At 38.3% G+C, this 72089-nt stretch overlaps 1 protein-coding gene across 4 annotated transcripts; it reads left to right on the plus strand.

Annotated features, from left to right (window-relative positions):
• Positions 1-6499: 6499 nt before the first annotated feature.
• LOC136764321 (macrophage scavenger receptor types I and II) lies at positions 6500-34725 on the plus strand. 4 transcript variants are annotated; one of them, XM_066718277.1, is made up of 12 exons: positions 6501-6597; positions 11089-11189; positions 12009-12128; positions 16322-16740; positions 18002-18188; positions 20419-20490; positions 20672-20749; positions 24206-24250; positions 25562-25606; positions 32935-32961; positions 33493-33672; positions 34293-34725. In XM_066718277.1, the coding sequence occupies exons 2-12, from the start codon at positions 11111-11113 to the stop codon at positions 34424-34426; spliced, it is 1386 nt and encodes a 461-aa protein (XP_066574374.1). In that variant the 5' UTR covers positions 6501-6597; positions 11089-11110; the 3' UTR covers positions 34427-34725. The 4 variants fall into 4 exon arrangements, with proteins under 4 accessions (XP_066574376.1, XP_066574374.1, XP_066574377.1 ...); XM_066718280.1 differs by having other exon boundaries at positions 16619-16740; XM_066718278.1 differs by lacking the exon at positions 32935-32961.
• Positions 34726-72089: the final 37364 nt, after the last annotated feature.

Consider the following 72089-nt stretch of genomic DNA (forward strand, 5'->3'; position numbering starts at 1 on the left):
TGACATTTTACTATTAACATTGAATTATATTATTTGTATTTTATTATAATATTTGATGTTTGGTGTCCACAAAAATGATTAAAATTAGTATACAAATACATGCTTGATTTTGACTTTTATATTTGTATTTATTTTAATTTACAGCTAGAATGAGACTTATGAACATACATTAATAAAGTATAACTGTCTGTGTTCTGGTTCTTATAGGAAATATTTAAAAACATACCTATATACATAATATTCTTGTCATGTGTTTTTATTGCTGATCATATCAGATTTCAACAGAGACTCCCAAAGACTGCATAAAGACATTATGCTGCAACACTTTGGCAGGTGCATTCACATATAAATGTTGCATCATGAGCTTGCTCCTCAACACGTTCATTATCATGACATCAGTCACTCGGCATGCCTTTCTACTGTAAATGCAATCCCAAGCATCCGATATGCACCAAGCCAGCATGAAGCTTCCCCAGCTCGACTCAGTTGTGCTGCCAGAAATGAGGCATGAATGTCACAAATCTTTTCATTTGGTTTAATGTAATTTGGTATAATTTGCTGCATTAAAAAACATTATGAGTAGCAGGCGGTTATAATTCAGGTGCTTTGCTGCAGTGAAAAATTTATTGAATGCCTAGCATACAAGATGTTGTTGAAGAAGTCTTATGGTACAATAAGTTTGAATAATTAAATATATGATAACGATTCACTGGAAAAATAAGCACCACCTTAATAGATAACCATGGTTAACCATTGTTTCAAGGCAGATCTTTAATTGTTTTATTCAAATTTTCTACAACCACACATCAAAATATAGCCTTCATACATATATAAATTTGGAAATATACATGACCTGACAAAGAGCAATTTTGATCAAATATAGTGCCAGGCACATGGCTAATTTGGCAGTATCTTTGGGTTAAGGCAGGCATGCTCAATGCCAGCGGTCACACTAAGATAGGAAATTCATTTCTTAAAAAATGTCCAATATGGAAAACCTATGATTGGTCCTGAAGACTCTGTATAGGAAGTTGAAGAAAGTGTTTTGTGATAATTATTTAATGTTTTGTATTGGTACTAGCATTGGTACCAGATTCGATTTAGCAGGACAAGTAAAGGGTCAACAAGGTCGATTTGTTAGAAACTCCCGTCAGTAATGAAAGATTATGCAGTGCCGAAATAGCCTACAGATGTCTGCTGTGAATTTGTTTATGGCTTAATCGTTTCTCCAGATAAGGCAGGAATGTTTCTGTTAATGAGCGATTGACACTAGGTAAATGACCACTGTGGGATCGCATCTTCCTAGTGCACATCAAAGACGGACATCTGCTTTTTGTACCCATCACCTCTTCACGGGAGGACAGATCGTAAAACGGACCCAGACCTGTATCTTCTGATTGGATGAGCGGCCATAAGATGTTATGTCATTTTTCCTATAAAAGTTGTACTCATGTCTGTAAACATTAAGCCTCACTGAAGGAATTATTTCTGACAGTGGAGCTTCCGAGCCGGCCCGATTAAAGTTCTGTTTGCTTTGTCTCCGCGACTTCTCCACTTATTTCTGAGACGGTTCTACAGGTCCACTGTATTATAAGAGTAGAGTCCTTTGATTTGATGTGTGAGTATCAACTGAGTATCATAGTGATAGGCCCACACTCAGTGCTGAGCTTCCGTTTCACACGTTTCGTAACTGGGACTGGTAGATCTCATCAGACTGGCAATTGAAAAAGTAGATCTCATGTCAAAAAAGGTTGGGCACCCCTGGGATAAGGCAATCACTGACAGGTGAAATCTGCTATTTTTCTAATTACATTTAAAGACACGTATATCATCTCACTGTCCCAAACATCCCAGTATACCATCTCACTGACCCAAATTATTATTTTTTGCTGTTTTTGGACCATAAAGCACAATTTTAGTTCAATCTGACAATAACACGGTGGCCATTAACATGCAATTTGGCAACTTCTTACTTTCTTTTAGTTTTTTACTGTCAGGTTACTTCTTTGTAACTCTGCATTTACAAAATATTCATGCAGCCAAAGTCGAATGGTACGTTTTGAGACATTGAATCTTGATGTTGGTTGTTGGATAACAGAACACCTACATCAATGTCTCTGCATTGCCACAAAGTCTTACCATCCCAATAGGCTGGAATCTACGTGGTGTTGCCACTTCTCACATTAATCTGTGAATTTCTTCTTTTTTGGAAAGAGCTAAAGAAATCATGTTTACATTGTGTTAATGTCGATCTAATTTGCATAAATACACATTGTGGTTATGGACGCTATCGTTGGATCTTAAAGGGGAACAATCACAGTCCCTAAAATAATTAGTTTATATGTATCTGTGATTGTTCTGTCCCATTCAATCATTTTTATAACTTTAAAAACTTAAAAATGTAAGCTTCATTACAATCATGGCTGCTGAAAGTAACCCAAAGCAGAGTTCTTCAGTGTTTCAGGATGTAATAAAATGTATTTATTTATTCAGATATAAAACTCTTCAATTTATTAAACTTTTCACAAACTGAACTACTTTAAAGCGGCACTGACTTAACAGTTGAGGGTAGAAAACGATATTAAGCTTGAGAAAACAGAAATAAACATGTAAGCAGAATAAATACTTTATTATAACTCTCAATAATGGATCCACAGAAAATCAACAGCTACCCAAGGCTATTTAATAAATCTCTGCTCCTAGAATACAAACAGGAAAAGGAATTAAAGTTCTTAAAAGATACTAATTTCAGTATAAACTCCAGGTCATGAGGTAAAATCTTTTTCCTCATAACTGTGGCAGTTGTCTCAATGATTTATTGTTATTACAATTTAAATAGAATATATACTTTAATTGTTTCTCTTTTATTATGATTAATAGTTGGAATGTCTAAATTAATAAGATATGTAAATGGTAAATGGTGATTCTAAATGTATTAAATACAAAATTCTTCACTGGGATTCATATCTAGATCATGGCAACAGCAGTGCAGAGTACAAGCCATCATACTATCAGCTGGATGCTGCTTCTACTCTCTCTCTCTCTCTATCTCTCTCTATCTCTCTTTCTATATATATATATATATATATATATATATATATATATATATATATTGAATTTCATAGCATTACAATCACCATTTCAATGAAAGACCACCCTCCATGCAGCCATGTAGGTGTAGATTGAGGTTGTTAAGTCAAGTGTATTGCCAAAATTAAAAGCTGATGTAGACGGTCTTGGGTCATGGTAAAAAATCTATTTTGAATGCGCTTTTTGGCACTGAAACACCTCTTTAGCAATCTGTAATTGCTAAAAGCACCAGTAGATGAAACATTTCTGGATGTTGGGAGGCCCCCCTTGTGCTCATTACACACCTTCAGAAATTCAGGGAAGTTAGTTACACTGTCTGAATTCAGAGTTGCTCAATGTGTTATACAGACACTATATTGCAGAAATTTGCAGTTAAACGCCATTAAACTATTGAATTATCTCTCATCCTTTATATTTACATTTCTAATTTTGTTTAGCAGTAAATTATGACGTGGCTTTCAGTATGCTTGTGCAGTCTGATTGCTGCATCCAGGGAATGGAAAAATCTTCTTCTTATATTTCTTAACAGATGCACTTTTCCAGGGAAACTTACGCATTTCTACAGCTAGGTTTTTACTGGAGCAATCTAGGTAAAGTACCTTGCTCAAGGGTACAACAGCAGTGCCCCCCATTTCAGATTGAACCCATGCCCCCCAAGCTCCAGAGTCTAGAGCCCTGACCACTACTCCACATTGAACATGTCAAACCTGTTGGATTCTGAGCTTTATTCCTTTATTAGTTGTCCCTTTATTTGATTACATTAATTGACTTGCACAGTGGTGTGAATACCAACACACTGGTAATTCACGTCTACTAGTTTCACTAGTCCACTTCCGCAAACACATTAAAGCCCTTCTGTTCCCATAGCTTCCTTCTGAATGTTTCTGTAAAATGTGCTTACATAAATGAAGATATAAAGGTTCTTAACAAAATATTTTTTTAATGTAATAATTATAATCAATCATCAGTGACATAATCAAGGTGCAAGACTGATTTGCTATATAGTCACACACCACATAGACCCTTGCAAAATAAATAAGCTTTGCTATTAAGATGACAAAGACACAAGAACCTTCACGCATAGTTGGCACTGTGGACATGTGTATATAACCTACTCACACTTACCATTATGCATACATGCAGCCTATACATACATCATAGACATGCTCTAGTTTAGGGTTGATTTCATTCAGATTGGTTTATAACATTTTTAGTCTATAATTGTACCTATATTTGATTAAGCATATTTGTGATGTTTTTTTTGTTATTTACTATATAAATAATAATCAGTTAAAAAACATGCAAACAAATTTCAAGCATAGTATAATGAGATGCTGAGGAAAACTGTTTCTAAAGCCCAACTTGAGCCGACTCTTTAGGCATAGTGTGGCATCTATAATTCCAGAGGAATAGTTTTGTAATCCCACTTTTACACACACTAGCAGCTACAATTACAAAAAACAAAACAAAAAAACCCATAAGAAATGTAAATATACAACCACTTTACTTTTAAGCAAGTTTTAATATTATTTTGTACATTGTCCTTATTTCTGAGAGCATTTGAAAGACGTGTGATTAAGTGAAAAGTGCAAAAAATGTAAAGAATGTAATGATTCATATAATTCGTCACTGCTCGTGACATACTGTGGAAAGAGGAAATAATACTGGTGTGTGTCCTATTGCTTCACAGCAATTGATTAACAGAAGTTAGGAAAGTGTATTCTTTGAAAACTTTTATATTCTGATAAACTCTCTGCACTCTAACACAGGTTGTGTCTATGGAAAATCCAAACACTGCTTTTAAAAGAGAGATTAAGGGCCAGATTAAATCAAAACTTTGACCCACCTGCTAATAGAAAACTACAGAACTGTACTCAGTCTTTTTAGATGCCACTTTCTTCTAATCAGAAATATAACCACTCTTTTGTACAGATTTGTAGTTTTCTATTAGCGGGTGGGTCAAAGTTTTGATTTAATCCAGCCCTAAATGTATCTGTCGAAGTCCAACTCTAAATTTATTGAGCTATCATATTCCTCAGTTTCTTAGCAGACACCCTTATCCAGGGTGACTAACAATTATTACAATATATCACATTATTTTTACATTTTACCAATTTATACAGCTGGGCATTTTACTGGAGCAATCTAGGTACAGTACAATGCTCAAGGGTACAACAGCAGTGCCCCCCATTTCAGATTGAACCCATGCCCCCCAAACTCCAGAGTCTAGAGCCCTGACCACTACCCTGAAGGAAAATGTAAACCATACATTTTGTTTTCTATATTGTGAGATACGAATTTACTGTAATTTAATATACTTTACTGTATTAATACCATCAATTGAACTGAAAAACTGATTTAATGTTTATTATCTGTTCCCAAAAAGTACATAAGGTCAGGAAAGTATAATATTATTTTTAAAGCATCACTCACACTTTCTGCTCACAAGCTTCCTGTCTGTAAGATAAAATTGGTTGGTGTTTACTTTATTAAAAGCAAAAAAAAGAAAACATGTTATATAAGGGACTATATTTTCTCTATTTGTTAATATCACATCTTTATATAGTATGGAACCCTGATGCAAACATCTCTTCATATCCCTTATATAGCTTCTTTAATCCATCTTTGATGTATTCTTGTAATGTGTCCAACCCATTGCAATATTATTGAAAGAGTAAAATGTCATATACCTTTGTTTGTTATTGTTTGGTTAAATTACGATACTATTTCCTATGATTGATACATATAATACGTTGCCTATTTAGCCTACACAGACATAGTTATGATTAAAATAAAGGAACACCAAACTTAAACCATAACCTTGATTTCTGGAGAAAAGAATGTCTGGTCATGTTGTGCAATGATTACATGAAGGAAACAAAGCAGCTTCACAAGGTTTTTTTTTTCTTTCCTTTTTTTTGTTTTCTCTGTCTTGTGGCAAATATATATTTGTTCCAGAATTCTCCTTGTTTTGTGTGGTGACACACATTAAGGTACAGCAGCAATTAAGAATAGTTGTAAACATTTTTTGTTCATCCTAGTAAATATTTACGGTTTTCATCATTCATTCAATTTTTTAGACAACAGTACTTTATGATTATTTTGAACAAGTAACCATATAATTAATAATAATAATGTGTCCCATGAATTAAACTCAAGTATGAAAACAAATGCAGCACTATTGAAACATGACTATTTAAAATTCCTGACAAAGTAAGCAAGTACAAGTATTAATTATACACTGCTCAAAACAATTAAGGGTACACTCCAAGTTCAGAAATCAATGTTAAGTGTCCTTATTTTTTTTTAGCAGTATATTTAATTCCAACACTTCAGTATGTAATGTGTAACGTGAATGTTTTTTAGCCCGGAAATAGTAGTACGTAATCTATTAACTCCTAACTCAGCAATTTCCAGAAAGTGTTTTTTTTTTTTTTATATTCCCTTTTGTTCAGACTCAGAGGAGACTTGGATCCTTGAGAACAGCAGGTGAATCTGGAGACTGAGGTAAACCTAAAGCTTTCATTTACTTAATATTTGATTTTACTTTATTAGAATGAATATGTAAAGTAGGTCAGGAGTGCCTAGACCAAATAAACTTACATTGCTGTCTGTGATTTTACTTTAAAACAACTTTTATCTTTTGTGCCATTTGAAAGTATAAACTGGTGACATAGCCAGTCATTAATATAAAATAAAATACCAACCATATATATATATATATATATATATATACACACACAATTATACATACACACATATACATACACATATACTTGTTTTTTATTGATTTATAATTCCTGAAATGTTTAATAGATAATCCCCATTTGAAGTTGAATATTTATGGCTGGTATTTTATGAAAAGAGTTTTAGTTTTCTTTCAGTCAGGATTGTATCAGTTAGATTCGATTATTGAATAAACTAATTACTATAACTGGTTAAAATCCCCAAAACAATGATCTACAGACATTTTGTCCAACACATAACAAATGCAAATCAAACGGATTACCATTAGTTATTAAAAAAAGGAAACCTTTAAAAGCAGTGACCAGTGAATGTATTAGGATACATTTGTAGGCTTAAGGTGTTTACAAAAAAAAAGTAATCAGCTACTTCATTTCAATATCATACGTCTGAAATAATGCAATAAAGCATTAACTGGTTTGAAAAAATATTGAATATTGCCATTTTATTGCCAAATTAAAAAACATTTAATAGTACACCTATGTATATTTACTGACTGTAAATGTATTTTCTAAAAATAATATTTTCTACAATATATTTTAGGTAAATTAAATACTTACCAGGTTGTTTTTTGCATAGATGTGATATGTATGAAGTAGCCTCTAGACTTATTCATACCCTTGATGAAGTGTAACTGAAAACTGAAAAAACAACGAAGAATTACACCCAGTATGTTTGGATAAAAATAAATAAAATGTAATACATTTTATTTATAAAAATAACCCAAAATATTAACTATACCTTATAAACTATACTTATTTAGCAATTATATATTTTATAAAAGTTTTACATATAACTATATATGTTTATTGAGCACTGATTCAGCCTAGAGAAAAGTGTAAACATCAGTTGATTGAACTGAGTTAAGATGGGGTTGTGTGAGTGCATGGATCCACTTTGGGTTATAATTCAGTTCAATCAGCATGCATGTATTGTGACACTGTAGTGGGAATGCAACAGTGCTCATTGAATAGGTGGGGTCTAGGGAAACAAACACAGAAAGGCAGCAACACTGTGCAAAACGGGTTTAATATGTATGAAAACCAAAGACAGCTGCAGTGCAGGCCTGGCAGAGCATCAACAGGGATGAAACCCAGCATCTGGTGATGTCTATGGGTTCCAGACTTCAGGCAGTCATTGACTGCAAAGGGTTTGCGACAAAGTATTGAAACTTACAGTTTAATTCATGATTTTGTTAGTTTGTCCAAATACATTTGAGCCCCTAAAATTCCTACACTGTTCACCCAATTTGGATGTAACTACCCTCAAATGAAAGATGAAAGTCTACACTATCTTGATTGTTTCCATTGTGGTGGTGTACAGACCCAAATGATATCAATTGGGTCACTGTCCAAATATTTATGGGCCTAATTGTATATACACTCACCTAAAGGATTATTAGGAACACCATACTAATACTGTGTTTGACCCCCTTTCGCCTTCAGAACTGCCTTAATTCTACGTGGCATTGATTCAACAAGGTGCTGAAAGCATTCTTTAGAAATGTTGGCCCATATTGATAGGATAGCATCTTGCAGTTGATGGAGATTTGTGGGATGCACATCCAGGGCACGAAGCTCCCGTTCCACCACATCCCAAAGATGCTCTATTGCATTGAGATCTGGTGACTGTGGGGGCCAGTTTAGTACAGTGAACTCATTGTCATGTTCAAGAAACCAATTTGAAATGATTCGACCTTTGTGACATGGTGCATTATCCTGCTGGAAGTAGCCATCAGAGGATGGGTACATGGTGGTCATAAAGGGATGGACATGGTCAGAAACAATGCTCAGGTAGGCCGTGGCATTTAAACGATGCCCAATTGGCACTAAGGGGCCTAAAGTGTGCCAAGAAAACATCCCCCACACCATTACACCACCACCACCAGCCTGCACAGTGGTAACAAGGCATGATGGATCCATGTTCTCATTCTGTTTACGCCAAATTCTGACTCTACCATCTGAATGTCTCAACAGAAATCGAGACTCATCAGACCAGGCAACATTTTTCCAGTCTTCAACTGTCCAATTTTGGTGAGCTTGTGCAAATTGTAGCCTCTTTTTCCTATTTGTAGTGGAGATGAGTGGTACCCGGTGGGGTCTTCTGCTGTTGTAGCCCATCCGCCTCAAGGTTGTACGTGTTGTGGCTTCACAAATGCTTTGCTGCATACCTCGGTTGTAACGAGTGGTTATTTCAGTCAAAGTTGCTCTTCTATCAGCTTGAATCAGTCGGCCCATTCTCCTCTGACCTCTAGCATCAACAAGGCATTTTCGCCCACAGGACTGCCGCATACTGGATGTTTTTCCCTTTTCACACCATTCTTTGTAAACCCTAGAAATGGTTGTGCGTGAAAATCCCAGTAACTGAGCAGATTGTGAAATACTCAGACCGGCCCGTCTGGCACCAACAACCATGCCACGCTCAAAATTGCTTAAATCACCTTTCTTTCCCATTCAGACATTCAGTTTGGAGTTCAGGAGATTGTCTTGACCAGGACCACACCCCTAAATGCATTGAAGCAACTGCCATGTGATTGGTTGGTTAGATAATTGCATTAATGAGAAATTGAACAGGTGTTCCTAATAATCCTTTAGGTGAGTGTATAATCACCATCATGTCAATCCACTGCTGGATGAAGGCCTCTCTTTTCCATGTAAGGCCCACAACTTTATCAATTAATCTTTTTTCATCTTTTGATATCCATTCAATAGTTTCCTTTGTCCAATTTCGATCTGTTCTTCTTGCAGTGTGTCCAGCCCATTGCCATTTTCACTTCTCTGATCCATTAATTTATTATCCATGCTTCTTTGTATTCATCTGCAGTTTCTGTATATTTTTTGTGATAAGTGACCAGGTTTCATATCCATAAGTGAGAACTAGTAGTATTGATCAAATACTGTTCTCTTGAGGCAAATGCGTAGATTTCCTTTCAACAGTATGCTGTTTCTTCCAAATGCACTCCATCCCATTTTCACTCTTCTTTTGATTTATTTAATAATATCTCTGTCTGCACTGATTTGTTGTCGAACTTTTGACTCCATTGAGTATTTCTTGATCTACTTAAATGTTCTTTGATTTAACAATGCTGTTAAACATGCCTTTTGTTTCACTCAGGTTCATTTTAAGTCTGGTTTTCTTCTTGCGTCTGAGAGTTTTTGAAATTGAAGGTCATCAGATGTTATTGCAACTATGTTTATATCATTGGCAAATCGTAATTTTCTTTTGGTGTAGTCGGATTGTTGATGTGGCATTGTTGTAGATGTATTTAATAAGAGTTATATGTTTCCTTAATCTTTAGATGTTTTAGAGCCCTGATGACTTACTGTACATATTGAATCAAATGCTTTCTCATAGTCAACAAAGCCCAGACACTGAGGAATCTAATATTCTCTGCATCTTTTCAATATCTTTTCATGAACATTTACATGTGAAACTTGTTTGCTGTAAGAACCAACTTTAGCAAAGTCACATTAGATTTGTCATCTGTGTGTCCACATATAGCTTGGCCTTGCTAAGCCAGACACATCTGATATATGAATGACTTTCTTTAACACAAGGATGCAACCTGCTTTTATTTTTTATTTTTTTTACACTTATCATTGCAAACACATTTTGTGTGCCTGTTATTCTGCTTGACATTTCTTGATGAAAGTCTGTATTTCATGCTTATGAAACCATTCTATTGCATGATGCCATCCATGAAATCCAATCTCAGTCAATGCAGATTCAATTCTTGTAGAGAACTGTATTAAACTCTGTATTAAACTTTAGTCTGTGATCGTCATCCTTCAGTCACATGAAATCTGAAATCCGCCTATATATAATTTATTTGGATTTTCTGATGTGCTACTACTGGGTTTCTCATCCTGATTCATCTCATTAGCAGATTGCTTTATGCTGTTAGTAGTAGTTTTATTAAGATTAACTGTAAGATCCTGATCTTTCATCAAGTTTTGTTTCTTTATAAACAAATATATCAATTTCAGTTAAGCTACAAAGATTGTTAGTTCTTGATTAGTAGATTTAGGCAGGAAAGTGCTTCAAGTTATTGGTGTGGACTGCAGAAACCTCTAGTATTCCAGAAAAAGGATGCAGAGGACAGGCAGTTGTGATGTCACACATCTGTAGAGTATCCATACGATAAAACATTGATAAGATCTATAATACATTGTCCTTACTTCAACCAAATATTTAAATTATACAGACCTAATAGTACAGTAAGATAATCCTTTTTTGTTTTTATTTTACTTTCAGGAAAGGTATTTTTGAATGCAACATGGCACAGTGGAAGAAAACTACTGAGGATACAGAGCAAATAGCCTTTGTAGACAACTTATCAGATTCTTTTAAATCAGGTAGGACTTTCACATGAATTGTGGAAAAAAACCCCAATATGCTTTACAATCATAACGACTTTCCTAGCACCTTAAAGGAAGTCAAGAATTATTTGTGAATTGTATAACAAAACCTACAACATTTGTCTCTCACTTTCACTGTCATAATCAAATCATTAACACTTTAAAATGGTGTGATTCCTCATAAATTAATATATTAATACCACAGGATTAAAATATGAATACCTCATGCACATCATCTGAGTTCTGATGTTGAGCACTGAACCCTAACCCTAACCCTTACCCTAACACACAAATGTGTTAATCCTGTGGTATTAATGTATTTCTTCATGAGGAATCACACCACTTTATTTTAAAGCATGATCATGCAATGTATCTCTGCCAAAGAGCATTACTTATACTGCTTAAGTAAACTACCTGGAACACTCATAAAGCTGTTTTCTCCGCCCTGCAGAAATACTGTGCATTAAATACAGCTGGTATACTGCGATATTAAGCCGTGAGAACTTCTGGTAGACTCATTAGCCCAAGAGGACATCAAGTTTATGTACACCAGATATCCCATGAATAACATTATCAGTGTGCAGCTTCTAAACTCTTTGGACTTATTCCTGTTATTTGAAAATGGTCTATCTTTGCATTGCTTTTAAATAACACTGAATACACTGAATAGTACATTACATATATGCACACATGGACAAAACATAAAGCCTTGAATGAAACTGTTTTGATCATGGGGATGAAAAAATACTCATTAAAAACATGTAATATTCGAGGTTGACATGATTTCATTGCTACTAACTTTTGTGTATATTACAGAAAATCCAATCTACAAAAAAAAAGATGAAACTCAAAAGAGGCTGAATTCTTTAAGGACAGCAATCATTATCCTTTACGTGATTGTTACATGCATGCTAATTGTCCTTCTCGTCAAGATAGGTAAATATTAACTTAGTACAAGTTGCAAGTGAAAAAAAACATTTAAATAATTTTCAATGCCGAGTCCAATCTCTTGGCAAGCCCAGCGGTTCCAGCTTTGTTTGAAGTGTTGGTAAAACTTTACAATAGGTCTCCCTAATTACATTGTATTAGTATAGTAGGTACACAGTAACTACATCTTAGTTACTCAAAAGAAGAGTGTAATTATGCATTTGTTAACATGTACTTCATGTGTAAAAAGTGGGCCATACCCGGGAGGGGTGTAGGTTTCGTTTCAGAACTGGAGGGGATGCTGTCAATATTGATATTAGATAGATAGGGATAATGTGTCCCCTACACCTATGGAGCTCAGAATACAATGTTGGGGGGGGACAATTTAAGGTTCTCTCAACATTGGCAGGGATGTGTCCCATCCCCCCTAAACCTACTCCTATGATGCCCAGTATAGCTCCAAAGACATCCTTACCAGACAGATGTGTAATTACCGTTAATCATTTTAACATCAAGAAGTACATGTTATCAAATGCAAAATTACACTGTTCTTAAGAGTAACTAAGATGTAGTTACTAAGTAACTACTATGTTAATACACTGTAATTAGGGAGACCTATTGTAAAGTGTTACTGAGTAGTCAATGAAAAATAATCTCCATTTGATATGTATCAGGAGTATTAACTAAATGATTGCTACTAATGCTACAAGAAAGGTATTGGTAAAAGATTACCAAAGGCTGTTTATCAGGAAATTATATCACTAATGATGTATGTTATGTCTAATACTACTGAAAGTGATGTAAGCTGCATTCCAAGGTTCAATGGTTTAAAGGAAATAAACTCATGCCTTCACCACCTGAGCTACAAAGCTCAATCACAGCACAGATAATAATAATAATAATAATAATAATAATAATAATAATAATACATTTAACAAAAACACCATTAGAGGGGAACAAAAGTAATTTATATTTTCTGTTTTGGGTGTTGTTCTCCTTCTTCTCCATCTGTCTGCCTCCCAGTCTGACTCCCTACTGGGCAAACACAAGCAGTATACAGTGAGGGAAAAAAGTATTTGATCCCCTGCTGATTTTGTACGTTTGCCCACTGACAAAGAAATGATCAGTCTATCATTTTAATGGTAGGTGTATTTTAACAGTGAGAGACAGAATAACAACAAAAAAATCCAGAAAAACACATTTCAAAAAAGTTATGAATTGATTTGCATGTTAATGAGGGAAATAAGTATTTGATCCCTATCAATCAGCAAGATTTCTGGCTCCCAGGTGTCTTTTATACAGGCAACGAGCTGAGATTAGGAGCACTCCCTTTAAGAGCTGTCCAAGGATGTCAGGGACAAGATTGTAGACCTACACAAGGCTGGAATGGGCTACAAGACCATCGCCAAGCAGCTTGGTGAGAAGGTGACAACAGTTGGTGCGATTATTCGCAAATGGAAGAAACACAAAATAACTGTCAGTCTCCCTCTACACGGGAGGATCTTGTTAATGATCTCAAGGCAGCTGGGACCATAGTCACCAAGAAAATAATTGGTAACACACTATGCCGTGAAGGACTGAAATCCTGCAGTGCCCGCAAGGTCCCCCTGCTCAAGAAAGCACATGTACAGGCCCGTCTGAAGTTTGCCAATGAACATCTGAATGATTCAGAGCAGAACTGGGTGAAAGTGTTGTGGTCAGATGAGACCAAAATCGAGCTCTTTGGCATCAACTCAACTCGCCGTGTTTGGAGGAGGAGGAATGACCCCAAGAACACCATCCCCACCGTCAAACATGGAGGTGGAAACATTATGCTTTGGGAGTGTTTTTCTGCTAAGGGGACAGGACAACTGCACCGCATCAAAGGGACGATGGACGGGGCCATGTACCATCAAATCTTGGGTGAGAACCTCCTTCCCTCAGCCAGGGCATTGAAAATGGGTCAAGGATGGGTATTCCAGCATGACAATGACCCAAAACACACAGCCAAGGCAACAAAGGAGTGGCTCAAGAAGAATCATATTAAGGTCCTGGAGTGGCCTAGCCAGTCTCCAGATCTGAATCCCATAGAAAATCTGTGGAGGGAGCTGAAGGTTCGAGTTGCCAAACGTCAGCCTCGAAACCTTAATGACTTGGAGAGGATCTGCAAAGAGGAGTGGGACAAAATCCCTCCTGAGATGTGTGCAAACCTGGTGGCCAACTACAAGAAACGTCTGACCTCTGTGATTGCCAACAAGGGTTTTGCCACCAAGTACTAAGTCGAAGGGGTCAAATACTTATTTCCCTCATTAACATGCAAATCAATTTATAACTTTTTTAAAATGCATTTTTCTGGATTTTTTTTGTTGTTATTCTGTCTCTCACTGTTAAAATACACCTACCATTAAAATTATAGACTGATCATTTCTTTGTCAGTGGGCAAACGTACAAAATCAGCAGGGGATCAAATACTTTTTTCCCTCACTGTAAGTACAACCACCACATCTGGATTTAGTTCCCTGTTTGCACAGCCACATTCTCCTCTTTCATTTAATCCGTGCAGCACATGTGATTAGATTATTATTGTAGCCTTGCCTCTATTATTTACTTTGAGCTTACAGATAGCTCTCCAATTGTACCTGTATGATTTTAGACATTTGCCAAATAAGTGCTTCTGATATTTTGAACTGTAGTTAAGATTATTCACTGCAGCACAAATGAAAGAAGCTTTTTTCAGAGTTGTGTATTGTATGTTTATCAGCCTATTACAAAAGAGGCACTTGCTTTCTCTATGATTGTCTGGAACTTTGTTACCTTCTGCCAAGTGAATATAACAGTAATTCCCCACAATTGAGTATAATGATACAGTAAATATTGTAATTGCTCAATGAGGATGTTTTACAAGAGAGAAGTGTCTGCAACAGTGATACAGAACACAGGTATAATGCTTGGTTATTATTACATTCTGTCAGGTAGCCCACTAGACATCTAATTCCCGACAATTGAGTATTATGCAACATAAGAACATTTGACAAGATAGAAGCATCTAGAATTGCTGCAGAATTTATCTGAAAATAAATCTGGAGATGAAACCTTTCAATAAACCCAACGGTGGCATCTGTCCTATCCAACTATCTTTGCACTGCTCTAACAGCACAGCGATCTGTGTGAACTGCAAAATGACGATTTTAATATTTATTATTAAGTTGATTTCGTACATATATAAATAGTTGCCTTGCATTATCATTTTGTCCAAATAGCTTGTGTACTACACATTTTAAATAGCCTATAACAAAGGTCTTAATGACTGTAATATTTGTATTATTGCATGTACTATTGTATGCATAGGCATAGGTTTAGGGGGGGCAGGGGGGGCGTGTGTCCCCCCAATGTTGAGAGAATGTTACATTTTCACACCCAATAATGTATGCCCAGCTCTATAGGCATAGGTGAGGCCCCCCCAATTTTGAAATGAAACCTACACCCCTGATTGTATGGTTTGAAATTTAAATGGTATTGAAATATGCTGATTAATTAAAAATAATAATTAAATAAAAATGATGTAGTGTAAAACCATTGTAATTCGTTTCTATTTAAAATACATGTTTAAAAATAGTTTTAATTACATGACTGTTATAAATATAGTTTTAAAGTCCCCTTTTCTTTTCTTATCAAGAGAAGGAAGAAGCTAATTGTAGCTTCTTTTATCAGTGTGTATTTTGTAACTTTATGATTTTTTTTGTGACCTTTGTGGTGGGGTCTGGCCTTTTGAAGACCAGCATGGAAGTGTGATCTGTTGAACTTTGGTTAGCACAGGCTTCTATTGTAAAACATAGAGCTTTATTGACAAAATAAGGTTGTATATAATTACATTTTTGTGACTTGTTTGTAGTACTAGGCATTATTAGGCATCCAAGCACAAAGTTATGAAAGCCTATTGTTCTTCTTAGGACTTTTTTTCTTTTCTTTAATGTGGTAGTGTTGTGGAGGCCTTTGACACCTGGTGACATGCTGCAGCCGCTTTATTGTGTTTTGCAGCAAAGCACTGTATTTTATAAAAAGTGACCGCACACTAGAAAATGTGAAACTAAACCTGAAAACGCAGTAAATCATGCACAAAATATTTTTTCCTCAAGTTCGGGTAGGGGGCAAAATGGATTAAGCTAAATACAGTTTAAACAATTACAGTTGCTTTTATTTAATGACATCCTTTTGTGATGCAGTAATGCCTGGGAAGGAAAGCAAAGCTCCAGTCACAGGAATAATATCCAAACAAACTGAAGACATGGAAGATGCATTCAGAAATCTCAAAGGAAAAGTCGGTGTTAACTCTGACTCCCTGACAAAGGTTACTCGAAATGTGGATATTTTAACTGAGAAGTTAAGTCTTCTGAAGGACACACTGAGCAGCTTATCTTCTTTGGAAAGTAACATCCCAAATCTGAATGCAGACATTGAACAACTTAAGAATACCGTTGACGACAAAGTGAATTACACAATTTCCATTGTACAAACTACAGAGAATACTCTACAGGACATGAGGAACTCGATTGATGACATGAAGAATGATGTCAATGAAATCCGTAGTACCATAATGTTTGTTAACAGCACCTGCATGGGAGACATTAGTATTCACACTCAGGTACCAACTCATTATATATTATTTCTTCAACATCTTAGTCCTGTTATTACTGGTACTGAAATGAAACATAGTAGTAGTAATTGTAGAACACATAGTGTGAGTGCTTTGTTGTCCACATTCAAGGTCAGAAACAATCGGTTACTCAGTTGTGTCAGGTTCCCATGGTCATGGAAAAATCTGGAAAGTCAGGGAAAAATACATCCACCTGGAAAGTCATCTAAAAGTCAGGGAAAATGGTCAAAAATGTTTTGAACCTGCAAAAGTCAGGGAATAAAATAATTAATATTTAAAAGATTTAATTAATAATAATAACAAAAATCAAAACATGAATTCTAGGAAATGAAAGCATTAAATATGCCTGTCATCAATTAGTTTAATTTCTTGGAGATTATTTTTTTTTCTATAAAATAATATTGCAGGAGTGCATACCATATTTGTTTCTAACTATAAAATCAATTTCATGACTCTGAGATGATGAGGGTCGAAATCCAATTTTGGGTTCATTTGACATAGAATGACCCAAGTGGTGGAGGGTGGTGGTAGGGTGGAGAGATTTAGTATTGTCATCAATTCAGTGACATGCACCTTACATAGAACTATTTACGTAGACCTTTAATAATGGCAGCAGTTAATCTGCGGACAAATATGATGATTATGCACACTGACTGTTATTATGCACATTAGTAATGTTATTTTTGAGCATTGACTGAATATGTCAAACAGCAAAATAACTAAGTGAAAACTTTCCTTTTATGCTTGGAAAATAATGGAACTTATCCTGGAAAGTCATGGAAAATGAAACCCTGAATTGAGTGGGAACCCTGTTTTGAATCCTAGAATAAATTGGATTACTGTAGAAACTGCTTTATAGTAAAGTGATCTGAAGAAAAATCTGTTTAAGAAAGAGCAATGTGTACGAAAAAGGCTTTGGGGAACTTTTGTTATTTCTTTGTGTAACTTTTGGTTCTGAGCTTTTTCCAATTAATAATTTTAATGATCTAAAGCAAGAAGTGTTCTATTATTTGAGTAGCAAATGACTAACTATTTGTAAGCAGTAATGTTTTTGTATTGAAGAAAGAAGATTCTAATGAGGACAGGTTGATAGTTTTCTGTTAGCACATCTACAATGTGTAATTACCCACATATTATGTTAACCCTTCAAGTTTAAAGTCCAGCACTATAATTGTTTTTTTAACACTTTGTTGTTGAAAATGTGACAATAAGGCTGTTAAAGAAGTTAAAATATCATATCACCCAACAGAATATCGATGAAGTAACTTCAGTTCTACGTAATGTGTCAGCAACAACTGAATCGTTGGAAGAAAAACACATTCGCATGGCCGCCGAAATTAAACTGGAAATGGTCATATTGAAAAATATCACTGAGGACCTGAGGCTGAAGGATTGGGAGCATTCATTGGCGTTAAACAACATCACAGTAATCCAAGGTGGGCATGCAAAACACCAGTATTGCAATGCGGTGCAATGTAAATATATATGATCAATTAAGTTGCTATGGGAACTGAATGGCCCACTTTAGACAGTACGGTTGTAAAACAGTTGTAGGTATTGGTTTTGCCAACAACCATTGATTGATATGTTAACACTAAGAAAGTGTACGTGACAAGGGCTGGGATTAAATCAAAACTTTGACCCACCTGCTAATAGAAAACTATAGAACCGTAATCAGTTGCAGCATCATTTTTAGTAAGATGGCACTTTCTTCTAATCAGAAATGTAACCGCTATGATGTATAGCTTTGTAGTTTGCTATTAGCGGGTGGGTCAAAGTTTTGATTTAATCCAGCCCATGATATCTCTAATCTGATAATTAAACAACATAAAGGAACAACAATATTATTACTTACATTTTACTATTTACCTTCAATTTAACAGTAACATTGGCAAAGTTTACTGCTTATGGGACAATTTTCAGTGAGTGTATATACAGTAGGGGAAAAAAGTATTTGATCCCCTGCTGATTTTGTATGTTTGCCCACTGACAAAGAAATGATCAGTCTATAATTTTAATGGTAGGTGTATTTTAACAGTGAGAGACCGAATAACAACAAAAAAATCCAGAAAAATGCATTTAAAAAAAGTTATAAATTGATTTGCATGTTAATGAGGGAAATAAGTATTTGACCCCTTTGACTTAGTACTTGGTGGCAAAACCCTTGTTGGCAATCACAGAGGTCAGACGTTTCTTGTAGTTGGCCACCAGGTTTGCACACATCTCAGGAGGGATTTTGTCCCACTCCTCTTTGCAGATCCTCTCCAAGTCATTAAGGTTTCGAGGCCGACGTTTGGCAACTCGAACCTTCAGCTCCCTCCACAGATTTTCTATGGGATTAAGGTCTGGAGACTGGCTAGGCCACTCCAGGACCTTAATATGCTTCTTCTTGAGCCACTCCTTTGTTGCCTTGGCTGTGTGTTTTGGGTCATTGTCATGCTGGAATACCCATCCACGACCCATTTTCAATGCCCTGGCTGAGGGAAGGAGGTTCTCACCCAAGATTTGATGGTACATGGCCCCGTCCATCGTCCCTTTGATGCGGTGCAGTTGTCCTGTCCCCTTAGCAGAAAAACACCCCCAAAGCATAATGTTTCCACCTCCATGTTTGACGATGGGGATGGTGTTGAGTTGATGCCAAAGAGCTCAATTTTGGTCTCATCTGACCACAACACTTTCACCCAGTTCTCCTCTGAATCATTCAGATGTTCACTGGCAAACTTCAGACGGGCCTGTACATGTGCTTTCTTGAGCAGGGGGACCTTGCGGGCACTGCAGGATTTCAGTCCTTCACGGCATAGTGTGTTACCAATTATTTTCTTGGTGACTATGGTCCCAGCTGCCTTGAGATCAATAACAAGATCCTCCCGTGTAGTTCTGGGCTGATTCCTCACCGTTCTCATGATCATTGAAACTCCACGAGGTGAGATCTTGCATGGAAACCCAGACCGAGGGAGACTGACAGTTATTTTGTGTTTCTTCCATTTGCGAATAATCGCACCAACTGTTGTCACCTTCTCTCCAAGCTGCTTGGCGATGGTCTTGTAGCCCATTCCAGCCTTGTGTAGGTCTACAATCTTGTCCCTGACATCCTTGGACAGCTCTTTGGTCTTGGCCATGGTGGAGAGTTTGGAATCTGATTGATTGATTGCTTCTGTGGACAGGTGTCTTTTATACAGGTAACGAGCTGAGATTAGGAGCACTCCCTTTAAGAGAGTGCTCCTAATCTCAGCTCGTTACCTGTATAAAAGACACCTGGGAGCCAGAAATCTTGCTGATTGATAGGGGATCAAATACTTATTTCCCTCATTAACATGCAAATCAATTTATAACTTTTTTGAAATGTGTTTTTCTGGATTATTTTGTTGTTATTCTGTCTCTCACTGTTAAAATACACCTACCATTAAAATGATAGACTGATCATTTCTTTGTCAGTGGGCAAACGTACAAAATCAGCAGGGGATCAAATACTTTTTTCCCTCACTGTATTTAAATATAATGACACAAATGTCTGGTACTGTTTTTTGTTGATAAATTGATAACGGCAAATGTTTTCCTACAATATAGTATATAATATACACTTTAAAATAATTAAATGTCTAATCTTTTTTATATTAAGGTGGAAAATATTATAATTTGTTTGAGTATCCATTTTTTCTTTTATAGGTCCCCCGGGGGCTAAAGGAGTGAAAGGTGATCAGGGAGATAGGGGTTCTCCTGGTCCTGCAGGAAGGATGGGTGAGAGAACAAATATATGTAATAAAAATGATGAACAGCATATTTTAAAATAACGAATAATGAATGTGGAGATTAAATTGAATTAAATCATCAGAATTTCTACTGAAAATGTCAGTAATAATCTAATGAATGGAACAAAATACAAATTCAAGTGTAATTTATTGTATATTATTTATTGCAGGTAACCCAGGCAGAGTCGGGCCTAAAGGAAACAAAGGGGAAGTAGGAAGGGGTATACCTGGATTTCCTGGAATGCGAGGTATGACTTGAAATTCCTAAATCCTGGTGCCTCTATATTGTAGTGTTTCAGATTTCTTCAGGAAATGACCAGAATACACCAGTGCTTAATCTTCTTGAATTCCTCGTTTATTTAGAGACACAGCCTTTTTCAGCAGATTATATCATCAGTTTATACACAATACACACACACACCCAACAACAACACAGCTAACAATCTCCTCCAGAACTCTCCTTTTGCAGGCTGGGGCATACGATTTAAGCCCTGAGAAAGGCTATCCCACCCCTGCACAGTGCCACACCTACCAATCATGAACATGCCATGACAATTAGATTGACCTGCATATTTTTAGCACCTTATAAGTTCATGAACCCTGGAACATTCTCAAACTAACACAAATCATCTATTTACAAAATTATTATACAGATTCCTTACAGAATACACTCCCTGGTATGTTACAACACATTTTTTGTTACTCTAATTTGGTTTAATTTCCAAATACTTTATTCACTCAAGGTTCTTATGTGGTAAACTATGCTCTTTTAAAGGCTGTATTCAACATCTACAATAAGACACATGAACGTGTAAGTTGCATATTCATGCACACATCTTAAAAATGTAAATTTCCTCAATTTCTGTTCCTACCTTGATAGCAGGGGTTCAATCATAGGGAGTCCTTGAAAACATCTAAATTACAATAGTATCAAGTATAATTTCTATCACAACATTAACACAAATATATATATATATATATATATATTATTTCAGGACTGAAATAGCTGCCACTTGTATGTGTACTATAATATAGTATAGGTCTCTGTAAAGTGGAGACCACAACTGTTCAGATACCTAAGGTCGTGAGGCATTTCTATTCAGGGATAGACCCTTACCTGTAGCAACATGGGGTTCAGGTGCCACAGCTCGCCATTGACATGTAACAGCAAGTCGGCCCTGAGGGGGAGCTAACCAACATCTGTAAGGCCAGCTTGGGGTAAGGACTACAGTTAACTGTTGTTCTCACTGTCCTGATGACTTCGAAGATTGATTGCAGGGGGTTCATGGGAGGAAACACACGCACCCAAGGGGGTGAAGAGCAGTACAGCTGTAGTGGATTTATTCTCCATTATACATAGAGACTCAGGACTCTTATTCAATGCATCCAAGGGAAGAACACACTATCACCCAGGTAGCGATGAAGCAACTCTTAAAGCATTGTCAGAAATACATACAGAAATACATACATATACACTCACCTAAAGGATTATTAGGAACACCTGTTCAATTTCTCATTAATGCAATTATCTAACCAACCAATCACATGGCAGTTGCTTCAATGCATTTAGGGGTGTGGTCCTGGTCAAGACAGTCTCCTGAACTCCAAACTGAATGTCTGAATGGGAAAGAAAGGTGATTTAAGCAATTTTGAGCGTGGCATGGTTGTTGGTGCCAGACGGGCCGGTCTGAGTATTTCACAATCTGCTCAGTTACTGGGATTTTCACGCACAAACATTTCTAGGGTTTACAAAGAATGGTGTGAAAAGGGAAAAACATCCAGTATGCGGCAGTCCTGTGGGCGAAAATGCCTTGTTGATGCTAGAGGTCAGAGGAGAATGGGCTGACTGATTCAAGCTGATAGAAGAGCAACTTTGACTGAAATAACCACTCGTTACAACCGAGGTATGCAGCAAAGCATTTGTGAAGCCACAACACGTACAACCTTGAGGCGGATGGGCTACAACAGCAGAAGACCCCACCGGGTACCACTCATCTCCACTACAAATAGGAAAAATAGGCTACAATTTGCACAAGCTCACCAAAATTGGACAGTTGAAGACTGGAAAAATGTTGCCTGGTCTGATGAGTCTCGATTTCTGTTGAGACATTCAGATGGTAGAGTCAGAATTTGGCGTAAACAGAATGAGAACATGGATCCATCATGCCTTGTTACCACTGTGCAGGCTGGTGGTGATGGTGTAATGGTGTGAGGGATGTTTTCTTGGCACACTTTAGGCCCCTTAGTGCCAATTGGGCATCGTTTAAATGCCACGGCCTACCTGAGCATTGTTTCTGACCATGACCATCCCTTTATGACCACCATGTACCCATCCTCTGATGGCTACTTCCAGCAGGATAATGCACCATGTCACAAAGGTCGAATAATTTCAAATTGTACTGTTCACTGTACTAAACTGGCCCCCACAGTCACCAGATCTCAAGCCAATAGATCATCTTTGGGATGTGGTGGAACGGGAGCTTCGTGCCCTGGATGTGCATCCCACAAATCTCCATCAACTGCAAGATGCTATCCTATCAATATGGGCCAACATTTTTAAAGAATGCTTTCAGCACCTTGTTGAATCAATGCCACGTAGAATTAAGGCAGTTCTGAAGGCGAAAGGGGGTCAAACACAGTATTAGTATGGTGTTCCTAATAATCCTTTAGGTGAGTGTATATACATGTTGTTTTGATGGGCGTATTGGTCGGGAGGGCACACAGTGTACTTGGTGGGACCAATCATGATATTGGTGTAACGTGAGACAGAGAAATGGACTAGAGATGATTGACCACTCACTCAGACAGTCATCTTAATCCCATCATAGTGGGAGGACGCATACCTTTTGTCTCAGGGTTGCTTTGTTGTAAATGGAGGCAAACAAACACCAATTATGCCGACTCCTGAGTTTCTGGCAAAACCTGTTCCTGGACAAGAGCTGTAACCAGCTTTTGTCTTTATGCAAAGCTTGACCTCAGCCCATCTGCAAGTGAGGGCCATGTTTAATGCATAGTCCAGTTTGATATTAGGAAAGTTCCTTTTTCCCTCTTCACAGCCAAGCGCCATGGGCCTCACCTGGGCCTCAGTAGTATATGCCTTGGGTGGAAACATATGTATAGTACATGTATCAACCCCATGGCTCCAGAAGGAGTGGAGCTCTTCCCTACAATCCATGAAGTTTGTGAGTGCCGATGTGTGGACTTTGTGTGCTCAAATAAGGAATGTTTAGGTTCTAGTTCAGCAAGGCAGCAAGTAGCTCTCTTATCAAAGGCCCAGGTGAAAGCAAGGGCCCCTGTTGTGGCAGGTGGATGTAATGTTAAGGAACAAGGCACAGTACAAGCAGGCTCTGCCATCAGAAGCATGCTCCTCAGACACCTCTTGGTACAGAGGTCATTGATGCAGTCCTCATGTGCCAGGGCCAAAAAAGAGACCAAGGAGGGAGGGGCAGAACGAAGTCACAGCAGGGGCGGACATGGAGAGTCTGACTGGGACTCTGGAAGTGGCCTCAGTATCGAAGAAGATATGTACATGGTCACTTCCCACTTCCTTTGTTTTGTTTATCAGCTCTCTCCATAACTAGGGCAGACAAATAAACCTAAAAGCCCTACAGAATCAATAATACCCAATATTCAAGATTGCAGTAGCTTCGCCAAGCTCTACCCAAAAAAGAAGTACCTGATGCATTGTTTTGTTTTTATTTAAGGAATTCCTGGGCAAAAGGGAGAAAAAGGAGAAAGTGGCATCCAAGGTAAACTAAAGTAATAAGGCAGCACTGTGGTACTTCACTTAGATTGCTCCAGTAAAATGCACAGCTGTATAAATGGGTACAAATGTAAATTGCCCTGGAGAAGAAGAGTGTCAGCTAAATTACAAAATTAATATTAAATAATAAAAAAAAAAGATATATACACTACTGGTCAAAAGTTTTAGAACACCCCCATTTTTCCAGTTTTTATTGAAATGTAAGCAGTTCAAGTCCAGTGAATAACCTCAAATGGTACAAAAGTAAGCGGTAAACTGCCAGAGGTTAAAAAAAAAAATTTAGGTTACCAAAAACTGAAAAATAATATGCATTTCAGAGTTCTATACTGTGTTACTACACCCTCTTAAGCATTATTTGGCAGTGTTACGCGCAGCTCCTGTGCATAGAAGTTACACTGTATTCCTACAATGCGCACATCATTTGAAAGGTTATTCTCGTGGCTACCAGCGCGTTTCATTCTCAAACACATCCGATTTACAGTTTACGTGTTGCCCGCCGTCATTCAGAGCCCGAGGGGGGAATATAATCCAATATATATTATTTCTATCAAACAAAGAGAAGTTCAGATTCAATTATGTAGAATCATTGTGTATTAGTACACTGTAAACAGAGTTTTCCATCTTGACATTTTGAGCTCTATGGGTGTATGTTGCATCTTCCAAAATTTGGATGGTCTTGTTTTGATCAGTAGACTGTCTAGTTCCAGAATATGTCATAATTGTCAATATTTTCTGATACCAAACACTTGGCAGACAACACAACACTGAAGAGTACACATGGGATTAAAGAGAAGCACACGGATTTGGTGCCCTTTTAAGGGTACCAGAGGGGTTTGTCAGCTTAAGGGGGTACATTTTGATTCCATGATTATTTTTTATTTCCAATTGTTTATTTGTTCTATGCTTTAATTTCAGAGTACATTGAGACATTAAACTGCGTACATTTCAATAAAAACTGGAAATATTGAGGTGTTCAAAAACTTCTGACCAGTAGTGTATACAATATATATTTCATGTTACAGTAATTGTTCCAAACTCACGTGTGGATTCTGCAAGTAAATGGAGGATACTGTCAATGGTGTCTAGGGTATTAGTGGTGTCGAGTTAATGGGACCAGATCATTAAATATGAATGTTTTGTCATGCATAATTGCCTGAACCATCAAGATAACTCATGCTTCACACCTGTACCTACCTGTAGTGGTTGCAATTAAGGCACTCTAACAATGCCCAAAAAGTTCATATTTATGTATTTCTCATCTCGTTCATTTACTGATTTCTTTTTTTCTTTTCTTAAGACTTACACAGTCTTACTGTAAATTCAACACTGAATAATTCAACCGGTAAGTTTTTATTTTATGGTATTAAAAACAATAGTTAATTTATTTCATCAAATTCTTTATCTTTCGAGTTTGAAGCACTGCCCAAGGGGGAGGGGTTTTCAGCGTGCATTCACTGGAACGTATCGAAGACATATGTCTATCAAAGCTGCCATTGTCACGTTAGCATTGTCTGTAGTTTGCCTAAATTGAAGTCAATTCAGTTCAGCTGCTGAGTTGGTGAAAGTAAACAGGTTGTAGAAGGGAGTTTCTGTCTAGGACTAGCAGGAATTCTGTTGCAGGAGGAGCCAGGTGGGGCCAGTTAGGTGTGAATTGGGGGTAGGTAGCTACTTAAAGCAGCTGTTGAGAAAGAGCTGTGCTGTTTCTCGCTGACAAAAGTTAGGCAGTTGACTAGCAGCAGGAACCAAGAGAAGTATAAAACTACATTGTAACATTTAGAAGCATGTGGCCACTAGAGTGTCAGGTTTGCAGAATTATTGCCTTCCTGGATGAACTCATCCAAGAAGGCTTCATTTGTGAACGTTGTCGGCAGGTTGAAATCCTAGAGATCAAGGTTCGTGATCTTGAGGCTCAGCTTGTCGATCTGCGCTGTATTAGGGATATAGAAGAATTGGTCAATCAGCCCATGAGAGAGATGGTGTGCACGCCAAAACCTAGGAGAGTTGAGACCTTAGAGCAGGACAGCGTAGAGAACTGCTGGGTTACAGTAGGTCGTAACCGCAGAAAAGGGCGTGCACAACCCCTAGAGACACCCCAAGAGCTTGAATTGCCCAACAGGTTCCAACTGCTGGACACCGAGTTGGACAGTGACAGCTCAGAGGGTGATGGGGGGGCAGTTGAGCACCAGAGCACCATGGTACCCACTCCCCCCAGAAGAAGGAAGTAGTTATAGTAGGAGACTCAATTCTTAGAGGTGTAGATCACACAGTGTGTTCTAGTGAAAAGGAGACCCGCATGGTATCTTGCCTACCTGGTGCTCAGGTTGCAGATCTCCCTAAACTAGTAGACGGGCCACTGGCCAAAGCCGGGGGGAATCCATTGGTCATGGTCCACATTGGAACCAATGACATAGGAAAAGGTAGGACAGAGGTTCTGCAAGACAAATTTAAAGAGTTAGGAACAAAACTAAAGAGTAGAACCTCCACGGTAGTTTTCTCTGAAATACTTCCGGTACCACGTGCCAGGCCAGGGAGACAGGCAGAGATTAGAAAGTTTAACACGTGGTTGAAAGCTTGGTGCAGGGAAGAGGGGTTTAGGTTTATGGAGCATTGGTCTTTCTTCTGGGATAGATGGGACCTGTACAAACTGGATGGTCTACATCTAAACAGAAGGGGGGCTAATGCATTGGGAGAGCGTATGTGCAGTGAAATTGAGAATCATTTAAACTAGGAACCAGGGGGGCAGGGAGCTCTGACAATGGGATATGTTCCACTAAGGAAAGAAAACCAAGGGAAACTGCCAGTAGGAAAGTACTGAAATGTTTGTACCTCAATGCCAGGAGTATAAGGAACAAGATGTTAGACTTGGAAGCCACAGTGCTGGCGTGTGACTATGATGTTGTAGGAGTGACAGAAACATGGCTTACAGAAAATGATGGGGATGAATACAAGTTGGAAGGATACACACAGTTTAGGAGAGACAGGCAAAATCGAAGAGGGGGTGGTGTAGCATTATATGTGAAAAATGACATTGCGGCAGAAGAACTTGTATTAGATCCCAGTAACGGAACAGAATCTTTGTGGGTGAAACTTTTGAACAAGAGATCTGGAGGATTAGCGGTAGGAGTGTGTTACAGGCCACCAAACTCAGATATTCAGAAAGATGCTGCATTATACAGTGTAATCAGGACTGCATGTAGCAAGGATGTGGCTGTTATAATGGGGGATTTCAATTTCCCAAACTTAGACTGGGAAAGCCCAGTGGGGACTACAGAAGCAGAAATAGAAGTGGTTGAGATGGTAAATGACTGCTTTCTAACTCAATTTGTCAGGGAACCAACCAGAGAGAGCGCATGTATTGACTTGATCTTTTCAAATGACCAAGATAGAGTCAGGGGGACTGTAGTTAGAGAACCAATGGCAAATTGTGATCACAATATGGTTAGCTTTGAGGCATTCTTTCAAAAAACAAGGTCCAAGTCTAAAACAATGGTCTACAATTTTAGAAAAGCAAACCTTGAAGGAAAGGGGACAAAACTGAGCCAGGAAATTACAGACCAATCAGTCTCACCTGCATCACCTGTAAAATGTTGGAAAAAATGATTAGACAGAAAATCGAGGAGCATCTCAATGAAAACCATATTCTTGGAGATAGTCAACATGGGTTGAGGCAGATCATGAGGCAGATCATGTCTTACTAATTTATTAAAAAAATGTGAATATGCAACTGCAGCTGTAGATCATGTGAAAGCATATGATATGATATACTTAGATTTCCAAAAAGCTTTTGATAAGGTTCCACACCAAAGACTGATCCTCAAATTGGAAGCTGTAGGCATTCAGGGTAATGTAAGTAGATGGATTATGAACTGGTTGATGTATAGGAAACAGAGGGTGTCGATTAGCGGAGTCACTTCTAACTGGAGTGAGGTTGTTAGTGGAGTTCAACAGGGATCAGTACTAGGGCCTTTGCTTTTTCTAATCTATATTAATGATCTGGACTCTGGGATAGTTAGCAAACTTGTCAAATTTGCAAATGATACTAAAATAGGTGGCTCAGCAGATACAATCTTGGCAGCACAGGCTATTCAGAGGGACTTAGATAATATTCAGTTAATATGGCAAATTAAATTCAATGTGGACAAGTGCAAGGTAATACATGCAGGTAACAAAAATGTCCACTATAATTACACTATGGGAGGCACAGATCTAGATGAAGTAACGCATGAGAAAGACCTAGGAGTCTATGTGGACTCCTCACTTTCTCCATCCAAGCAATGTGGGGAAGCAATAAAAAAGGCAAACAGAATGCTAGGGTATATTTTCAAAAGTGTAGAATTTAAAACAAGGGAAGTAATGTTAAGACTGTACAATGCACTAGTTAGATCTGGAATACTGTGTACAGTTCTGGGCACCACACTTCAAGAAGGATATTGCTGCTTTAGAGGCAGTTCAGAGGAGAGCAACCAGACTTATTCCAGGTCCTACTCGGAGAGACTGAGGGAACTGAACCTTTTCACCCTGGAACAGAGGAGACTACGTGGGGACTTGATCCAAGTCTTCAAAATCATGAAAGGCATCAACCACATCAAACCAGAGGAGCTTTTCCAGATCAGCAGGGACACACGCACCCGGGGACACAAATGGAAATTGGGCTTCAAGGCATTCAAAACGGAAAACAGGAGACACTTCTTTACACAAAGAGTAGTCACAATCTGGAATAAACTACCCAGCGATGTGGTTCAAGCTGAAAGTTTGGGAACATTTAAAAATAGTCTGGATAGGATCCTTGGATCACTTAGATATTAATGAACACCAAACGAGCACGATGGGTTGAATGGCCCCCTCTCGTTTGTAAACTTTCTTATGTTCTTATGTTCTTCCACTTCCTGTTTTTATAAAAGGTGATGTCTGCACAAATACTTCCTCTTTTGCCCTTTGCCTTGGTTCATCAAGACAGCTGAGAGCCTCTGTGTTTGTGAATAAAAAACAAATTGCGTTTTTCAGCTGACTGGTAGTACAAATAGTACCATCCACCCACCGATTCGCTACAGTTGTGTGTGATCGCTAAATTAATTGATTTAAATTAGCCACGCTGGTTTGTTCTGTCTGCGCCACAGAAGTCCATCCTCAGTTCATTTCAGCTTTTCACATACGACTACTAGTCATTTAATATTATTTTATTATTCAGACTAGGTTGCTGTGTTGGTTTTTTGTCCATAGGACTTTTTCCTCCACAGCGAGAGTGCACACAGGGGGTGCATGGTATTTGTGTTGTTGCCACAAAAGAAAAGGCACAATTCGGTTGTAGTGTTCCCTGATTTTTCAACCCAGTGCCCCAGTGCAGTAACGTGTGGTCGTTGTGTAGTGCCCCTCCCCCACTGTGTTGTGTTGTGTTGCTAGTGGAGACACGCTTACAGCAGCAATTCCTGCTAGGTGCTCCACTGTCACGAGAGCACCTTGGCTGCTGGTGTGCCTTCAGTACCCGCGCTAACCAGAGCACTCGCTGCGCGTTCACGTGCGGTACTGACAGGATGGAGAGACCCCGTTTCTCCTCCTCCCGCTCCCACTTGGAGCGGTGACATGGTCTGCCCTTCCTGTCTGGGACCGGACCAGGGGGCGGAGCAACTGTGGGCCTCGCCCCCCACTCGGGCGCACGCAGGGTCCCAGTCACATCCTGGACGCCGACGTTGCCGCCGCGTCGTCAGGCTGTCCTCTTCTCCAAGTGGGGGCAGGACTTTTGTGGATCCTTTCTTCCACCAGGCCCTTAGCCCCCCTGTCTCATCTGACAGGCCAGTGACTGCTGAGGCACCTGCCCCATCGCTGGCCGTAACAATTAGAGGACAGAGAGGGAGGCCCACGGAGAGGCGTCGCCGGGCCCCCTCCCCCTCCTCCTCCTCACAGTCACCACTCCTGTCCACGCCGGCGCACAGGTCCGAGCTCCGCGGACAGGGGGCAAGATGCTGCCATCCTGGCTCTCAACACCAGGATGGATCAGATCTTGCACTAAATGTGGCAAAAAGAAGGGTAGTGGACCCCCGCCCCGCCACCTCCCGCGCCACAGCCCTGAAAGCATTCCAGCAGCCTCTGGCCCACCCATAAACCCCCCAGCAACTCTCCAATTGGCACCTCTGCACCCAGGAGTACTCCTGGGTGCTTCAAATTATAACAGTTGGCTACTGCCTACAGTTCCAGACCCGTCCACCCCCCTTCAGAGGCGAGGTGTGGATGTGAGTTAGGGACCCGTTGCAGTGTGTGGGGCTTAGGAATCACAGCTCTCTTGGAGAAACACCCCTCCGGGGCAGCACGATGGATTCTATTCCCCATACTTTCTAGTACCTCTCCGAGTTGGGCCTTCGGGTCAACAGTATTGGCTGTCCAGACTGGTTAGCCCACTGTGTGTTGAGAACAGGGTGCTAGACTGCACTCTGTGCTTATATGGTGTGGTCTTGGTATTGGCCCCGAACCTATCCCTGCTAGTAGAGCAGGAGGCTGCAATTACTAGGCTTCGCGGAAGGCACAAGGTTCTTGTTGCCCATGGATACACCATTCTTTATTTCTTCCCAGTTCAGCATGATGTGGCCCCAAGGGGCCCCTGTGGCTTCTTTCATAGAGTTGGTACGGCTCCTAGTAGGTATGCCTCGGGGCAGGCTCTCTTACCAGCTCACTTCCTCCTCCCTTGCGATGGTTTGGTTATACTGTAACCCCTTCCCCTTGGGCAGTGTTTCTTTTATCAGATAACCAAGGTTGCATTCGCAACCTATTGTTTTATTGGTGGAGTAGCATTTTTTTTTAATGCTTTTCCTTCTTTAAAGTCTTTACCCTGGTTTATTTACTTTATCTATATTATCAAGAAACACAGTATGTACAGTTAGGTCCATAAATATTTGGACAGTGACACAATTGTCATCATTTTGGCTCTGTATGCCACCACTATGGATTTGAAAGGAAACAATGTACTTTAAGATGTAATTTAATTTGAGTGTAGTTACATCCAAATTGGGTGAACGGTGTAGAAATTACAAAAGTAATTGGACAAACTAACATAATCATGAATTCAGTTGTGAGTTTTAATACTTGGTTGCAAATCCTTTGCAGTCAATGACTGCCTGAAGTCTGGAACCCATAGACATCACCAGATGCTGGGTTGCGTCCCTGTTGATGCTCTGCCAGGCCTGCACTGCAGCTGTCTTTAGTTCCTGCATGTTCTTGGGGTGTTTTGCCTTCAGCCAGTGAAATGCATGCTCAATTGGATTTAGGTCAGGTGACATCATCAATAAATACAAGGGAACCAGTTCCCTTGGCAGCCATACATGCCCATGCCATAACATCAGATTAGAGTTTGCCAAAAAACATCTAAAGAACCCTGTACTGTTCTGGAACAACATTCTATGGACAGATGAGACAAAGATCAACTTGTACCAGAATGATGGGAAGAGAAGTGTATGGAGAAGGGAAGGAACTGCTCATGAGTCAAAGCATACCACCTCATCTGTGAAGCATGGTGGAGGTAGTGTTATGGCATGGGCATGTATGGCTGACAAGGGAACTGCTGTATTTATTGATGATGTGACTGCTGACAAAAGCAATAGTTCATTTTAGTAGGTAGGTTAATACATGTTGTATATTACAGATCCACTAGGGTAACTATTTATCTTATCTTACTGGCACAGTATTTTACTGTTTTAGTATTCAAAATTAATGCAGACAATTTTTCTACAAGTTAAATTATAATATATACAGTTGAGTATGCTATTCATTTTTGTGTGCACACTATCAACTTGTAAATTTCATATTTTAATGTGTCAAATGTTCCAGTCGAAGATATTCACACAGCAAGTTTTTCAGGCATGTTACATACATTAATTCACTATAGAGTATACACAGCATATGCAGAATTTGTCAGGCATTTAGAACAAATACATTTATTTTTTATTATAATAATTGAAATTAAAGTGAAATGAAAGGCAATAAAGTAGAGGCAAAACATTTTCACCCATCAGGGACTATTGGAACATTACAATCTGGAACTAAAATGGATTTAATTAGGATTTTCTGTCACTGATCTACATAACATATTACATACTGCTGATTATGGTAAACAAAAATCTATTATCTTTTTTAAATTAACAACAAATAAAAACTGAAAAGTCTTGGTTACATAAGTATTCTGCCCCTTTGCTATGAAAGACTTAAATAAGCTGTGCTGCAGCCAGTTGCCTTCAGACGTGCCATAATTGTTTGAATAAAGTCCACCTGTGTGCAATTAAAATGTCACATGATCTCAGATTAAATACACCAGCTTCTGGAAGGCCTCAGAGTATGTCAGAGAGAATATCCAAACAATCACACCATGAAGACCAAAGAACTTTCAAAACAAGTCTGAAAGAAAGTTCTATAAAAGCACCAGTCAGGGTTCAGCTATTTCAAAATATACCAAACTTTGAACATCCCCCACAGCACAGTTAAATACATTATTTAAGATAACGGCACAACCACCACTCTGCCTACAGCAGGCCATCCACTGAAACAGTGACTGAGTGGCAAGGAGGTTGGTGGTCAGAGAAGTCACCTAGAGGCCAATGGCTACAGAGTTCCACAGTCAGGATGGGAGAAACTGTCCATGTCATCTATTACCTGTTAATCAAAGTCTCTTGTTTGTTTAATTATAAGATTCTAATGACCAGCTAGATGTTCCAGGTAAGAAATCAAATTTTGAAACAGTCATACAATTCTTAAATCTTGTTCTTCCAGTAATAATGATGGATGTGTGTGTGTGTGTGTGTGTGTGTGTGTGTGTGTGGTACAATTAGTCATTTAATTAGTTTGTGTTCTTTAATCAAATGCCCTTTATAAAATCAAATTATAATGCTGGATTAGCTATAATACATTATCATTTTCACATATATATAGTGAGGAGGCAGAAATGGAAAATAAAATACTTTAAATAAACTCACAAACAAAACCTCCAGCACATTGCCTTGAAAGGACAAAACACCAATAAACTGAAATGGCTCCTCTAGTCACTGCCAGCCTCCTCTCAGTTCTTGTCTGTAAAGCATTTTGGAAATGTAAAAAGTAAAGGTTTGGGAAACCCTGTACTAAAAGTATGAGTTCTAGTGTGGGAAAGATAAAAATAATACCGTTAGGTTAAAAATTATATATTTATTGATTATTTGTTTTGCATTTTAAATCATAATTTTAAATTATGATTATTACTTTTGTCTTTAGTTCGTGTGCGGCTGGTAAATGGACTTACACCAAGGCAAGGCAGAGTTGAAGTGTACCATGAAGGACAGTGGGGAACCATTTGCGATGATAAATGGGATATAACAGATGGAAGTGTTGTATGTAAAATGCTTGGATTTCAAAGAGCTGATAGAGTGTACACACATGCTTATTTTGGAAGAGGTAATTATAACAACAGTATCAAAACAATCACTATGTCCATGAATGCAACATCCTGTGATTCTTCATCTTTTCATTGCCTTTAGTCTGGGTACTCCTTTTAAAAAAAAAGTCTTTACCATTGATGAGGATTACCAGTGTTATGATATTCTTTTCCATAAAAAAGAACATTAAAGCATGGGCTAATATTTGTTTACAGTACATTATAATACACTAATCTGCCAATTTAACAGAAAAAAGCCAAAAACACTTTCATTAACATAATAATGAGATAATTGTCATAAAATATTTATCCAGGCTGCCACCTTGTTCTTCTGCAGTTGTGTGCATCCTTGACCCATATCTAAACCCTAAACCAGGCGCACTCTCACCCCGATCAAGAAATGCATAATTGCCACAGCTGTCTTCACGCACCTCTGATTCACTTTCTAGAACAACCCCAAAATATAGTGACATATGTCCTCTTTACAAGCATCATATTTATTCCTGCAGTATATAATTGCGTTCATAAAGGGTGACATTCCAAGAAAAAGTAGTTTATCAAATAATAAGTCTGGAGACAAGTGAATAGTATAATATAATAAGTTAAATAAAATAACCATGAATACAACTATTTGTTTCAGGTATTGGAAATATTCTCTTGGATGAAGTTTCATGTACTGGAAAAGAAACATCAATTTTTGACTGTCAGTCTTCTGCAGTAGGCAAATCTGACTGCACACATTCTGAGGATGCTGGTGTGTCTTGCACAACTTAGTCTGCCATCACCTTGTGTTGCATTGAATGATTATTATAAGGGTATTGTTTTCTAGGTCAAAGAAAACAAGGGGTTTCACTGCAGTAGGTAACTACACCTCCATGCCTCCATGTATGAAGGGTGAAAGAATTGTTGCACTATCCTGTAAAAAATAAGATCCTTACAAATTAAATGTGTCATTTGTACACAGTGGGAAAATATGTTAATGTTGCATGACATACTATATCAATTATGTTTTTGCATCAATTTGTCAAATACATTTATTAATTTTGTCAACTTATTATTTTCTTCTGATTTGATCCATTTGTCTGTCTGTTTGTTTTACTGATTTATTTGTGTAATTGTCTCACTCATTTATTCTACTTATGCTATTGTGAAATTTACATGCTCAGTTTATCTTACATACAACTGCTTCTGGAAATGCACTCACCTACACTCACAGTATAATGGTAAATCGGGAAAGGCTTATTCTAATTTGATGCATCAATTCACACCTAGAAAAAACGTAATTTCCAACATTATAAATGCCGCCTCACGCGCCATGACTCACACTTTGCTTCAGTGCAACCAGCTGCTGTTGTAAGTTTTGTGCAGACCTTCACAGTGTGTGGTGTGTTGCATTCGAGCTATGGCATGTTTAAACGTTTAGACTTTAGTGCCTATCCCTTCTATAATATCTATGGCCAAGGATCCTATCTTTGGGTCTTAAAACTAAGGGAAAAAGTTGGGTAGAGTTCGGTACATTGTACATGTTGCTTTACATACAATTTGCAAGGGTTATTTATGTCAAATTATGGTTATCAATTAATTAATATTGCATATGTTAAATGGCAGTCTGTCTGATCAGTCTACTTCTTGCTCTGTCATCTGGTTTGGAGGGATGGCCTGACCTAGGCAGGGTCATTGTGGTGCCATACACCTTCCACTTTAATTTCCTTGGCCATGTTCCAAGAGATAAGGCCTTTGCTATTTTGCTTCCACCCAGTATTAACTCAATGGGGTTGAGATGTATCAAATTGTTTTTCTTTTGGTGCAAATTATATATATTGCACAAAAAAACAAAACAATTTATACATATATATATATATATATATATATATATATATATATATATATATATATATATATTTTTTTTTTTTTTTTTTCAGAATAAAAACTTTGTACCCTTATCATTGTGGAGTATGGGATTTGTTTATGTGAAGGGGGTAAAGTTCAAGGGAGTGCAGACTTTCTAGGCACTATATATATATATATATATATATATATATATATATATATATATATATATATATATATATATACACTCACCTAAAGGATTATTAGGAACACCATACTAATACTGTGTTTGACCCCCTTTCGCCTTCAGAACTGCCTTAATTCTACGTGGCATTGATTCAACAAGGTGCTGAAAGCATTCTTTAGAAATGTTGGCCCATATTGATAGGATAGCATCTTGCAGTTGATGGAGATTTGTGGGATGCACATCCAGGGCACGAAGCTCCCGTTCCACCACATCCCAAAGATGCTCTATTGGGTTGAGATCTGGTGACTGTGGGGGCCATTTTAGTGCAGTGAACTCATTGTCATGTTCAAGAAACCAATTTTAAATGATTCGACCTTTGTGACATGGTGCATTATCCTGCTGGAAGTAGCCATCAGAGGATGGGTACATGGTGGTCATAAAGGGATGGACATGGTCAGAAACAATGCTCAGGTAGGCCGTGGCATTTAAACGATGCCCAATTGGCACTAAAGGGCCTAAAGTGTGCCAAGAAAACATCCCCCACACCATTACACCACCACCACCAGCCTGCACAGTGGTAACAAGGCATGATGGATCCATGTTCTCATTCTGTTTACGCCAAATTCTGACTCTACCATCTGAATGTCTCAACAGAAATTGAGACTCATCAGACCAGGCAACATTTTTCCAGTCTTCCAACTGTCCAATTTTGGTGAGCTTGTGCAAATTGTAGCCTCTTTTTCCTATTTGTAGTGGAGATGAGTGGTACCCGGTGGGGTCTTCTGCTGTTGTAGCCCATCCGCCTCAAGGTTGTACGTGTTGTGGCTTCACAAATGCTTTGCTGCATACCTCGGTTGTAACGAGTGGTTATTTCAGTCAAAGTTGCTCTTCTATCAGCTTGAATCAGTCGACCCATTCTCCTCTGACCTCTAGCAACAACAAGGCATTTTCGCCCACAGGACTGCCGCATACTGGATGTTTTTCCCTTTTCACACCATTCTTTGTAAACCCTAGAAATGGTTGTGCGTGAAAATCCCAGTAACTGAGCAGATTGTGAAATACTCAGACCGGCCCGTCTGGCACCAACAACCATGTCACGCTCATAATTGCTTAAATCACCTTTCTTTCCCATTCAGACATTCAGTTTGGAGTTCAGGAGATTGTCTTGACCAGGACCACACCCCTAAATGCATTGAAGCAACTGCCATGTGATTGGTTGGTTAGATAATTGTATTAATGAGAAATTGAACAGGTGTTCCTAATAATCCTTTAGGTGAGTGTATATGTATATCACCCCAGGTTTATTTTATTATCCATAATCAAAAGGAAAACAGGGAAGGCACAAGTTCTACATGGCAGGGAATCAACAAATAAACTACCATAATGGGAAACTACCTAAAACTATAACTGCCATTTTTTAAATCGCCTTTATTAAAACGAATGGGTGTTAAAAGTTATTGTTTTTTAATCCTAATAATAATCACACACAGATCCCTAATGCTAAAATCCTAAAACCCATGGGAAGTCTCCAAACCGTATTAGATTCCACAGATCTGTCCTCCTGAATCTGATTCCTCAAACTGCAACTGCAGGCAAGTCTCCGTCTCCTGTTGGGAAGAGAGGTCTCCTCCAGGAGGCGCCCTTCACCAGTGGTCTGATCTTGCTCCCACAGCTATCCAGGATGGCCCCTCCTCGATTAAAGCAGAATGGATCTGGGAGAGAGAATCAAACACAGGCAGTCTCAGTAGGACAGTTCTCTACTAGGCATAACTTTTATTTATTTTATTAATTCACACCATCTGCTGATCTTGCTGATCAATGTCCCTTCCTCACCACCCTGCTGCGCTCATCTCTGACTGAGCCCGGATCACCACACACCAGGAGCTTTGCTGCCACCGGATACAGCCGAGACAACCTCAACAGAACTCACTTCTCAGAGACTCCATTCATATCCTCATGTTTTGAGTGTATATACATTCACATATCTCTTGGTGTTTTTGTTTTATAAAGGAATGTGAGATCAATTGATACAGCTGAGATCATTTGATACAGGTGATACAGCTCCTATGATTGAAGAGGTCGAATAAGCAATAAATATGACCAGGCTATAGCAGCTATGACAGCTTTGAGTCGGGAAGCATCAGCAGGGGAATTCCGCTTTTATCTGTAAGTCCCTCGAGAATGTAAAATTTGTCCTTGTACTGGCAATGATATTGAGGATGGGCAACCTGTTGAAAATGAAATAAAGGAAGTGGAGAGTGGAGAGCGTGCTCAAGCACTGCCAATAGATGAACAGACCTGATTATGTCGCTCGTACAGGGTTCAGCTCTCGAGGAGGTGCGTATGCGTACAGGTACTCAACATGAAAGCCCTGGTAATCTGTTAAAGTTTTTGAGTGAAGCCTTCAAGGAGAAATGCACCAGTTTCCATTTATTTTAGGCTTGGAGAGAGCAGGCACAACAGCATTAAAGCAGGTGTGTTGTGTCTGTAATGGCAAAGGGAATAAGATGGGGTATGGGAGATGGCTAAAGAATATTGGAACCTATTTGTGCTCCTCTACCAGGAGGTCTGTTGATGGTCCCTATGCTAATAGAAACCCACAAACCCTTGTTCCCAGTACAGGCAGTTAACCTTTCCCAGGAAAATGCCTGGCTCCACCACAGGACAGGCTTAGACATACTGTCCCAGGCCTCCCCAGAGTATGACAGTCAGTGTTAGGCACGGTTCCAGCATGTCTCCACTAACATGGAGCAGGTAATGTTTGATAAACAAAGCAGTCATCCTACAGAGAAAGAGCCTTGCATGATTTTAGATTGAAGGAACACAAGTGTCACTATAGAACAACAGACTCAAATAGAAAACTTACTGATCTGACATTCTGTGGTTTTTGCTAGATGGATTGAAGATCTAGGATATACTGACAAAGTCCAGCATCAAATTGCTGTAGTAGACGGGGTAACTGTGACACACAGGATAGCTCCTACACAGTGCACCGGTAAAATAATACATTACAACATTTCTCAATATGAAAGAAAGCACTAGTTTATTATGCTTCCCTTGTTGTCTTAGTACATAAAGAGGATTGGCAGTCTGTGTTTAGTAGACTACTGTAAATTGATGGTAAAACTAGGTGTGATGCTTTTCCATTGTCACGCAGTCTTTTGATGTTCTGCATGGGGCAAAATTATTGGGAAATAGTATAATTTCTTGAACCACCAAGTTGTCTACCTAGGCTATCTCATTTTAGCAGATGGAGTTAGAGCAGATCCAGAGAAGGTTGCTGTTGATTACAGTTGGAAGGCTCTTACTACGATAGTAGTGAAACGTAAGAAAAAGTAAGATCAGGGGTCAAAGTTCACCTAGCTTTCCTTTAGTAAATGTGACAGTAAGCCTATACATACACAAAGACTTTATTTCAACTGTAATTTAAATAATGCAATTTGGAAAAAACAGGCAGTGCTTTGAAAAGGTGGGGCCAGAAATATTTGGGCTCAGCCCTGAGGTAAACATTCCAGGGCCAGATTATTTCAGGCATGGCCTGGAACTAGTTAATATATTGTAGTGTCTTCAAATGTACTTTGTGCCCAGGGCTCAAAGTACTCAGTTACTCAGCAAGCACCCCAGAGGTAAGACTCAGAATCCCGAAGAAAGAAGCAAGGCCATCTGTCTGTTTAATCTGCAGATAAATAACCAATTCAATATAGCCAATTAAGAATCCTGAATGTTCAGACTCATAGGTATTAATTATAGTCCCCCAAAATAAAATTAAATATAGAACTTGCAACAGTAGATAGTTTGCCATAGATTTTAAAGAGACATGTTTATCTATGAAAATGCTGTAAAGTTTTCTTTCCAAACATACTTATTGGCAGAGGAAAAAGAATAATAAAAAGAAAACTCACAAAACAGTACATAATTAATACTGTCATGACAACTTAACATGCAGTCTTCCACAATTTATATCTGCACATAATGTAATTGTTGAAAGGTTTTTCTTAATTAGAAGCAGATTAGACAGATTAGACAGATACTAGCCATTTTGTATGGCACATAATTACTAGACAGACTTTCAGTGAAATCCATTAAAATATTTGTCCATTATAAGGTATTTTATTTAAAAAAATATGAAACACATTAACAAAGGCTTCTGGGGGATATAGACAGGGCACTATTTCCCAATTTGCCTATTACTACTAAACCACAAATTGCTCCTGAAAATTGCCTTCATAGTTATGATGAATTTGCAACAGAGCAAGCATGTCTTATCCATATTCACGACGACGAAAATGCAAATCCTTCATGGACCATTTCTAAAATAGCATTAGAAATCTATGTTAACCAAGGAATAAACTGTACTTTGATCTGACAAGATGTCAGCAGTCAAGATAACAGTGTAATCTCATGTTACTCCTCAGCACAAAACTCATATGAAAACATGCAAACACAAAACAGAAATACAGGATACCCATGGCAACACATAAAGTTCTTCTCATGATATTATGAGTCATTTGCTAAATTAGTAGGCAGTCAAAGCCATTTAAATGTATAATATGTATGTACTCATAATTACGTAATTCACAAGTGATATTTCCATCAAAATAATATTTCAGTACTAGATCAAAATATTGCAATGTTTTTATTAGATACGCTGATCAGTAAATCAGTATTTAAAGTATCTAATTATACAAAATATTATGCAATATTTTGCCTTAAATTATATACTCCAAGTATCAACTCTGCTTATTTCTCTCTAACATGGGTAAAGGAAATACAGCACACCTATAAGCCTATTATTTTCATGCAATACTTAAATCTTAAATCTAGTAGAAACAGGGTGCATTTTCTATTCTCTGGGTTTCCAATAAAGCACAAATAAGTAAAAACTGTAGTGTTTTAGGCATTTTGCTACTGGATTCATCGCTTACAAACACAACAAATAATAGAGCGAATCGGGGGTGCGTTGCTGCCGAACTGAGTCACGCTCTCAGACACCTCTCGAGATGTGACAGGGTTAGAGGGCCATTAAATGGTGGTCCAGACTGCCATTTGCATGTTGACACTTCTTTTTCTATAAGGAGGAAGCTTGTTGCCCGGTTAAAGCAGACATTCTGATGATGACAGCTAGGCAGGTGCTTTGGATTCAGGCCCATCAATCACTGGCTGTTGGCAATGGATCAATGAGTAAGGGATTAGGTTGGGTCTGCAGTATCTCAGGTATTGTGTTGGCCAGGAAATTTAGTTTGTGTCTGGAAGCAAAACCAAGGACGTTGAAGCCTGTCCAGCTCCAAAGAGTGAGGATGCTTACTCATTTAAACATTTTTTTTTTCTGAACAGAACTGGTAGTTCAGCTGCTCTGCTTTGTAATCTCCTTATAGCATAAGCTGATGAAGACTGGGACACACCTTTGCTTCAGCTACAGCAGTTTTTTTAAATATAAAGTAATTCTGTGAGCCCTGACACCAGTGCTTCGCTTCATTTTATGTCTAAGAGTGACACATCAACTTTTCTCTCACGTGACATATAGTGGTTCCAAATATCATGTAATATAATATTACATATACAGTCCTTCCTACAATGACAGAAAGGAGAGAGAATATGGGATGTTTCAACATCTTTGTATCACCCAAGAGATGATCCTGTAGCGTAGCAGATATGAAGGTGATATTGTTGATCTGGATTCCACTCATCGGTGTTACCTGGATTTGCATATATGAAATAATAAATTACATAGAAGTACGTGCTCATTTAAAACTACTTCATTCTGATCTGTAGAGGCTATAATCCCCCATACACTTTGACACAGGAAAGGTTTTTCAGTTTGCCCCTTAAAGGTACACATTGACAGAAAGTTGAAGTCACAGTGCAGGAATTATGCTTATTTTTTATATAATTTATATTTACACATATAGTTGAGAGAAAAATTCTGAGTAGCCTTAACACTCCGTAAGGATTGTCTAATATTTTAATGCACCGTTTTGAAAATAAAAATAAACTGCATTCTTTCTCCAGTTTTTCTTGAACAAATGGGTAATATGTGGCTGGGTGATGCATTATGGTTATCTTTCCAGGATTCATGTCACATTTGGTGCTCCTGAGACCTTTCAGGCACATATTCAGTCTGGTCGTGTTATGTTATGTTATGTTATGAAATACACATGCGGCTATAATTATCTTTACACAATTTTCTGGCAAATATTGCAGAGCACTGCTGGATGTGTGTAAAGTATATTTTTACAGCTCATTTGCAGCTTTCAATAACCTACCTATTTTTGGCCTGGGCAGTGTTATATTTCCCCTCGGCTCTTCATGCTGCTCTTTGTTAGATTGTTACAAGGAATGTAAGAAGGTCATGTCCACTGCCTCCCTTAGATAACCTCATAAGTGGCCACCTTGCTCTCAAATGTCTTTTACACCCAGGCTTCCCAACCCCCTACCATGCTGGCTTTTGTTCCAACCAAACACTCAATTAATAAATTGAATTTTTTTCAATTCAACTTTTAATTGAAGTAATAATTTACTGAATTAGAGCCTTTTAATTATTTTAAACAGTAGGGTTTTTACGTGAAGTATAGATTTGTATAAAAACTTATTCAATAACAAACTCTTTTATTACATAATTTAAAATGTCAAATCTAAGCAGATTGTTACTTCAATTAAGGTTCAATTAAGTAATTGAGAACTCGATTGGAACTAAAACCAGCAGGGTGGGGGTCCTCCAGGAACAGGGTTGTGAACCCCTGTTTTACACCATAATTTATCCAAATTAATTCAGCATGTGTAGCACCCCCCCACTTTGCTACCATTTTTGTAATTAAGAATTGGTAGTCACATATTATCTGATCATTCCGGGACAATGGTATTTATCAACATGTGGTGCCCTTGTCATGGTTGCCTCGGGGAAGGAACGCAGAGCTTAGGAGTAAGGACCCAAGTGCAGAGCTCGTACAATGGGCAGACAGGAGCCAAGGAGAAATCAAAGACATGGTCGAGGTCACAGGCTAAGGTCGAAATCCAGGTGGTGAAGAGAGACAGAGATACAGGACAAAGAGAGAGAGAGATAGAGACAAAGACAGGACTGAGGGCGAAGAGGGAGGACTGGGAGCAAGAGAGACAGAGCAGGAGCTAGGTAGAACAAGGAACCAGGAGAACAAGGAACCAGGAGAACAAGGAACCAGGCTTGGTGATGCAGGTGGAGCTGACAACACTTCGCCCAGAGTGAGGGCAGTGAGGGGTTTATAAAGGAGAGCAGAAACTAGGAAGGCAGGAGCAGGAACAATAAGAGCAGAGGACAGGAACAGAAGTGCACAAGGGTGTGCAGGAATGTTAATTGACAGAGTGAAAAAGGAAAGCAGTGAAGGGAGCAGGAAAAGACAAGGGAACATTGGTGGCCTCTAGTCAATGCAAGGGAACTGTGACAGCCCTTATTTGAGTTGTGTACCATCCAGTACCCTAGCTAGATTAGGTCATTCACAGATGGTGTAAACAATTTTTTACACATTGTAGCTCTGGGATAGTTGACTATTTACTATAGTTTCATAGCTGCACTGCAGTACCCATACCACACTTTTAATACTTTGTCTACACAACACACAAGTATTATATCGGCTGATTGTAAACACATAGAATCCCACTGCAGTCACCATATTATGAAATATGGCCGCACTTGCTATGTTGCAATATGCCTTGCTTTGCTTTGCAAGCTTCTTGCATTCGCACTGCAGTAACGGTACTACCATCCTACCAATAGCTTTCCGACCAATATCACAATATTGTATATCACCCAAATATGATCAAGCAAGAGCAATCTTGAGGTCTGCATGATGTCTTATGTAAGGGGGCTATTATGATGCATTAGCCCAAAACTGGTGTCTTAAACTGGTTCTTATCAAGTACTGTTCTTCTGAGTTGAACTATGGCACAGAAACACAGTAAGACAGTAACCTATTTTACATAGACATACAGGAAAGCATACAGTTCTTCAGTCCCTCCCGTCGATACAGCGAAAGATATGAGCGAAAACCGAAAATTTTTAAATCCGCCTGGATGTTATGTCTTGTAAAGAGTATATGAGACATTGGAAGTAGAGTGGAAAGGATAGACAGAGGGAAACTATAACCACCACATGAGATAGAATAGCAGCAGTAATGTGAACAATATTCCACCAACTGATCAATAACCAATCTGTAACCTCATTTACACAGACAGACAGAAAAAGCATACGTTCTTCAGCCAATATGGCAGCCAGTACTTTCTTCAATGGACACACTGTTAAAGGAACTGGAATGTGACTAGTACCGGCACTTCTGTCCACAGGTTGTTGTGTCTTTCTACTTCCCTGAGATCAATGGTCTCCAGTAATTTGAAAAGCTGTTGAATATATTCTGGTTTTTAGGGGTACCACACTATACCTACTTCGCACTCTGTTGCTGTTGATTTCTCACCCTAAAACTAAAACTAAAAATTTCTTGCATATAGCTGGAACAGAAAAAAAAAAAAAACATGTCCATATAGACATGGTCTGGCATAACAAGGCATTTTTTTCAGACAGGTAATGGTTTCTATGGAAACATATACTTAGACTGTGAGTCACCTTAGGCATGACAATAATACATTTCCAAGCCTGACAGCCAGTAAAGAAATGCAGTGTCCAGAGTCAAGCAATATGAACTTGGTACATTAACCTACTTCAACACAGAGTCTTGCTATGTCGTGAATATTATTAAGAACATTCAACTGAAAAAATACGTTCTGCTGGAGCTGGACAATTGCTCATTCATGGGTGTAGACTCAGCAGAAAATGGTGTTTAATCCCCTTTATTAGTAATCACAGCTGTACATATGACAGGTATTGTGTCAAACACCTGAAACTGCAGTTTCTGTTTATGCCTGATCAGTCTTCATGTTAGGTGCACTCTTTTTCATTATTCCTGTCTACTTTTCTACTGTTCAACTCAGTATATTCATTTCACAATCTCTTCTTCATTATACTTTAAAGGTTAACTTGCATTGGAATCAAAGGAAAATAAATGATCTCTTTACAATTGGGAAGATGACGAGGATTTAGAAAAATTAAACAATAGGGCTATGCCGAGTCTAGCTGTTCTGAGTAATTTTCTGAGTGATTCAATTGAACTTTGAATCACATAAGGTTATGCTCTGTATAATCTCCAGTGTCATTTCTATTAAAATGGATTAGTCAGCTCATCAGATCACCTTTATTCACATCATAAACATCCCAATAGAAATGGATTAGTCATCATAACTATAAATGGGAACAAGATTAATACAGACATGTGAACACGGCTGCATGAAGTCTCTGAAAAATACTTAGATATGTAGATTTTTTGTATACACACATACATTTAACACAACAAAAAATCATAAACACGATGACATTCACATATACCCCTGCACCTTTACATGAAAATACACAAAATTAAAATATTATGGTCACATTTAAATTTTAGCATATAAGTGAATCCATGCCGGAAGAATACGTATTTGAGGAGGGTTTGCTGTATTTATTTTTGAAAATCAACAGGTCAAGTTCAATGAACATTCAGAATTAGTTCACCCTAACACTACTATATTGTGGACATCCAGTTACACTACTTTCCCAACAATAATCTACAGCTGCACATTAGATTAGTGTCAACTACAATGAGCTTTAAAATGTTGATTATATATATAAGAAGGCACAACAGTGACCTTTTCTACTCCTGTAACTGTAGGCAAGGACCTTTTAACGTATGTCTATAGATCTTTAATCGAGAGTATTCTTTAACATAATATTGTGGTATGGCAACCTCTCAGTAAAAAATAAAACAAAACTGGCAAGAGTTGTCAACCAGGCAAGTACAATAATAGGTATTAAACTGCTACAATTAACAAATCTGTATAATCAAGCAGTCAGAAGGAAAGCTATTCAAGTTTCTAATGACAATACACATCCTCTTAATTCCTCATTTCAATTACTGCCATCAGGTCGACGATATAAAGTTCCTCTTGCACAAATTTTCTTTACAAAAAATAGTTTATTCCACCTGCAATTTTAATCCTTAATGAGGAAAAAGAGATGAGAACCTGTGTGGAGATACTCTTGTATGTGGGTGCTGCTTGTATGTGAGTAACAAGTTTGGTTCACTTGAAAAACTTGAATGTGAACACTGAGAGGTCTTGTTTCTTTTGCAATCAGGAAACGATCTCCACATTTCACCCAATAATGTGTAGTTTTGACTGTGCAGCAGTACCATCAATATAAGATAACATGCACATTTATATGTATCTGTTCATTTACTTATTGTTAATGGTAACATCAGTAATCTTAACACAATTGGATATTGGGGTATATTCATCAGGGGTGTTACATCAAGGTATTTCTGTCATTTTTCCTAAATGGAGTAAAATACAAATAAAGTTACCATGCCTAGATTGAGCGTACAATTTGATCTAAAGATGTTGTGGGAGCGAGTCATTTTTCATTCATTTTGTCTTTTGTTTGTGTTAGAAAATAAGTGTCAGACATAATTAATTGCTGTAAAAAAACCTTGTTGAATACACCCCATTATGTTTAATGTATTATGTAAAGTAGCACTATATTTTTAAAGGTATGGCAGTAGCAATAAACTGCACTACTGTTGTATATTTTTAGGCAAACCAATCATCATGCAGTATCACAACACTGATTATAATATTCACAAGAATAGTAGCCTATTGTTGTATTCAATAACTTCATACAGTGTGTTTAAATGGATGTTCACTTTTCAGACTGTTGTCATAAATTCTGAAACTGAATTGCTTTGCTGGTCAGATCTGCACAGAATGATGTCATTCTGAACAATGTAACACCATATAGGCCTTTTATTTGGTTGGTCAAATGTGCTTTGTGGACTACTCTATCTAGTTACTGTATTACCTTCATATATATATTTGTTATTGTACGCATTATGCTGCCATTTCATATATGCACTAATCATGTAAAAAGTAAATATCCAGTGTTTAATCTATACAAAACTAACTGAGTTCACTTGATTAATGCAATATGAACACAAGTGATCCGAGTCCTGAGAAAACACGGAAGTGAACCATGAAAACAAAACGTTTCCAAATGAACTCAGCACATTTGTAAACAAGGCAAGTTCATTTGAAATGAACCCTGTGTGAATAGGGTGTAAGACTTTCTCCAAACCTTAAACATATAGGGTATTAACAAAGCCTTCAATGTTGAAAGATTTATGAGATGCAGCAGTTTTTCCAGCAGTTCCTGTATGGTATTGATGCATAGTAATATATTTAAAACAACATGGACAAAATATACAGAGAATACTTTTCAAGCATACAGCATGTAACTATACTGTTTTAGCACATTTCTTCTTGTGACATAAGTGGGAACATAGTTTTAATATGTACATTTTAGGGTATAGACACTATTCACATCATTTAATTTTATGGTCCTTGGAGTCATTAATTAAACATACGTTTCTCAGATTTAGTTTGTGTAATGTCTTATTCAATTTGACACCCTTTTAATTTTTTTAATATCAATGTATTTTATATCACTTGAATAACAGGATTGTTTATAAAAGTAGCCAAAGAAAGATGTATTTTTGTAACTCTTCAAATTAAGGCTAGATCAAATCAAAACCTTATCTCTTCTGCAAAAGCAAAAGTCATTGAATTTTTCACAGGTTATCGCAAATTCCAGTTCGCTTTACTAAAACTAAACCTCTCTGTCTTGTGAGATGTATGGAGTAATGAAGTGTCACTATTTTAGCCAAACCTTACTGTACTGTATCTATTATGGTATGTGCAAGTAGGTTTTACACATATAAGAAAATGACATTGCCTAGAAACATCATAGTCTGAATCTTTTTACACACTGCCATATGTACTAATAGGTCTGAAAATGTAGAGATTTAATTAATTACAACGAAATTATTAAATGGTAGAAGGAGAATCCCCTTTCCATCATAGTTGGACACATGATATGATGATGATAATGATTTCCATAACAGCACTAGTAGTACTAGGTATTCGTTTTTCATTTTATTTGAATGGATTATGTAATATTCAAAATTAACTCAAGTACAGTTATTATAGTACAGTTTATTATTATTATTATTCAATATATACTTATGACAAAAATGTTGTACTGTTAAACATCTTCTTGTGTACACCTCCATAAATGATGCTGAAAACATTTACTGGGGGTTTTGACAAATTCATAGTTGTCTATAAAAAGTGGATCTGCAAAAGTCTTTGAAATTGATTTATCACTAAAGGTCATTTGATTAGGCAAGTCCATATGGAACCACTTACCTCGTCCTCCCAAGTTTTTCTGGCTGAAAAAAGTTTTTATACTGGATTGTTTTGAAGGTATTTTTTCATTGATTATGTACTGAGAGCTTTCGCTCCAACTATCATAGCTCAATAACTTTTGGTCTAGGCCTTAGGCTAGAGCTGTGACTGTAATTGAACCAATTAAGCAGTTAACAGTTTTGAAAAAAAAACGAAAAACATAAGACACTGACTCTCCAGGATGAGTGTTGGCATCTTTTGCTTACTTGTTAATAATGTGTGTAATTGAATTGAAAGCTCTCAAGAGAAAATATACACAGCAGATATAGAAGTTTGCTGATTGAAGACTTAAAAACTGAATACTTTTTAAGGTAAGATACATTATGTAAATGTGAGCAAAACCCGAAGAGAAAAAAAAATGTTGATTGCACAAGTGTTCAGACACATCAGCTTAATTATTATAATTATTATTTTTATTTCTTGGCAGACACCCTTATCCAGGGCGACTTACAACATAAGTGCAAAACAAAGTGCAAAACAAAGTGCAAAAATACAGTTCGGTAAAGGCATCAATCATTACAAATTCAATTTACATAAAACATAGCAATTCATATTTGGTGTAAGCACCTTTGGCAGCACCTGAATTCACAAAGGGTTTGAATATGTTTCCATTTATATTTCATATCAATAATCTATTTATTTATTTATTTATTTATTTTTGTTTTTGCTCTGAATGTTGTGGAGAAGGTTGTGTATATAACATTAATTCTTACTTCAAAGTGTCATGCATGCACGCTTTAAAGCAACAAAATGTGAAAACTGTGAGAGAGTCTAAATACTTTTGCAAGGCACTGAATATTATTTGCAGCTTTAACTGACTTTAATATATAAACACATATCACCACTTTCTTTAACTTATCAACTGAAAAATATGACATGTTGAAATACCAGTGTTATTAAAACATTTGATATCAAATTTACTTGCGTATTCTAAAAATAATTTAAGAACATAAAGTTTACAAATGAGAGGAGGCCATTTGGCCCATCGTGCTTGTTTGGTGTCCATTAATAACTAAGTGATCCAAGGATCCTATCCAGTCTGTTTTTAAATGTTCCCAAATTTTCAGCTTCAACCACATCACTGGGGAGTTTGTTCAGATTGTGACGCCTCTCTGTGTGAAGAAGTGTCCCCTGTTTTCAGTCTTGAATGCCTTGAAGCCCAGTTTCCATTTGTGTCCCCGGGTGCGTGTGTCCCTGCTGATCTGGAAAAGCTCCTCTGGTTTGATGTGGTCGATGCCTTTCATGATTTTGAACACTTGTATCAAGTCCCCACGTAGTCTCCTCTGTTCCAGGGTGAAAAGGTTCAGTTCCCTCAGTCTCTCAGTAGGACATTCCCTTCAGACCTGGAATAAGTCTGGTTGCTCTCCTCTGAACTGCCTCTAGAGCAGCGATATCTTTCTTGAAGTGTGGAGCCCAGAACTGTCCACAGTATCCAGATGAGCTCTAACTAGTGCATTGTACAGTCTGAACATCACTGCCCTTGTTCTCAATTCTACACTTTTGACAATATACCCTAACATTGTGTTTGCCTTTTTTATTGCTTCCCCACATTGTTTGGATGGAGAAAGTGAGGAGTCCACATAGACTCCTAGGTCTTTCTCATGCGAAACTTCATCGAGTTCTATTCCTCCCATAGTTTAATTATAGTGGACATTTTTCTTACCTGCATGTAATACCTTGCACTTGTCCACATTAAATTTCATCTGCCAGGTGTCGGCCCACAACTGAATATTATCTAAGTCCCTTTGAATAGCCTGTGCTGCCAAGATTGTATCTGCTGAGCCACCTATTTTAGTATTTAAAGTCGTCAACCTTGAATATTTTACTTGAATACAACTTTTGGTACCCCATATGCTCCAACATATGGGCTTTTCTCCTGCAGGTCTCCAAAACTGTGCTGATTCCTGAGCTGAATAAAGTGACTGTACATTATCTGTCTTAAGTGTCTCTTGGGATTACACCAGACATCACCCCAAAGGTTGTTAAGCTTGGTTTTACATGTTTGTTTCACAAATGCAATAAAGTACTTAATTATTGATAACACCCTTCAGCAAAAGACAGTTTGTGCTACATTTATCTTTTACATATTGCAATACTGACATGATTAATTTATTGCTAAGATGCCCAGTAGTCACAAGAAAATAACATGAATCTAAAATAAAACACATACACACACACACACACACACACACACACACACAGTAAAAAAGCGTTGCTGAATCGTGAGTATGTCTTTTTCTAGAATTAATGTGTCTCATTTGAAAGGATTTTATTAAACAGTCCTAATTTCTTTTAAATTGTATTTTTAGAATTGTTCAGAATTGTGAACATTGTAAATAAATACCCTATTTTGAAATAATGAACTTGCCATGGTAATTTTACTCTCATGCAATATAGATATTAGTTCATATATTGCAAAACATATCTCTTAATTTTCTTGAATGCAGTATTGAAATGGTATGTCTGTTTTCGTCTTTGTGATACTACTGCATAAAAAATTGAATTTCCATAATATTTTAAAATGCAGTCAAGATCTATATTGTGTGGACAGAAATGCACTTTCTGTTATGATAGTGGAATTTTGTATGATGTGCATATCAAAACAGACAATTGTCTGCATTTTATAATGTGTAGTTGTACCCTAGAGCTAATTGCTTTGGACATCTAGGTGGCTGGGTACAATATTTTAAGTTCAGTAGTATTTGGCACAAACAAGTATCAGATTTCAAATTAATTTAGGCATATTTGATGCATGTCTGAATCTGCTTCCCTAGCAGGAAGGGACCAAACCTACAAATAGCAACGTCATGGTTATCCTGCATATTATGAGTAATTGTCCAATGTGGCTACCTGCTCAATAGAAGGGGATCAACCTAATTCCCTGAACCTGTGTTTTCCTGCCCTTCTGGAGCACTCAGTGCTTGACAAGCAGTAGTCTGGTGTCAGCTGCGGTGACTGTGGGTGTGCCAGTTAAATGCTCCAAAGGGACAGGAGAACAAAACTTGAAAACAAGAAAGACTGAAAGGAAACACAGCCTGGGAATAATATGGATTAACTGTGATTTAAACCTGTGCCCTCTGCATGCAGCACTGCTAACTCTTTGGTACACGAGTACAAAATAGGAAACTACATACCTGTAAACAGGGGTGGATCAAGGATTTTCGGCACTAGCCAGGCTGAAATGTTACTAGCACTGTTTGTAACTCTATTTACAGAGTTACAAACAGTGCTAGTAGTTTAAACAAATGTTTTCTATATATTTTTTAGTTTCCTTAACATTCCCAGTATTCATGTTAAGTTAGTCTGTGAGTAGCAGTATTTGAATCAATGACACAACAATATAACTACTATAAATATAGTAGCTGACATCACAGGATGAGCTTTTGCGTTCTGTACCCTCAGATTCTGTAAATGATTGGCCGATTTTGTGTGGAATTTGATACTCTCCAGTTTATAATTTGTAGAACTTCAGAATGGACCCTTTTTGCCAGAGCTATGTGCCTGACAGGCTGAACACCACATCTCCTGTTTAAACTGCAGCCAGTCCTCCCTCCACTTTCTCCACTGCCCCTGGAAACATTTCTCTCTATTTATTTCATACTCAGCTGCGACATCGCTTTTGGGTTTCTTTGCTGGGGGTGGGGGGAAATTAGTGAAAAAACTATGCATTTTCAGGATTGTTCTTGCTTAATTAGTTGTAGTTTTAATTGCTCTGTAAGTAACGTTCTGGTATTTAGGTCTACTCTAAAATGATTGCAATGGAAACATGTTTCGTGGCTAGAGATTCGACTAGCCAGCTGTCATTCAGAGGGGAAGGGAGCTCTGACAATGATCTACAATATTAGAAAAGCAAACCTTGAAGGTATAAGACTGGGGCACACTGGATACAGATTCAGTGGAAAATGGATGGTTATATTTTAAGAATATACTACTTGAGGCTCAGGAGAAATTTGTACCAAAACTTAGCAAATTGAGGACCAAAAAACATTGGTTTAATAGAAGTATGCAAAAAAATATCAAGAGAAAGAAAATTTTGTATAGCGCATATAAAAGGGATAGAGACAAAACAAAATACATAGAATATGTTTAAGAAAGGGATCAGGAAAGCAAAGAGGGAAATAGAAAGAAACATAGCTCTTGAAACATACTACAACAGCAAGAGGTCAATAAAGGAGGAAGTGAAACAGATAAAGGGCAAAAATGGAAGTATCTTGGAAAACGAACAAGATGTGGCAAATGTTCTAAATGAGTATTTCACAGAGGTTTTTACGAAAGAAAAAACAGATAACATGCCACAGGTTAACAATCAGTCCAGTCAAACCCTAAGAGAGATCAGGATAAATGAGGAGGAGGTACTAGCAGAATTAAAAACCAACAAATCACCTGGGCCAGATGGTATATTTCCAACAGTCCATAAAGAAATTAGGGAAAATATTTTTAGGCCTCTAACTCAAATATTCCAAATGACACTTAAAACAGGGGATGTGCCAACTGACTGGAAGACAGCAAATGTCCTACCTATCCACAAGAAAGGGACAAAACTGAGCCAGGAAATTACAGACCAATCAGTCTCACCTGCATCACCTATAAAATGTTGGAAAACATGATTAGACAGAAAATAGTGGAGCATCTTAATGAAAACCATATTCTTGGAGATAGTCAACATGGGTTTAGACGAGGCAGATCATGTCTTACTAATCTATACGAATTTTTTGAACATGCAACTGTAGCTGTAGATCATGTGATATGATATGATATACTTATACTTATACTTATACTTATACTTATTATCAAAAAGCATTTGTTAAGGTTCTGGTTGATGTATAGTAAACAGAGGGTGTCGATTAGAGGAGTTGCTTCTAACTGGAGTGAGGTTGTTAGTGGAGTTCCACAGGGATCAGTATTAGGGCCTGTGCTTTTTCTAATCTATATTAATGATCTGGACTCTGGATAGTTAGCAAACTTGTCAAATTTGCAGATGATACTAAAATAGGTGGCTCAGCAGATACAATCTCGGCAGCACAGGCTATTCAAAGGGACTTAGATAACATTCAGTTGTGGGCCGACACCTGGCAGATGAAATTCAATGTGGACAAGTGCAAGGTATTACATGCAGGTAACAAAGATGTCCACTATAATTACACTATGGGAGGAATAGAACTAGATTAAGTATCGCATGAGAAAGACCTAGGAGTCTATGTGGACTCCTCACTTTCTCCATCCAAACAATGTGGGGAAGCAATAAAAAAGGCAACCACAATGTTAGGGTATATTGTCAAAAGTGTAGAATTGAGAACAAGGGCAGTAATGTTCAGACTGTACAATGCGCTAGTTAGAGCTCATCTGGATACTGTGTGAAGTTCTGGGCTCCACACTTCAAGAAAGATATCGCTGCTCTAGAGGCAGTTCAGAGGAGAGCAACCAGCCTTATTCCAGGTCTGAAGGGAAAGTCCTACTCGGAGAGACTGAGGGAACTGAACCTTTTCACCCTGGAACATGGGGACTTGATCCAAGTCTTCAAAATCATGAAGGGCATTGACCACATCAAACCAGAGGAGCTTTTCCAGATCAGCAGGGACACACGCACCCGGGGACACAAATGGAAACTGGGCTTCAAGGCATTCAAGACTGAAAACAGGAGACACTTCTTCACACGGAGAGTCGTCACAATCTGGAACAAACTCCCCAGCGATGTGGCTGAAGCTGAAAATCTGGGAACATTTAAAAACAGACTGGATAGGATCCTTGGATCACTCAGTTATTAATGGACACCAAACGAGCACGATGGGTCGAATGGCCTCCTATCGTTTGTAAACTTTCTTACGTTGTCATGTAATGAACTCCGCCTCTTTTTAAGGTGGACTGATTATCAGGGGCTGATCATCATTTTCGGTCATGTTGCATTCTACACAATAGACGCCATTAAATAAATTGTGGCCCAAAGTTTCACTCACCTGATGGAGTAGCGGTCCTGAAATTAATCTGACACGAAATGTAAACTACTCGCCTGTGACGAACGGGCGAGCTTCATTTCCAGCCCTGCCTGCAAGATCATTCACCTCCCTCTCTGTGCAGAATGCAAACCCGAAGCCTCTTCTCCACCACTGAAGACCTGGGGAGAGAACAGTAAAGGGGATGTGCTACCTGCAATTAGAAACTTCACTTGTGTACCAGAGCATAAATAATTTGTGCTATAACAGTGTCGTAAGTGTCACAGAGGGTGTGATGACTCATTTACTACACGTTTTCTTTTGACTTTCCTTTATTTATTTAATTTGTTTTCCTTTTGAATGTATCATTCCTTTTTGCACATGTATTATTATTTAAATCTTAATCACTTTACACTGTTTGGGTTGTATTATTCACTACTTGCTATTATTATTATTCTGTTATTGCCACGTGTGTTTTGTTTACCACTTTACAAACCCGTGTCCCCTGGAACCAATGCAGAGAAGAGATACGGCCGGAGGAGGGATGTGTGACACCGCTCTCTGCCCGGGACAGAGTGGGCAGAAGATAGAGAGAGCAAGAGGTGGGTGTTGGCCCTAACCATCCGCGTAGGTGTCTGTGGCAGCGTGTGTGGGAGACGGGCAGCATCAGGTCTCAGAAGTCCTGCCATCCACTCAGGGGCCCAGGAATGGGCGGGGAGGAGCCGTGTCCCCTGGAGCTGTATGTCGCTGCCCTTTGCGCACAATGCCCCAAGCCGGGAGAGTGCCGCGGATAAGGAGACAAAACTGAGACAGAGAAAGAGAGCACGGACAAGGAGAGAGAGAGAGGACTGACAGAGACCTCCACACTACTGACAGCACAGTAGCTCTTTACCTGGGAGTGAACAAGTGAACATGGTGTGTATTACAGCTGCAGGAAGAGAAGATGGAGAAGTAGTACAGTTCATCCTTGGCGCAGCAGGACACTGTTTAAGCGAAGTCACCGGCGGATTAGGACGGGAGCTCCTACGGCAGCGTCCTAACCGGGATCAAGGGACCCATGAGATAAGTGCAGTGTGGCATTTATTGAGTGCAGATCTTCTTTGAGGATTATAGTACATACATGCCTAGTGTTGCTCCTGGTCCTGCCCATCCCGCAGAACATCCTGGATTTAAAAAAGAATCAAAGTTAATGGAGTTATTGATAGCAACTTAATTGAGACTTTACTGTTGCACCTTAGTTACCGTTGATTATGTCCATTTTAGGAGAGCCTGCTGGAATTTCCTGTGAAGATCTGCAATAGAGAGAGACTATTTTAGTGTAGGATTTTATGGTTATTGCCCATTTTTTTAAAGGCTTATAGATTAGGTATTTATTAACTGTTTTACTCTTCCTCTAATATTGATATCTGGTATTCATTGTGTATTTATAAATTGTGTTTTATCTGTATTTATTATCTCCAGGCAGCTCCAGACTATGTGGCCTGTTGCTTTGCCTGCTTTTGGACTGTGTTGAATTTTCTGTAAAATAAACTATTGTTTATTACTTACCTGTTGTCTTCATTCGTGTGCGCCAGATCCAAAGGTCCTAGGCGGGGAGGGTGTGGGGAGTTCCTAGATTCAGTCAAATTAGGGTGGCATAGTCATTTTAAGTCAGGTGTTCCCATACCAATACACTCATGGCATGGGACAGCATGTTCCTCAGAGCGGCGATTGCTATACGTCGAGAGGAACTTAGCTGGAATTGGTGACAGGATGGGGTAAAAGCACCTGCTTAATTTCTGGACGGTCAGTGCAAAAGAGGGACTGTGATCAACACATTTTCTTTTTGTCAATTTCTCTTTAAGCTTGAGGTATTACCTTTTACTATAGGACCCCAAGGACAGCAGTTTCTCATTGGAAACCACCCCACTCTAGTGCTAATCATATGATGCAGGCGAAGGCAGAGATGGTCAGCTTGAGGATGGCCAGGATTAGAGAAACCTGGTTGTACCTCCTCACTCTTCCCATGAGGAGGTGGTGGAGTCATAGTGACAAGATTTGATAGCATAATTGATGATTCCAAAGTTAGGGGTGAGAAAAACACACAGAAAGTGTGTGATTTTTAAATGCTATTCAAAAACACAAATATGAAGCTGATGGTTTGTGAATAAAATAAATGTATATAAAAGAAAGTTATTGAATTGTAGAATAGAGCATCATTTTCAGCACACATGGTGCTCGCTCAGGCCCAGCAGTGTGAGTAAGAACATACCTTCGAAAGGGTTAAACACCTGAAAAGGCAAGCAAGTGATATATGAACATGTTTGAGAAACAGCCAAAACAGCAGAACAGTTGTGTAAGGGACAAAGGAAAGCAAAAAGATGAGGTCTGAAAAATACAAGGCCAAGAATTGTCACTCATACTTTCTGTTGTAGCAGCATATTTTCAGAATATTAAAAAGTGCAGTCAAAAGGCAAAAGGCAAAATTAAGCCAGTGGTATGGCATGCATGTTGTGCTTGTGGGATGCACAAAGTCACATTTTTTCCAGTTGTCAGTAGACAAATTTGTTTTATACATTTGACATGGGTGACAATGACACTTTGAGGCCCCTAATTCTGACTAAGTCACCCCAGTTATTTGGTGACAAAGGGAACCTCACCCAACTTAGTTCCCCACACAAGGCCTATAGGTGAGGATCTTGGAGCACCCACAATGCACACCAGTTAAGTACAAATAAGTGAGGTTTTACTTTCCCTTTTGCAGTATTTGCAAACAAGAACACACAGCAGTGTGCAGGGCATGAAGTCTGCACTATCTATTATAAAGCAGCAATTAATTACTAAAGACACTCTAAAATTGCTTTAAATGTACTGGACAAATTACTACCTAAGACAATAAGCAAAAAAAAAAATCCCCAATCCTCAATTGGCTACTGTACAAAACTTTTTAAAACTGAGCACTATTATGTTAACTGGAATAAGAGAAAACGAAAGTCCATGCAGAGACGAGGGTCAGGGCTCCCAGTCCAGTCCCTTTATGCTACTTGTCTCGGCTCTTTGACTGTGCTATATTCTGTCACCCAGCTCCTCTGACTCTTATAAAGTGGATGCAAACTTATCCAACCAAGCTACTTCAGTTTTTATTTTAAATTAATTTTCTAAAAAATTATAGATTTCCTTTTTCACTTGGAAGTTGTGGGGAAGGATGTGTAGGTAATGAAATATATATACTGCCCTAAAAGATGTGCAGTGCATGAAGACAAGACACTTTGCATACATTAAGTGCAAAATCCCCAAATCTGCATTTTTCCCACAATGTCATGATTTTGGCACATGTATATTTCGGTGTTTGAATTATTCAGCCGTTTTCGGAACCCTTCAGAGTTTTGCTGATCATGAAAAGACAAGACATGTGCATTCATCCTTGACCTTGTTGTACTGGAAAATCTATCAATGGCACGTGAGCATCAGAACTGGACCACGGAGCAATGGAAGAAGGTGGCCTGGTCTGATGAATCACGAGTTCAAGGTGTTGACTTGGCCTCCAAATTCCCCAGATCTCAATCCAATCGAGCATCTGTGGGATGTGCTGGACAAACAAGTCCGATCCATGGAGGCCCCACCTCGCAACTTACAGGACTTAAAGGATCTGCTGCTAACGTCTTGGTGCCAGATACCACAGCACACCTTCAGAGGTCTAGTGGAGTCCATGCCTCGACGGGTCAGGGCTGTTTTGGCGGCCAAAGGGGGACCTACACAATATTAGGCAGGTGGTCATAATGTTATGGCTGATCAGTGTATGTAGTTCATGCTGTCCTGATGCAGTGGGTGACATAGTATTCCTGTTTATTTCATGTTCTTACTTTAAATACAAGTTTAAGTCAAACTTATTTTAGCAAATACATTATGTTCATTCATTACTTTAATCTGTTTGCATTACATGAGCAACAATAACCTTGGGTCATGCATCCTAAAAAATAGAAAATCACAAAAATTAAAACAAAATTGCAAATTTGCTATTTGTTTGTTTTTTCTGAAATAGGGGGGGGGCATTTCTATTAGAGCATGCTTGTCTATTAGGCTGAATATGGTATATATATATATATATATATATATATATATATATATGTGTGTGTGTGTGTGTGTATATATATACATATACATATATATATATATATATATATATATATATATATATGTATGTGTATATACATACATATATATACAATATTTATATATAAGCCAACAAAATGTGAACATTTTGAAAGGGGTTATGGACTTTTGGACATTTTGTAGTGTTACAATCTGGAACTAACATGGATTTAATTGGGATTTTCTGTCACTGATCTACACAAAGTATTACATAATGTCTAAAAACTGAAAAGTATTGATTGACTTAGTATTCACCCTTTTACTATGGCACACTTAAATAACTGTGGTGCACCCAGTGGCCTTCAGAAGTCACTTAGTTGAATAGAGTCCACCTGTGTGCAATTAAAGTGTCACATTATTATTATTTATTTATTAGCAGACGCCCTTGTCCTTGTCCTTGTACTAGTAAAGCAAAGCAAGAAATATTACAAAATGTTGTAAAAAACAGTGCTATCTTACAGGAAAGAAAATTACAAAATTACAAGTACTGTCTGAAGGAGGTCAGAGACTCTGATGTTTTGACTTCAATGGGAAGGTTGTTCTACCACTTAGGGTCCAGGGTTGAAAAGGAGCAGCTCTGGAGGAAGGAGAGTGCAGAGGAGGCAAAGTTAGTCTTCTGTCCCTGGAAGACCGCAGTGGTCTGGAGGGGATGTATGGAGAGATGAGGGTCTGAAGGTAGCTTGGTGCAGTGTGGTCGAGACAGCAGTAGGTGAGGGTCAGTGTCTTTAACTGAATGCGTGCCGGTATGGGGAGCCAGTGGAGTAGCATGTGCGAATCGCGGCAGAAAGAATACCAGACGAGCCACAGAGTTCTGGAGCGGGCGGGTAGTATTTGCAGGCAGGCCGGCCAGAAGGGAGAGAGAGAAAGGGAGAAGAAGATGAAGTGGTGGTCTAAGATGTCCAGGGGTGTTACAGAGACCGTTGAAGGGGAGCATCCTCTCTGCCCTGTGAGTCAGGGGAGACGAGGAAAGTGAGAAGTTAAAAGAGTGGAGGAGGGGAAGAAATCCGGCAGAGTGGGAGGGGTTGGAGAGGTGGATGTTGAAGTCTCCCAGGAGGATGGTAGGTGAGGACAGTGAGGTGAGGGAGGAGAGAAGAAAGTCGAGTTCGTCCAGGAAGGAGGCGAATGGACCGGGAGGACGGTAGAGAACTAAAAGGAAGAGGTGAGGGGGGAGGTGAGTTCCACTGCGTGGAATTCAAAGCTGTTAGTTGTGATAGAGGAGAGAAAGGGGGGGACAGAGAAGAGGAGAGAAGGGGAGAGCAGGAGCCCTGATCCTCCTCCCCGCCCCGTAAGACGAGGGGAGTGGGACAGGACAAACAGAGAGGATAGGGTGGCAGGGATGGTTGAGTTTTCAGGAAAGACCCATGTCTCAGGGAGAGCAAAAAATCCAGAGAATAGTGGGAGGTGAAGGTGTAGATGAAGTCGGCCTTGTTGGAAGCTGAGTGGCAGTTCCACAGGCCTCCAGAGAGGGGAATAGAGGCGAGGGAGGAGGAGGGAAGAGGCAGGCAGATGAGGTTAGATGGATTGGGGAGGCAATGGCATGCAGCTGCACGTTGAGATAGTCATGAGATAGTCATGACTGCCTGGTGTTGCTGTGCAGCGTCTCCTCCTCACTGGAGTCCCGCAGCTAGGGTCCCTGCCCTTTGGAGACGGGGCCCTTCGGAAGGGGGCCACTAAAGCCTGCTGGCACTGACTGCTGGCGCAAAGGTCCTGGGGGCTGTTAAATACTCCACCTGTAACTAATTAGGAGGGTACACACCTGCGTTGCATTGCACAAGGCTGTCAGGATGGCACAATCCCTCCCAGGCAGGACTTCATGCTAATAGCACAATTAATGGCTGCTTTAGATCTGAATACAGACAAGGGCCGTGCCGGACACACACAGTTACACTGATCAATAGCTCACAATAATACTAAATAATAACAGCCTACAGTAACCGATTCTGATTTACAGAAACTGTGTCGATGTATGGACAAAGTGTGCTAAGTAAGTAGCTAATTATCTAACAAACAGTCGCTGTCATTACTACAATACAGGTGCAATATACACTCACCTAAAGGATTATTAGGAACACCATACTAATACTGTGTTTGACCCCCTTTCGCCTTCAGAACTGCCTTAATTCTACGTGGCATTGATTCAACAAGGTGCTGAAAGCATTCTTTAGAAATGTTGGCCCAAATTGATAGGATAGCATCTTGCAGTTGATGGAGATTTGTGGGATGCACATCCAGGGCACGAAGCTCCCATTCCACCACATCCTAAAGATGCTCTATTGGGTTGAGATCTGGTGACTGTGGGGGCCAGTTTAGTACAGTGAACTCATTGTCATGTTCAAGAAACCAATTTGAAATGATTCGACCTTTGTGACATGGTGCATTATCCTGCTGGAAGTAGCCATCAGAGGATGGGTACATGGTGGTCATAAAGGGATGGACATGGTCAGAAACAATGCTCAGGTAGGCCGTGGCATTTAAACGATGCCCAATTGGCACTAAGGGGCCTAAAGTGTGCCAAGAAAACATCCCCCACACCATTACACCACCACCACCAGCCTGCACAGTGGTAACAAGGCATGATGGATCCATGTTCTCATTCTGTTTACGCCAAATTCTGACTCTACCATCTGAATGTCTCAACAGAAATCGAGACTCATCAGACCAGGCAACATTTTTCCAGTCTTCAACTGTCCAATTTTGGTGAGCTTGTGCAAATTGTAGCCTCTTTTTCCTATTTGTAGTGGAGATGAGTGGTACCCGGTGGGGTCTTCTGCTGTTGTAGCCCATCCGCCTCAAGGTTGTACGTGTTGTGGCTTCACAAATGCTTTGCTGCATACCTCGGTTGTAACGAGTGGTTATTTCAGTCAAAGTTGCTCTTCTATCAGCTTGAATCAGTCGGCCCATTCTCCTCTGACCTCTAGCATCAACAAGGCATTTTCGCCCACAGGACTGCCGCATACTGGATGTTTTTCCCTTTTCACACCATTCTTTGTAAACCCTAGAAATGGTTGTACGTGAAAATCCCAGTAACTGAGCAGATTGTGAAATACTCAGACCGGCCCGTCTGGCACCAACAACCATGCCACGCTCAAAATTGCTTAAATCACCTTTCTTTCCCATTCAGACATTCAGTTTGGAGTTCAGGAGATTGTCTTGACCAGGACCACACCCCTAAATGCATTGAAGCAACTGCCATGTGATTGGTTGGTTAGATAATTGCATTAATGAGAAATTGAACAGGTGTTCCTAATAATCCTTTAGGTGAGTGTATATATATATATTTACTAAAGTAGTAAACACGTGAAAAAGCGATACTGAGCTGAGCTAGGCAACATGATTTCAGATTAAATATACCTGTTTCTTGAAGGCTCCGGAGTATGTCAGTGAGCATATCCAAACAAGTACTGCAGGGGTGTCCAACTTACTGCCCTCGGCCCAGGTTTTATTACATTATAAGCAGGACATATATGATGCGTTTAATTGGGTAATTTACTTCTTGAAGGCGGGACTAACCACAGTGACAGCCAAGAGAGTTGGAATTCAGAATAAATTACCCAATCCAGTGACTCATATATATCCTGCCTCCTAAAGGCAAGTAACCAATTAGACGTCAGAAAACAGCAATGCCTAAAATGTTGAAATTTGGAAACGTTATGCAAGCAGGCGAGCGGGTACAAGATCTTCATCATGAAACCTTGGAATATAAGTAAAATAAACTGTTTTATTTATTTACATTGATTATAATTATTATTAATAATTTATTAGCAGAGTATAAATAAATACTGGCATTGACAAGCATACATGCTGCATTTCCATTCCAATAATAATAATAGTAATAATATTTTCTGATCATACTGCATAGCATAATCTTGCATTTGAATATGATTACTAAAAATACATAAGGAAATAATTGGCCTGCTTACAGATGCTATATTATTGAAGAAATAGCATCATCATTATTAATTACTATTATAATTATGTTAGGTAGGTTTATGTAGCCTAATATTAGCGCATATGTATTTATTTATGTATTCCATCAGAGTGCTCTGTGGTAGGAACAGCCACAAGGCATTGTGGTTGAAAGTGAAAACGTTATCCAGATCAACTTTAGCCTGTGGACGTTTCCCTAGTGAGACTGGGCTGGGAAATTTGTGAAGATGATTCCATCACCGAGAGTGGAGTTTGACCGGTGGTTTCAGGATTTCTCACAAATTGAAGAGGACATCTACATGTTCTCATGTCCTTTCACTGTCAATGTGAACAAAGCTGCTGATCATCAACTGGAACTGCTAGACAAGTCCTATTCCTTTTTTTTCATTTTTATTTAAGTTTTTTTAGTATGTTTTGATGATTGTGATGCTGTGATGAGTAGGCTCTTAATTACATTACTATTTTGGCACTGTATGTAGGCCTACCCATACTCTTTATTGTCTATGTTTTAATTCTCAGTTCACGCCACCTCAGATACAGTGTATAATGTTATTGTATCTGTGAGCAGGTTTTCTAAGATTTTTTTTTTTTTAAATTTACATTATATTCAAGAAACTCTACTTTAATATCACCAGTAATTATTTCCTTTGATGTGTATGTGGCCCCAGAAAATTCTCAAACTTTCACATCTGGCCTTTGAGAAAAAAGTTTGGACACCCCTGAAGTACTGCATCCTTTACTACTATAGGCAGTGCATAGTATAGTAGGCTACAGAAAAATACTTCACAAGCTGAAACTCTTGGAGAATTGTTATGATTCAGTTACTGAAGAATTTGTAATGAAAAATCATGAAACCCAGCATAGACAATTGAGTTACTGACATTATGAGAGGTTGCCAGATTACGTGTCCAAAGCTTGCCTTAAAGCCACGATTAATATCTGGCTCTTACTGCTAAATATCACAGTGCTATATCAGCTTTCCAACAGGTAATGAAACCTACAGGATAATTTGTATTTAGACAGACTATAGCCAGAAGCCACACACCCAGTGGTTAGTTTCCTAAAAGAATCCTCCCAGAAATAATTGATATGGTTGTCCCCAACATCTGGGCGGGAATCAAGAAAACTAATGCAACTATCACTTTACAAATGACTACAAATTCATACTGATTCTCAACAAAGATCTATCTGGAGGAGATAAGGAACTGCAATCAGACCATTACAGAGATTGCAGTGTCCTGGTCTGAACAGGCATCAAGATCTATAGTATATAGTCTGTAATACGGATATAGGATTGTATGTCTTTTCAGAGGTGCTGTAGACCCTTATTTGCTTTTAAAGAAGGTTTATGCATGCCTAAATAGAGTGTCTATTGGAACAGTATCTTGGTGTGAAGATATTGGTTGCATGGACTGGCCAATGAGATCACAAGATGATCAATATGGATCATGCCTGGAATACACTATGAAGATGGCTTCCGTTCACAAAACATTTCCAGAAACACAGCAGGAGTTTAGACCTGGTTCAGGACTTTGTCACCAACCTGTGGGATAACCTCATTGGTTACATGAAAAGACATTGTGAAGTCGATATTACTCTATGGGATGGTCTAGGTTATTTTATGGACTTTCTTATGGTCATTCATAACTGAAAAGAAAGCTAATAGTTTTCCTTTCTAAAATGCATATTTACCCTGATTTCCATTGTATTCTTTTAAGATGTCATAGAGATGTTGTCAGTTATATTTTCCTAAAAATAACTAATACGTTTTGATTTTGACAGAGATTATTACAGAGCTGTAGTGGGTGTAGGCTTGTTCCCCTTAAAAAAGAGTCTGCAATAATTTTGTTTTAGTTATCTTTTCAGTCTGCCTGTCCTCATATCACCCACGAAATTACAATCCTCAGGTTCTCAAACAGCTGATTTATCTCAGCTGCAGCTGTACATTATATTATTTACTGTATTTCAACTAGCTTTGTGTATCACTCTCTATCTTTCCTTTCTGGTCATGCAGCAAATGGGAAGAGATGATCTGGAACATTAAGTATTATATTTGCCAAGGTATTGCTCCTCATGTAGACCAATAGGTGTGAGAAATTTTAATATAGATTTATGGAACAAGATGTGGCTGGAAATCAATTATAGTTAGTAATAACTGTTTCATTATCTCAACTTGAATTACATCCAAATCCATGTAACACCATTTTGTAGTGGAACTGTCAGCAGTCATTCTATGGAATCTAAATTTGTGCTGAGCAAAACCTGTACACAGACATTTCCTAAGTGGCAGCAATTAGCCATGCTCTGTCAGGATTGGGTGGACTTGCATTTAGTGTGTTTTTGCTCAGCTTGCTACACAACGAAGACTGATACTGGTAGGCCTACAGTGGAAGTCAGTAGGTGCTTTATTAGGTCCCTCTATAATGCCTTAGCTCCTTGGTGCACTGTAGACTTGCTGTGTGGAAGGAATCGATGGGATGTGTAACATTGTTGGATGCAGGTGGAAATCCCAGGGCTCAAAAGCAGAAAGACTGGAGTGTAACCCTATGATGTAATGATGCAGTAAGTATTTTAACAGATACATGTTTATTAATTTGGATAAAGCATAAGGTATAAGCAGAAAGTATATTTCAGAAGGATATTCCTACAGATATTTTGTGCACCCTGCTTTAAAAACAAGTAAATCAGTTTTTAATAGTAACACCTTGAAATGACTATTAATTTTTCAGAACACTCTGCGGAACCTTCACAAGCCATTAAAACATTATTTGTTTCTATTTTACACATGTAGATTGTTTCAGTTTAGTTTTTTACAGCTTTGGCTGACTTCGTCTTCCATCTTAAAACAAAATAAAAATGAATGTAATTTTTTTTGTTTACAGAAAACAGGGAATATGTATGACAAAATCATGACTACAATTGTCATTAGCATGGTATATTTTACAGTTTTATCCATTTGTTCATTTTAAGTACAGGTACAGGTACATTTATCTTTTGGCATGTAGAGCTCTTTATATCAGGACAACTAGACCATTTATCCGACTCATAAACCAACAGAGGGAGCTCTCTATGAATATCCCCACGATTATTACCAAACTAAGTACATTTTTCAGAAGCTGATATTAGAAGAACTCATACATAGTTATCAATCCATCAAACATCAATGCTTCCCCATCCTATCTTTGATTCTGCTAAGTAGACTACAAATAAATAATTAGTATATTATTTAAAATAATTAGTTTAACTAAACGGTGTTGTCCTACATAAGGGTGTCTGCTAATAAACAAACAAACAAACAAATAAATAAATAATAATAAAGTGGGCTGATGTGTTGCGAAAGGTGATGTAAATTTTGTTGGTCTTGCTGTTCATAATGAGCATAAACAAACTGCCTCACATTTATGCTTACTGGGCAAACAATATGCTGATGCAAGGACTCCCTGTGTTCAGTAAGGAGGTGAAGAGCATCATTGTGTTTTTAAGCTTTGGTTACCCAGGAAAGTTGCACAACGATCTGCACTTGACAAGGATGGAGCTCTTCCTGTCCATGCTATGGGCAATGTCAATAAATCTGGTTCACCCTGGGCAAAATGTTGCAATCAGTGAGGCTCTGGTTTTATTGAAGGTGTGACTGCACTTTAAAGCAATACATCAAAAATTCTGGTTTTGGCATGAAGTTGTTCTGCTTCTTAACACTCCAGGTCTACAATGGAAATGTAAGTATGTATCACACTATCCAGAAGATAGCCAACTGACATGTATCAGAGAGAACTGTGATGTTTTTGGCAGGTCAGGGATATCATATCACTGTGGATAACTGGTATATGTCCGTGAATATTGCACAGTTTCTGCTCATGCAAAACACCATAATTACTGGCACCATCTGTTCTAACGGGAATTTCTCCTGAGATGTTTCAGGGGAAGACATGCTTTCTGCTAAACTCTGAACTGCTGATCTGGAAAAGCTCCTCTGGTTTGATGTGAAATGCATCGACCACATCAAACCAGAGGAGCTTTTCCAGATCAGCAGGGACACACGCACCCGGGGACACAAATGGAAATTGGGCTTCAAGGCATTCAAGACAGAAAACAGGAGACACTTCTTCACACAGAGAGTTGTCACAATCTGGAACAAACTCCCCAGCGATGTGGTAGAAGCTGAAAATTTGGGAACATTTAAAAATAGACTGGATAGGATGCTTGGATCACTTAGTTATTAATAGACACCAAAAGAGCACGATGGGACGAATGGCCTCCTCTCGTTTGGAAACTCTCTGATGTTCTTAACTGCTCTTGGTGCTTTGGGACGAAAAAAGAGAGGCTGTGACTATAGCTGGTTATGTTGAAAAAATGCTGGTTGGTAATGCGGAATAGACTATGTTTTATCAGAAACCTATCCACATTGTGAAATATAATGAATCTGATGGGAGCTATTGATACATGCAATCAGGACCTGGAGCTGTATTACCCTGCCCAAAAGACTCGCTTGGTTCACAAAGGTGGGCATACATTTCTAGTCCAGGATGGTCTTGTGCTTGACTGTTTGTGCACAGGGGCCAATGTGAAACTTCCGCACTTAAAATCCTTCTGCACAATAGTGAAACCTCTGTGCAAGCCAAGGTGGCGCAGCAAACATCCACATCAAGAAGTGCAAGACCTGTGCTATCAGCCACTCCTCTCAGTGTATTTGTACCCATATTCCCCACAGCTAATGTCATGGGAGATGACTAAACTATTTATGTATCACTGTTTTTTTTTTTGAAGTCGAGGTGTGATGAAGCCAGTGCTGAGAAGCTAATTATAAATCTATTGTGGATTACGTAAGTGTTATTGCAAAGTTGTGGAAAAGTCAAAGTTGAACTGAAAGATACAAACCTTTGTTAACCCTTTCCGTGGTGGAGTTCTACAACAACCTGCTGTGCCCATGGGAGTGAGTTTAATTTTCATTTATTTTTCCTATTGTGTACAAGCTTAGTTGTGCCCTGAGAATGCTATCCTACAGTTTGCTTTATCCATGCCAAAGCAAAACAAAAAAAACATAATTCTTCTAGGTTGACAGAAACAAAGACAGACAGACAGATTAATATAGTTGGGGTCAAATTTATTATTGGATACAAAAATGTGTACTCTCTGCTTTTTCTCATGAGTAGGGTTAGTTTCCTCTGTGGAGTAATAAATAAGGGAATCATAAAATAAATACGTTTAACATAGTTCTAATTTCATGAAAATAACAGTTATCCAGACGTGGTATTGATGAAATGGATGAACATTAGCTTTATTTATTGCCCATCTTATGCTGTTAAATTGTCTCCTCCACCTTGAAAGGCTTATAGTGTGTGCAGTACCTTACCAGAGAAAGAGAGAGAACGGAGCAGTCATTGTTAATAGTCATATATTGAAGAAGATCCAAATAAAATCTGCAGCTCTTGTGTGCAGACTTTTTTCCTTTGTTGTGCTATACAGGGGAATTCGTTATATTTTTAGCTAGTCTGGGGTTTTAGCTTAGGAATCATTTTCAATATATATATATATATATACTGTATATATATGGTAGGGGTATTATTATACAGTGCTGCTTGAGAGTATGTGAACCCTACATGGAGTGGCCTTTATTTTCAAATATTTTAGACAAATAAGATTACAAAATCTCTATGTAAATCTCAAGTCTTGATGAGGATAACTTCAATAACAGACACACAAAAATAAAATATAGTTTAATTATTTATTGAACAACACATGTTCTGTAGGGAGAAATGGGCAAAAATCTGTCTCTCAATCTTCAAATAGACTGATTAGTAGATGTGAGAGACAGATTTTTGCCCATTTCTCCATAAAGAACAGCCCCAATTACCCCCAATTTCAGATGTGGGACTGCCTTGCATGAACAGCCCGTTTCAGGTCTTGCCACAACATTTCTATTAGGCCTGGACTTTGACTCGACCAATCCAAAACACAGATTTTCTTCCTTTTAATCCATTATTTTCTAGATTTGCTGCAATACCCATTATCAGTGCAAATTCAGCTGACTGGCGGATGGCCTGATATTCTCCTCCAGAATATGTTGATATAACTGGTTTCCTCACCGATGACGACTTGTCCAGGGCCTGGGGCAGCAAATGCAAAGCAAAGCAAAGAAAAGCAAAGTTATTTTGGTTTTAGGCAGTGTTTCGCTAAATGTAGTGTTTGCGGTTGTGCCCAGAATGATCAATTTTAAACTCATCCATCCAGAGATCATTCTTCCGGTAGACTACAGGATCATCCAGGTGGTCTTTTTCAACCTTTAGATGAGCAGTGATGTTCTTTTTAGAGAGCAAAGCTTTCTTCCTGGCTACCCTCCCATTAATATCATTGCCATTCAGTTTGCATCTTGCTCTAGAGGTATAAACATTGACATCAGCTGCAGCAAGGAAGGCCTGCAGATCCTTGGAGTTTTGCTTGACCTTCTTTTATGATTTTTCAAAGACCTCCTCTCGTTTGTAAATGTTTTTATGTTCTTATGTTCTTAAAATAGTATTTAGAGCTGGATTAAAACAAAGAAAAAAGCAGGTTATTGTATAACTTTATACAATACTTGATAAATTGCAACATTTTTCTGAAATATATTCATAATATGTAAAGTGTTACATTACCATTTTGTTTATTCATTATTTATGTAACATATGATATTGCTCTATGCAGTGTTGTTAGTATTAGCACTTTACATATTTTGAATATATTTGAGCAAAATGTTAAAATGTATCAAGTATGCAAAAACATAATACCTATCCAGTATTGTAAAAAGTTATAAGTTAAAATAAATTGCTTTTTTCTTTGTTTTAATCCAGCTCTAAATGCTATTTTAAGAACATAAGACAGTTTAAAAATGAGAGGAGGCCATTCGACCCACCGTGCTCATTTTGGGTGTCCATTAATAACTGAGTGATCCAAGGTTTACTTTCATTAATGTATCAGTTATTTAGTTTACAAGTATTCACAGCTGTGTATAACCCAACATCATACATGTGTAACCAGAATACAAATAATATTTTGGTATGTTTAGCAGCCTTTGTGTCCTTTGAGTTATTTTACTTAATAGATTGTTATTAAAAGGCTGTTAACCTGGGCTGCATCTGAAGGGGAATAGTTTTGGTCACAATGTTTCCAGCTGAATACAAAATGTGCTCAGTTTGAAGAGAGACTGTTGATATTTTACATTTGATTTCTCCGCACACTGAAACGTGCTTCCTTCCTTGTTCAGATTAAAAAAAAACAGCAGACCGCATGTGTTTTTGTTAAAGCAACAATAGTATATATACTGATGCCATGTCCAGAAACATTGCCTGATAAGGCTGCCAATTTGTTTGTTTATTCTGAGCTCATCTTGTAAACAGATAGGAGGTCAGGGACATTCGTATCTCCATCGGATGAGTAAGCACATCAAAATGACCACATTGTAGCAAATAGAAGTTAATTGTGATTGGAGAGCTTTGTTCATAATCCATAAATTCCCTAAATGATCATTTGGTTTGTCATATCATATTTATGGGCTCATTTGTTTCAGGAAACCATGGAGAAGGAGAATAAACTTTCATCTTCCTCACTAATCAACACGTGCACTAATTTAGATACATTTGAGGAAAAATACATGAATGCAGAATCTCAATCCAATATTCTTTCATTTAATCTCACAAGGTTCACCCTGGTAATCTATTTGGGGATATACTCAACACACTAACATTAATGTCTACTTCCCTAAACAAATATGTCCTTAGCAGGTCCTAACCAGCTAGCAGTGAAAAATAATGGATCTCCACTGAGTTTGTATACAACTTCACAGGGAACACAAATTGAACACAGAAGTGTACTTATCTGATAAATCAATGGCAAATAAATAAATGATTACACCTGCAACTATAAAATGAGAAACACAGGGGATGAATGTAGGCATGCCTCCAGAAAATCACTATAGTTAATTAGTGCAGTTTCAATTAATGAATCTCTCAACTACTGTTGGCAATGGGCATGTCACTTAATTATAACAGGGACAAGTTAAGAATGCGAGGATATTTTGGAGGGAATTAAGCATCAACAGTGGTACAATGACAGCTCTGAAATGGCTCATCAGTTCACATTTGTGGTAGTTAAATTTCGAATGCATTATGTAGCACTAGCATTGTCTGTTAAAATGCAGTAATGAATTGGGACCTTTGTTATTTATTAACTCCTGGCACACAACAGTCATGGGACATTATAGAATGTAGTTTCTGCTGTGGGGAACTGCTATGTCAGACTGGATTGAGTGATTTTTTTTCAAGTGTCGTGTCTCTGCACAGTAGGAATTAAAAGGAAAACCAAACAATAACAATCACACATTGAATATCATCATAGTTTCAATTATACTATGTAATAATCTATTATTTCAGTGTATAGTGTTTTTTTATTAATGTATTTAATATATGAAAGCAAACCTGCTGGGAAACTAAAACATGATACTCCTGTTAAAGTTATATTATCTCAGGGTTATTTTAAATACAATGTGATCTATAGTCACAGTGACACATCCATTCAAATCCTAGAATGTGACATTTGAAATGACTCAAGCAGTTCCCATAACAAACATACATTTTACATTTCTTATATTTTAAAACATGAATCTGCAGAATACAAACATGCAAAGATATACTGCACTGGATCTCTGGATAAGGAAATAAAGTGGTTAATATTGTTTCATATTATTTAAGATACTGTTTAGCTGACCATTAACGTTGTTTATTGGGATAAAGAATGCCTTCAGTTTATTGAGTGGGTAGTCATGTTAGAAACTCTTATGTAGATTAGCATGGATTTACAGAAATCCAAAAACTCTTTGGCAGCAGAGGAATCGCATGAGGCGTAGCATCTTTCCTTTGGCATTAGCTTGAAGTCACATTAAGCTCTTGTTTTAGATTTGGATTGATTTCTGCAGCAGATAAATACTAATGTATATGTATGTAAAGAAAATGTGTGCTGTAATGTCCACTGCTAGTAAATAATTAAATTACCATCATGTAACCCCCCCTGTACTTTCCTGTAACTCTAATCAAGATATATCATACACTCTATTTAGACATAATCAGTAGCTCATATTTCATCTAATGTTATTGACAATAAGCAATAATTGCTTTGTAAAATCTGTTTTCCCTTGGCATCCGTTAAGTAACATTTCCTAGCAGTAGGAACCTGTGTTGTGAATACAAGCTGCTTTACTTACTTTCATTTACTGTACTGTTTCTTCTTGATATTTACCATATGCGTCAATAAATGAGAAAAATGAAAGCTGATTCTCAATTAGAATGAGACATCATTTTAATTAGTTTTATCCAGCTGAGGCACATACCAAAGCCGGGGAATTGGATAATGCTTCGGCTTGGGTCTTTCTTGCAGGGATTTAAATGCTATGTATTTCAAGGTTTTTCACTTTTTACATTGCTATATGATGGAACATCCATGAAAAAGACACCTTTTAGTATTCTTAGTTTTGGGTGAAAGTCATGAAATACTATTGATTTGAGCACAGGTCTCAAATAATGTTTATTTGAGCTCTGGTTTTCACTTTACTTTTACTACCTACCTCACACAATAAAAATAAAAACATATTACTAAATCCACAAAAAGATAATACATGCTAGCTTAAACATCACTGTTACAAGTACTGTTACAGAAAGACGTCAAGTTGTGAAATATCTTCAATACATATGAAGAAGATCAGGTTTCACTCACTCATGGAAGTGATGGATGGTCCTCATGAGTCAGATGTATTGAATATGTTCGTAAATCTTGAAGAATGGCATTGTATACCTTGTTCATGTAACTGGCATTATCAGAGACAAATCCAGCCACATTATTAAAATTAACTGATGAGTAATTCACAGAGTGCAGATTAACTGTATCTGCTAATATTACTTTCAGTTCAGAGGTATGTAATAGTCCTTTGAGAAAAAACGAAATATGCAAAACATCTGCATCTGTAGACTCACCAGAAACTGCAGGTACAGAGTGCAGATTAATTGTATATATGTTTGTTCAGAAAAGTACATCGTACAATTTTCTCCAGGGG

This window comes from Amia ocellicauda, chromosome 12, assembly GCF_036373705.1.
Source record: "Amia ocellicauda isolate fAmiCal2 chromosome 12, fAmiCal2.hap1, whole genome shotgun sequence".
NCBI classification, from domain to species: domain Eukaryota; kingdom Metazoa; phylum Chordata; class Actinopteri; order Amiiformes; family Amiidae; genus Amia; species Amia ocellicauda.

Bases quoted from the DNA above. Each gene is read 5' to 3' on its own strand.
- LOC136764321 (XM_066718277.1), top strand. From the start codon at position 11,111: ATGGCACAGTGGAAGAAAACTACTGAGGATACAGAGCAAATAGCCTTT. The intron at 20,491-20,671 runs GTGAGAGAACAA...TATTTATTGCAG, and splicing joins TGGTCCTGCAGGAAGGATGG to GTAACCCAGGCAGAGTCGGG. The intron at 32,962-33,492 runs GTAAGAAATCAA...TTTTGTCTTTAG, and splicing joins TGACCAGCTAGATGTTCCAG to TTCGTGTGCGGCTGGTAAAT.